Here is a 72089-nt window from a genome sequence, read left to right as displayed (position 1 = left end):
TTCAGTGGTATTCGTTGAGTATCACCCCCTTCAAGACACAACCAAATAATTCTCCCAATCACAGTCCCAAGTTCTTTGTCAAAAGACAATGTAACACAATTAAAACAACCAGAATAATCCCACATTCGAGATTTTCTGTTGTCTAAAAATGACCCTTCTATCACATAGTAAAATAATACACATCAGATAAATTGCCTGCTCCCGTATTGTAGTGGTACTGCAACATCACACCACATATATTACTCAGTCATACCAACTCCCTCTTATTGTCACTCTCACACCTTCAACCTCAATCAACCAATTCAAAAATCTTATACCACTGATATCAAACAAGTTAATGAATCTAAGATAATGCCACTCAGCGGGAGCCTCTTCAATATTCTCCCAACACTAGGAGTGTGTTAGCGTGTCAGACCTTAATAAGTAAACTTACAGGAGAGGAAAATAGGCCGATGGACCTTTTGACTGAGCTTTGAGTAGTTCCACACCAAGGAACCCTGTACCAATACAAATCAATAGCAATAACAATCAATTGCATCAATAATCAATAGGAGTCAGTAATTTCCTCTCAAAATGACCTCGCGGCCATGAATAACCACACCTTTATGCAAAAGTTAAAATATTTATTTCCCTACGTTAACAATGCTAATGTCACGTAACTTAGGCCCTCATTATGAACTCAGCGGGAAATCCCGCAGAGTTCTGAGCTGGTGGTCTAAACACAGACCGTCAAGAACCCCGCCGGCCCAATAAACAACATTACGCTGGGCCAGTGGGCAGAAACAGTGTTTCCGCCAGCCGGCCCAGCGGAATTCTGGGCCTGGACATTGCCGATGGCTCCACATGTATCCATCGACAATGTAGCAGTGCGGCGGGTGCAGCACCACCCATCGCGCATATCACTGCCCGTAAATCGGGCTGCGACATGCGTGACGGGGCTGTGCACGGGGGCCCCAGCACTGCCCATGCCAAGTGCAGGGGCCCCCAGGGGGGCACCGGGGCACCCATTCCATCAGTCTCTCCCTGAAGGCTGGGAAAAAACTGGTTCATTATCCAGCGGGCAGCGCTGCTTGCAGTGCTGCCCTGTAGGATAAGGAACTCTGCCATCGTCAGGCTGCCTGGCGGCGGTAGCCTGGCAGTGGCAGAGTTCCGCCTGTGGCGGTCTCCCAATGAACATTATATGGCGGTCTGGACTGCCGTGTTCATAATGACTGCCTTAGTCTCAAAATCAAATGATAAGCACACAGAAAAAATACTGGCTGACCAAAGCGATGAAAGAATCGCAGTCTAATCAAAGCTTGAGCCACTACACTTTCTAAGGTTACAGTACAAATTAATAGCAAGAATAACTGCGCAAATGAAATAACATACATTTAGAATTCAGCAAAGAAAAGACATCCACTATTATTACATGTAGCGAGCATAATCAGTGAGAACCCTAATAATTCAGTGAGAACCCTAACTAACATCATATTAGAATAGCACATTTGACCTTCATGCAAAACAAGTTAGTCAACATAAATTTGAAAAACCTCTAGCTATGGCTCTATCAAAAACAGTGATTGATACATAGAAACAAAAGCAAATAGACATAGCAATCAGTAACATTGTCTTTATAACTGTCCTCAGTATAGTTCAGCAAGCTGACAGCCTTCATCAATAGGACATCAGTATGATCAGCCAGGCACCAGGATTCAGCATTAAAGGTCAGAAAAAGCAAAGTCTCTTTAAACAATAAAGTTAAGCACGTCTCTTCTTGGGACGGTCAAAGAAAACAACTTCCCACGTCCTTATTGGTCAAAGAATCGCATGTTTGCATTTTGTCCAGTGAAAATAAAACTCCAAGGGTCATACTTATACTTGTTTTGCGCCAAATTTGTGTCATTTTGTGTACGCAAATTTGGTGCAAAACCAACTCCATATTTATACTTTGGCGCTAGACCCGTCTAGCGCCAAATTTAACGAGTTAAAGTCATTTTTTGGACGTGGAAACCAACTCTGCATCAATGAGATGCAAAGTGGGCATTCCCATGCAAAAGAAATGACTCTATTGCCTTAGCCCATATTTATCCCCTTTGATAAAATCATGCACGGGAGGGAGGAGGGATCAAAAAATGGTGCAAAGATTGCTTTGCACAATTTTTTAACGCCTGAGTCAGGGCAGGTGTTAGGGGACCTGTGGGCCTATTTCCATGGTGGAACACCATGGAATAAGCCCACAGGTGCCCTCCCCAGGCCCCAGGGACATGCCCACTCACACCAAAGGGACAGCGGAAGATGGGGGACCCCATTCTAGCTAAGTATAGGTAAGTACAAGTAAGTATTTTATTTTATTTTTTTAAAGTGCCACTGGGGTGGTGGGCATGACTCCTGTCTTTTCTAAGACAGGAGTCATGTGGTGTGGATGGTTTTGCATCAGAAAATGACTCTAGGCAAGTTAGAGGTATTTTATTTTACTCTAACCTGCCTAACGTCATTTTTTTGCGCAAAAAACCCTTCTTCCATACCACCAGGCCGACTCGACTACCGTCATTTTTTTTTAACGTTAGCCTACCCTTGGCACCAGCTTGCACCATTCCATAAATATGATGTCCAGCTGGTGCACAGAAATGGTGCAAGCCAGTGCTAACCTTTTGGTGCAAAACTGCGTTAGTGCAGTTTTGCACCAAAAAGTATAAATCAGGGCCTTTATGATCATTCTTTCCCAAATAGTTCAGAAGGCAATTGTGTCATACTTGCAGTCTTCCTTCATTTTGGATGCAATGAACAAATCATCAAAATACTGTACCAATGTCGATTGGAAAGGTAATTGCAACAACTCCAGGTTCTTTTTCAAGATCTGATTGAATATGGAAGGTGACTCTGAAAACCCTTGAGGAATTCTACACCAATAGTAAACTTGGTCCAAAAATTTGAAACAAAATGGAAATTGCCTATCCTCATGAAGAGGCACAAAAAGAAAACTTGTGACAAGTCTATAACAGTGAACCATTCAGCATCACACGAAACCTAAAACATTATCACAGCTGGAATTGGCACCACGGGGAAACATTGGTCACAATGTCATTTATTTTTCTCAAGTCCTGAACAATTCAAACTTTCTCACAGGGCTTTTTCAATACCATTATCGGTGAATTACATGGGCTCCTCAACACTTCTTTCAAGACCCCTTGGTTTAAAAATTCTGCCATTATGTGAGCAACCTTCATAAGGATGTCCTGTTGCATGTGAAACTGGGGAATCTGGGGAAAAATGGTGTTCGGCTTTACAGGAAATTTAACTGGCTCAACTCCCTTCATCAGACCAATCTCTTTACCTCTCAGATCTCATACCTTTTCTTTAACTGTCCCCTGTAAATCAGGAGGAAGCTCCTTTACTGTGAACACTTGAAAGAAATCAATCAAGGGGGTATTCCTCGTTTATTGTCTCACACTCCGTCTCTAGAGCTGGGTCATCCTCATCATCACTGTTCGTCTGTACCTTAATTCTGTAATTTGAACAAGTAATCGAGCACCTAGTTTTAAAAAGCATGGGGCATACTTATACTTTGTTTGCACCGGATTTGCATCTTTTTTTATGAAAATCCGGTGCAAACATAATTCCATATTTATATTTTGAAGCTAGACATGTCTAGCGTCAAAATATTGGATTTAAAGTCATTGCCTGCGGAAAACTACCTTGCGTCAATGAGATACAAGGTAGGTGTTCCCAGGCAAAAAAAGACTCAAGGGCCATAGCGCCTTATTTATCCTCCGTGCACAAATCCTGCATGAGAGGAGGAAGGTCTTAGTTAATGGCTCTAAGCCTTCTTAGCACTATTATTTAACGCCTGGGTCAGGGTACGCGTTAGGAGACCTGTGGGCCCTTTTGCATGGTCAGAGACCATGAAAACAGCCCACAGGTGCCCTTCCCTGCCCCCATGGACACCCTAACCCAACTGCACCCACACCTGCAGGACACCTAAGGATCAGGGGACCCATCCGAGGTAAGTCGGGGTAAGTACTTTTAGTTTTTTTTCCAAAGTGCCATTGGGGGCCTAACTTGGGCCCCTGTACATGGCACTGTCTACTGGCCTTGCCCAGGGTACTTAAGTCCTCTGGGCATGGCCATTGGGCAGGGGGGCATGACTCCTGTCTTTACTAAGACAGGAGTCATGTCCATGGGGGTTGTGTGTCAAAAATGATGCTAGTTTTTTACTCTAACCTGACTAGCGCCATTCTTTCCCGCACAACCTCCAGTCTTCCCTACGCCTCCCCAATCCAGTTAATGTCATGTATTTTGACTCTAACCAGGCCTTAGTGCCAGCTTGCCCCATTCCTTAAAAATCCTTAAAAATGGCACCATGCTGGCATCCTGGAATGGCGCTACACGTTGCTATACTATTTGACACAAACCGGCGCTATCGCAGGTTTGCGTCAAAAAGTATAAATATGGGCCCAAGTCTCTTCCCAGTAGGGATACCAGAGTTGAGTCACAGACTACGAACTTGTGCAATCCTTGAAAGCTGCCAATTTGAACCTAGACTGGTTCTGTAATTGGGATGATCAAATACTGATCCGCTACTGCTACAATCTGGACTGTTTTTCCTGAAAGGGGCAAATTTGGAACTTCTACAGTTCTTACTGTAGAGCGTGTAGCTCCTGTGTCGACCAAGAATCAAACTCTGTGACCCATGACTTTTTCTATTTACATAAGGGCCTTTCTTATCTACTTCTAAAGCTTCTGTAAGCACACATTCCTCCTTATCTGAACTTTCGTTCACCCAATCATCATTTATTCCATTCTTACTGTGTAACGGGAATTGGTGTACAGTGTTATTAATTTGGTTAAGCATCTGACCTGTGACCTGTTGAGGAAGCACCACCTGCTGCTGTTCCATTGGGGCTTAAGGTATTTGGATTCGCTGTCTAGGTACCATTTGAAACCTGCTGTTGCATTGGCTGCAACTGTGTCATTTGTACACGTGGCATTTGCACCTGCTGCATGGTTTGAAAATGTTGCACCTGATTCACATTGTTATGAACATTTGGATTATGACCTCTCATTTCCGGTCCTCTCAAGTTTTGGAACAAATTGATGACACCTTCCTGTACCATCATCGGACAATCCCGCTTCCAGTGTCCAACTGCTCTGCAAGCCTGACAAGGCACCAATCTCTTCATTCCCTGCACATCATTCTGAATTGCTACAGTACCCAAGTTGGGACTACGGTTTACATTACCTCCGTGACCTCTACCTCTCATCTGATTTTGAAACATCACATTTCCCTGCTGCAGCTGTTGCTGCTGCTGTGGAAAATTTCCCTGCATCCCAGTTTGTGCCGCTGTAATCTGCATCAACATCTTTTCTTTTAACTTTCTCTGCTTCAATTCAATCTCGTCACGACAGTACTTTGCATAATGCAACACCTCATCAATTGGCCTTGCTTGCCAGCAAATCAAATGACCCTCAATCATCTGGCTAATTTCAGGTCTCAACCCTTCAACAAATCTGAACACAAAATGAATCATGTCTTTCGGCTCAATTGTCTCTGTACCACTGTAATGTTTAAACGCCTGCAACAATCTTTCCTAATGTGCATGTGTTTACTCCTTTGCTTCCTGAGCCGTCCTGTCTATTCTCTGTCAGTCAATGTTTTGGGGAGAAATTGTCATCTTCAGGAATTCAGTCACTTTGTACAAATATTTCATTACCTCAGGAGATGGTGCACCTGTAGCCTGATCCCTCTCTGGTTCTTTCGTCGGCCAATCTATACTCCTCTTGCACTCCATCCACAAATCAGTTGGAACTACTATCTCTAATAGTGTTCAAGTCTTCCCATAGGCATTTTGCAAGTTTCACAAACCTATCTGTTTGCTGATACCATTCTACTGGCTTCTCTCTCAACCTACGATAGTCATTGGTAAAGGACAGAACGTCAACTCTGCTCCACAGGTCATGAACAAAATTCCCTCATGGAATCTCTCTCATTGGTAAAATGTTCACCGGATCCTTACCCTGCTGCACACTTGCAGTAAGGTCAACAAAATCCCTTTTCCTTATATCTCTCTTCTTTACCCATCTGCCTTTCCAATTGTCTAATGCTCCCCATGTCTGGAAACTTTGGAGTAACTCCCTAAGGTCTGTCTTCATTCCTGCAGATCTCATGTGCTCAAAGTCTTATGTGTCAAAATCTAACCTGTAACTCCTTTTCAAATGTTTTGTTTTCTCTATTGCTATGCTGGACTTCTCTGCCAGGTCTGCTAGCCTTTGATGTACATTTCTCACTTCCCTTGTGATTGTCTGACACAGGTATCTTAATTCTGCTTCTGTGTAGGACTGTAATCTGTTCACACCCATAGTTCCTTCAATGAACTCACCTGCTTCCATTCCTAGTCTTGCATAGTTCAAGTACTCCTCTCCCCTAGGAGCACTCTGTGGGATATTCAGCTTGTCTAAGCATTCAGTCAATTTCTGGGCAGTCAAACCTTGCAACTAAATGTTGCTGGCCTGGACATGTGGCGTCGGTTGCAAAACTATATCTGTAGACTGCTGTGTCAGTAATTTCAGACTCTGACTAACGTTCAACCACATGACAGTATCCGCCGGAACTCCGAATGGGCTAAGGTCTTGCAATGATCTCGATCCGTCAAAGGTTTGTCCCGCAGGAGAGACTACTCGAATATTCTCATTAGGTCCTTCCCTCATTGCATTCTGGCTGAGGACTCCCTGTCCATTTGCACTGCCATTCTCTTGTGCAAACAAAGGTACAATTGGACCAATGGTGACAGGTACAGATACAGCATCTGGGCTTGGTCTGGCACTCAAGTTCTGTGGATGCATAATTCCCATATTCTGGCTCACCAGTGCAAGCATATCTGACTGTGTCCCTATTATCGGAGTGTACTTTGGCATTGCTTGTGACTGCACTTGAGGCAGTAAGAGTGGAGTTGGCACTGTCTGAACCAATATTAGTTTTGGGAAAACCTGTCCTGTTGGCACTATTAGGTCTGTGTCAGTTTCCACTATAGGTACATCAGGGTAAATTCTCGGGACATTCAACTGGGGTACCTTAGTTTGTGCTACTGGAGTACTAGGGGCCATATTTATACCGCCGGAGCAGCTTTGCGCCAAAAATTTTAACGCCGGCTAACGCCATTTCGATGCGCCGTGCGGGCGTCAAATTTATACTTTGACGCACGGCGGCGCAACCAACAGGTGGGAGTCATTATTTCGTGACGCACACAGCGGCGTCAAGTCGTAAAGGAAACCAACGTTAACGCGACGCAAATCGCTGTGGGTCGATTTACAACAGCGCAACCCGGAAAGCGTGTTTTTTTTGCCGCAATAGCGTCAAAATCACCCGCGAACACTGCCCTTTCAGCAGAGGAGAGCCAAAATGGATCCCAGATGCCACAACAGACCCCAGGAAGATGACAGCAGACCAGGAACCAGCCAGGATGATCCATACAGGAACCAGGACATTTTTAGAAAAAAAAAGAAAGTGTCGCTTCAGTGCAGAGGAGCAGGAAATCCTGGTTAAAGAGGTGACGGAACACCAGCACCAATTGTTCATCACCTCTAAATTGCCAATCAGTAGGAGAGAGGCCATATGGCAAAAAATTGTGGACAAGATCAACAGTGTGGCTGAAGAACGCAGAACAGTCACCGATTGTAAGAAACGCTGGTATGACTGCAAACGTAGGACAAAAGAAAAAATGGGCAGGAACAGGAAGGCAGCACTGCAGACTGGAGGGGGGAGTCCAGCACACCAGGAGGCCCTGGACCACATGGAGGAGATGGTCGCAGCCGTCATCCCTGAGGAGATCGTCACAGGGATTCAAGGACAGGACAGCGCAGACTACCACGACACAACGCACATGCAGGGTAAGTCGCATGGGGAATTATAATGCAATAATGATAACTGTAACCGGGGGGGGGAATACCTACTACACAATGCATGTAAGTCAGCATATATATGAAGTGGCATGGGTAAAGGGGCACGGCAGGGGGGCATGGCCAGCACAGACTGAAGCTGGGGCACGACAAAATACAGCACCAACAACAGTCCCATGGGGCCATCCTGTAATTACAACAATGGAGCCAAGGGAAAGCAGCGACAGGTGGGAAGGCCACTACGTCAAACTTACATCCAGGCACTCGTCAGTCAAAATGTATCCTACATCAACTAGGTCCCTATCAGTAATCCAGTAGCCAAAACAACAACTGCAATGTAACTGCGACAACGGTTGACAATAACACCTCTGATCTCTGTGCAGCTATAGTAGCAAATGGCAGGAACCTCCCCATGGAACATACATACCTAAATTAGGGGGGGAGGATGACATCTGCAACTATTTATAGAAATAAGACAAAGGCACCAGTACACTCAAATGCCAATGCCCATACTTGACACATACATCAGCCAAAGTAAACAGCAATATGTGCCACACAGCACTAAGGACACACACATGCTGCATATGTCAGGATCCCTCACGTGCCTGGCTAACAAGGCAACATCACTAATGTCATACTGCTCAGACAACAACATTGAGGAGGGGACACATGCAACTAGTCACTGAAACACACCTGCACAGTCTGAGAACCAAATAGGACTTTGATACGATAAACAGGGCAATCCAATTAAACACACATTACCCAACATCATCTGGAAACATCAACAATGTTTACATCCATACCACATCCTAACATTGCCATGCATAGGATATGCCACATAACATGTACATTTAGGTCAATGTGAATAAAAAGTGTTTGGGGCAGGTCCTGAGAGGCAAGTGTGCTGCCAGGGCATTCACAACACCCACAGCCAGTCAAAGTGTAGTGTGGTAAGTTTTACGTATACTTTGCGCATTAGCTTCAGGCTTTATGCCTTTGTGCACTTTGCCCTGAATGTACTTTTATTCATTTGCTAACAGCTTAGAGCCTCTGTGCACTTTGCACTAAATCATTTTTATTAGGCTTCGTATCAGTTATTTTGCAAATAGCCAGTTTTTTCTTCATATCACACTGTTTTGAATACTTCAGCACTGGAGTTCTCCATAACATATTCACTCTGTGCTCTAGTCAAGGATACAGTCTGGTACATTGCCGATAGACGTGGTAGGAGTTCAGATTTGGCATTCCTGCGTAGGGACACTTTGTCATCACGATGACATGTTAGTTATAAAATCACTTCCTTGTCCCAATACACGCAAGAGGGAGTTTCCTAACAGAGAACCACAACTAGACGCTGCCTGCCTTGCTGCATATGCTGAACCAGATCACAGGCCATTGCTCAGATATGAGGGCTGATGTCTCCCCAGTGATTCAGACAGGCAAGCTCGAAGCTTAACATGCTGTGCTCTAAATAGAACAAGCAGAGGGAGAGTAGAAACTGTTAGGCACCATGATAGCTTTGTTCAAATGTTTTACACTCCTGGTGACTATTTCAATTCTACCATGTTGTATTGTTTGGGTTATTGTGGCTCACACCTAATTATCTAAAAGTCAGTTGTTTTATGAAATCATCATATAAAACAAATACTGTCTTTGTCATTTGTATATGAGATCATACTGGAAAAGAGAGAATTGGTTTGGATCTGAGTGACCACGACTTCCCTGAGAAGTTCCAAAGATGTCATGCGCTCGGCTGTCTAATCATTTCTTTGCCGTGGGAGACATGAGGCACTGCTAGGTAGCCAGAGCAAAAAGAAAGAATTAGGGTGACAGAGTTATTTACAAGTGGGTCAGACTCAGTCCCCCACACCATTAGCTATCCTGCTGCCTAGAAATCCAGTAATCTCATGTAGGATAATGAGAGCCCACGCGACAAAATGTCTCTCCATAAGAATAGATATACACGGAGGGACGAGTAGGACAAAAAGATGGCTATTCACAAATTGGTACAAAGCAACACCTAGAGGCAATTAGGCAGACAAGTTTGATAACTCTATATCATACATGTGACACACAGGTGGGCCATAGGCCTATAACAATGCCCATATGAAGGACAGCAGATACCAATACCAAACCAGAGCACAAAGTTAAGTCATCCAAAGGCTTGCATGTTATGGCAAAATTGTCACAACACAGACACACTAATTGTACCCTGTTTCATTGCAGAGGAACATGGATCTCCTGCCGATATGCCTGTCCCTGATTTCCCTGATGACATGGATGACGAGCCCATAAATATTTCCCAGGAGACCATCCAAAAGGTCCTTGAAACCCTCCAGACCCCACCTTCAGTCACAAGGAGGAGCACAGAAGAAGCAGCCATCACAGAAGAACCACCCACCACCCCAATTCTAAGACCTGCCAGCTCCAACACAGCTGAGGACTCTGACGACACTGGCACCAGCTTTGAAAGAACTGTAGTTGGGGTACAGCGGGAGCTGGCCAAGGAGGTGCGGGTGGGGATGCAAAACATGGCAGCCAGCCTTGAGGGGGTGCGTTCGTGCATGACGTCATTTGCAGATCAGGCAGCTGCTATGCAAGCCCGAACATCTCTCTTGCAGGAACTTGCCAAAACACTGAAGGAAATCAGCACAGCTGTCATCCAGTTGACACAACACCTACAACTGCAATCCAGTCAACGTGTGCACAAATGCAACATTGAACCCCTCAGGGCCGACCTGGGCCGACCTGGCTGCCTACCATCGTGATGTGGCTGCTATTCTCAAAAACCAGCAGGCCCTCCTTGCTGCAGTACTGCCCTTAATAACTCCACAGGGAGCAGCCCCCGGGATGTCTGCCTCCACGTCTTCTAACACTGAGGTGTGTGTTGCCCCTTCACAACCAACAACAACAAGGACAAACCAGGCAACACACACATCAGAAGAAGAAGACATGGAACAGATCACATTCTCACGGAAGAGTACCCGGAAGCACTAGTCCCTGCACCATGGCCTACTTTGACCAAGGTCCTACGTTTTGTCAAATGCCAGTCTCACTACAACTACACTCAATGACTGTTCTGCAATCCACTGTATGACTTGTCAGCATTGCCAGTGAATGTCTCTCTCCTACTATTTGCCAATTCCTGTCCCTCTGCACTGTCTGTGACATCACCCCAGCATGTCAGGAGCATCATCCACACCCCTTCTGTAGGATCACCATGTAAGAATGCACCAGAACGGACCCAGCAAACATGGACAATGGACATTTTGCACTACAGCACCTATAAATAAATAGCACTTGCACACCGATTATGTCTCTGTGTTATTTCACACTTCAACTGTGCAGTACATAACTCCAAAGTGCCTGTGTGGCAACCATGTAGCTTGTCAATACAACTGTCCTGACATCATGTAGTCTGATACATCTGTGCAGTGGCCAGGATTGCATCATAGCCTTACCATACTGAGGAGAATAACTGATGAAGGGACTAACCACACACAATCATGCTGTGTTGGACAGAATGATGCACCATCTATAGCAATTCTAGTTAACTAATGGTGGCTGAGATATGTAGGCACCATGCAATACTAAAACATGAAATTATGCTGCGAAATGTAAGCAAACATAAAAAAATAAGACTGCATCAATTACCCTTTCTGAGTATACTTCCATGAAGGAAAGTCATGCAGAATTAGTACACACATGATGTAGGTCAGCAATGAAGGCAACAAGACAAGAGTGTTAACAACACCTCATCTACAAAGATCTCCCTGAACATCACACTGCAGTCCGACCTATGAAATTACCCACAATAACAAGTCTGGAAGCACACTTTGTGAAGTAGAATACATACTCACCAACACAAAACCTTGGTGATCGATGCAAACTACCAATGGTGGGTCTCCCAAATGGTGGATACTTACCAAGTTATCACACGGGTAGCCGGTATGTTAAACCTCCATTTTCTGGGGATGGCTAGCATAGGACACTAATGTCATACAAAAACATTCACCTACACTGATGTCAAGGCCATGATAAAGCAGCACCTAACGCATCATGTAAAGGGTTAACTATATATTTATTACTATTTCTTCACACAAGAGGCAACTAAGGGAAAAGTAATACCTACACTAATCTAACCTGACTACTACTAACCCACAACTGTCCCTAACTAACCTAAGCTAAACTTACTCTACACATATAACTAAACGATCTAAACATCAACCCCCCACCCACCATTATGAGACAGGACACATGCAGGACAACACTTACTAACCTACACACATACTATACTATCCTAAACAATCATATATATATATATATATACAGTATATATATATATATATATATATATATATATATATTTTTTTTTTTTTTAAACAAACAGGAATCCCAACATTGACCCCCACCCACACAAAAAATAAAGATAGAAAGAATAAGTACCCCCCACCCTCTTCCCTAACACTAACTATGCTAACTACCTATACTAACCTAATTCTAATCCCCAAAACCCAACTATCAGTACAAAATAGGAAAGAGGAGAGAGGGGAGGGGTAAAAGTTAAACATGGCAAATGTCCTAGAGGTTGGCCCTCCGTAGGGTCCGCCTGATGGACCGAACCCTTTTTTTGATATATGCCACATCCTGGCTTAGCTTGTCCACCTTTGTAAACACCTTGTTCAATTTACGGCCCAATGCCAGGAATGCAACTGGGTCCACAGGAGGGGCTGATGCAGTCTGTGTGCCGGCCGAGGTGGACCTTGTGCCAGCAGTTGAATGCCCACTGGACTGTCCTGGTTGTTGAACATGGCTGGGTCCAGGTCTTGATGAGGAGCCAGGGTCAACTGTGCCCGACGTTGCTGGGGCCACTTGGGGAGACCTGGTGGATCTGGTGGTGGTGGGTGTTGTGGGCAATGTAGGGCCACCCTGTGGTGAGGCCCACCATGCCCCGGAGGCCCGATCAGATTGGTATTTTCGGGCCATCCTCCTGTACCCCGACTGCACCTGCAGGATGTGCCGGTATCGCATGGCACGCCTCTCAAATTGGTGTCTATCTACGGCACTCATGTTTGCAGCTGTGAAGAGATATGGCAAATATTTACCATGGGAATTGCATTGGGTGGAATAGCACAATGGGTTATTTGTACATTACTTGTACTGTATTTGTTACAGCAATTGTCACAACATAGTTTATTTAAAGTCTCAGAGGAAGTACATGTGAAGCCTGCATACATAAGGCCATCTCACACCTAGCATATCCATGTCTCTACATGATGGATGACATCAGCATAAACTTCTCATCCAAATAATGCCTAATGCAGCTGACATTATGGCTGAACCTCTTCCGCATACTGACTTCACTACATATGTCACTCTATGTGATAAATATCACAACCCTCACTCAATGCCATTTGTAATTTGTTGTTTGCAAATGTTGAACCCATGGGCCATAACCGAATGTATACACTAGGGGCCAGATGTAGGAAGACGGCAAATTGCGACTTGCAATTTGCGAGTCCGAGCGACTCGCAAATTGCAACTCGCAATTTGCTATGCAGAACGGTGTCTCAGACACCGTCTGCGAGTTGCTATGGGGTCGCAAAGACCCACCTCATTAATATTAATGAGGTGGGTCGCAATTTGCCCCCCCATAGCGACTATGGGCACTCACGGGGATGGAGGCCTGCTGGGAAAAGCAGACCTCCAAGTCCGTGACTGCTTTTAAATAAAGCAGGTTTTTATTTTCCAAGTGTAGCCTGTTTTGCCTTAAAGGAAAAGGAGCTGCACTTAGAAAAAAAAACCGAAACCTTTAGTTTTTGATTTTTTCAGGGCAGGTAGTGGTCCCTTGGACCACTGCCTGCTCTGAAAAAATATTTTTGGGTCCACTCACAACGGGGAAGGGGTCCTATGGGGACCCCTTCCTGTTTGCGAGTGGGTTACCATCCACTTCAAGTTGATGGTAACTGCGACTCCATTTGCGACCGCGTACTCGGTCGCAAATGGAATTGCATACCACTGCGAGTCGCAAATAGGAAGGGAACACCCCTTCCTATTTGCGAGTCGGAAATGCATTTTGCGAGTCGGTTCCGACTCGCAAAATGCATTTCTGCATAGCAAACACACGTTTGCGACTCGCAAACGGCGATTTTCGCCGTTTGCGACTTGAAAACTGTTTGCTACATCTGGCCCTAGGTTCTAAACAAAGTTGCAAAAGGTCACAAGTACCTGTAACATACTGGTTGCTACAGTCCTAGGTACCCTATTCCCAATCACATGGCAGTCTTTGAGGGTGGGGTGGGAAGAGCAACCAACAATCCCAGGTTCAATGCACACCCAGGAGTGTATAGAAAGGTCAACAAGTATTTGCCTCCACACACAACACCAATGAAGGGCTAGCAACACGTTGGAGTCAGCCAAACATTGTCATATCCAAGGTCCACACATGTCAAAATGCTCTGACTCAGGCCAACATCACATACTATCAGTGAGGCATGTTTTACAACACACACAGAGGAGCAAGAACACCCATGATCATGAGTCGACTGAACACCTAGGCCATTGCACTCTAGCCACACACACTTCTAGTTCAACTTGTGGAAGTACATGCCCCCGGAAGATCCAACCTACAGTGTACACAGTGCATCCTTAACTAGGAAGCTGCATATTTCATACAAGCCATTTGCCAAAGCTTTCTGGGAGAATGTCAGTCTGATATGCAGACTCAGTTCAAGCCAAGTCCCAGAGCAACTCTTACATTAACCAGTGTATTCCACATGACTCATCCCATTCCCCATAGCGGGCCGACTGGAATGACCCACAGCCCCTAAATCTGAGAGATGGCTAAGTATTGGTCTACAGAAACAGAAGTGATATTTGAAATCCCACTAAAGCAACAATGCCAATGAACGGGCAGCGCTTCAAATCATGAATTCTGTTGAACACACAGTACTCCATCATGCATCACTAGCAAACAATAAAAATAGCACTCAGGCCACACTCACTGTAGGTATTGGGGTCCTCAAAATGTGCCACCTCTCCCACGGTGTACGGTGCTGGTCCACCTGTAAAGCATGAAAGGAAGAATATACTCAGACTCCGTGCACTGACAAATAATTGCAGTTACTATGACACTGTGTGAATATGACATGGTAATGATACACTTTCCCACATGCTCATACTGCATGGATGAATTTTTAATCAACATTAACATTGGATGAGTCTCCTGCTACAGTTACACACCCTACTACACACATGCAGTGGCCAGGACAGTCATGTGTTGTCAAAGATACACCTCCATTAGTATGCCCCAACAATAATGGCTTGCATTCATCTCATCATGTGCATCCCAGAGAGACATCCAAAAGCTGGTTACTTGAGGACTGCATGACCCCTCAAACTCAAACAAGCTATGTGGACATTTTCAACACACAGCAACCAGACACACATGTGACATATGTGTGGACAACATAGCTAACTTCATGTGACGTGAAGGCACCACACATTTATAGCATCATCATGGGTTTACAATTTTCTGTCTAGCTATGGCGTCTACATATGTAGGTATGTTGTTTCAACATAACTTTCTCACTGGCCAATATGACCTGTAGAGTTCAAATAGAGGCATTAACGTGTCGCTTGTCTGACACAAAGGCAACACTACATTACATACAGCTACAGGCATCCGGTATGTGTTGAAAACATGAGCCATCTGACTGCTAGCATTGGTCTTCCTACACATTGTGCAACAAATACATATTAGGTTTCCCCAGCATTACACACAGTCAGCTACTTATCTAGCAGATTGGGTAACAATCATCACATGTCCCCACACAGCTTTCAATTATTCGCATGTAATTGATTTGTACTCACCAACATGGCCACCAATCCTGATTCCCAGGTGGTCCAGCAGGTCCTGCTCCCTGGATATGAGATCAGCCCAGCGGTGCTTTAGTTGATGCTCATTCCTAATGCTACCGTACACCCGGACCAGGTGATGGCGCACCTTCCCCCACCGGACTTTACGTGCCTCCGTGTGATACCCCTGTATCACACGGCCCCCAGCCTCCAGCATGAGTGGGAGGAAATGGCAAACAAGCCAAATGAATCCCCCCAATTCCTCCTCACCCATCCTGCCAAGCCGAGGCCTACCTGACATATTAACAAATGGAAAGGTGAAAAATTAGACAAACAAGAAAAAGTGGGAAATGGGGAAAGGTAGAGTAGTGAAGGAAAAAGAAAACTTAAGAAAAATAGCCCAACTAACCCCAAAGTTACACTACCCAGAACAGACTCCCACAGACAATACAAACAAAAACAGGATTGGACAAAAGTATACTAAACAGACTAAGACAATATTAGACAACAAGACTATGATCACAAAAACACAAAATACCAGGTACACAGGACACAAAAGCAGTTAAACACAGGACTACACTTTTCACACAACCACACAGTCTAGATAAATCTGAGACTGCAAAGTGAAAGTGAAAGTTAACTCACAGTACAGATTTTGTAAACAGGATATCCTATTACATCACTTCCTGCATAAAATGGCCGCCGTTTTAATTTTTCCGCTATGCGTCATATTTTCACGCATACAGATTGTGCGTCATATTTTTTAACGCATAACATTGCACATAATGCAGAGTCAAAAGTAATTTCTTCATTGTTCCCTTACATTATTGTGAGGCTGAGTTTACAGTTCTAGTGTAGAATTATAATTTCCTGGCAAATATGAGAAACATATATGAAAATTTATTTTTGACTCTGCATTCTGTGCACTCCTGTACGTGAAAAAATTATGACGCCCATGCTGTATGCGTGGAAATTTGACGCTACATGGACATTATGGTGGACATGTCATGTACCTTATTAATTTATTATTTTTCATATCATATTTTTTGACTCTGCATTCTGTGCACTCCTGTACGTGAAAAAATGATGACGCCCATGCTGTATGCGTGGAAATTTGACGCTACATGGACATTATGGTGGACATGTCATGTACCTTATTAATTTATTATTTTTCATATCATATTTTTTGACTCTGCATTCTGTGCACTCCTGTACGTGAAAAAATTATGACGCCCATGCTGTATGCGTGGAAATTTGACAATACATGGACATTATGGTGGACATGTCATACGTGAAAAAATTATGACGCCCATGCTGTAACGGTGCTATGTGATACACATTTGTGGTTAGCTATGACACATGTCCCTTATTGGATGTATAGAAGGCATTCACACTGTAATATTTATGATACCTCAAAAAATGTATTAACCATATTTGTACACATATTTTGGGTAATTGCTGATGGCTATTTTGAAATGATGAATGGGATACCATGATGTATTCCTTCTAAAAAATGTGTCCACATTTATCATGGTAATGCATTTATCTATAGTCCAAACAGGGAGTGCAATAGTCACTTACACTTTTTATGGGGCTAACCATGTCCTATTATGATTTTGTGTATCTGATTTGTGTTTGACTTTTGACATGTAGGCCACACATGCGCCTTATGCATGTGTTTAGTTCACAAGTACATGATTCTTGTATATTTGGGGGGCGGTAGAGGTGGACTTAGGCCCCCAGCACCCTAGGGTTTGCCCTTCCAGATTTGCTAATTTATCTATGGCTTTCATTTATTCTGTTATGCAAAACCTGCAGCAGCAGGCTAATGGAAGGCCATAGGGTATGAATCACTGTTAGCCATTCATTCATCTCATTAGCCCATTTGACGTTTGCCCTATTGATTATTTGGAGCTATCTGACATACCATTTTGCACTGACTATGTTTGCTAAATCTCAGCGTTCCTCATGTGCTGATGACAAATAGGTTGTTGATGTATGTGGCCCTTTATGCATTACCTGGTTTAGTGGCATGTTACATTCTTCCTGCTAGGTTCGAACTGGGAGACTACTGTGATGGGCTGCTTGCAAATATTTGGTTGATTGGATGACATATGTTTATATGTGTGTGCGAATGTGGATCCACTATCACCTGTCTGGGTGTATGTTGTCACTGTAACTTCAAGGTCTCCTCATGAGTTAGTGACAGCTAATGTTGTTCCAATTGGGTATTGTTTATATCAAAAATTGAGAGAAGCCATTGAGGACATGGTCACGTACACATGGATGGTCCCACCCTGTCACTGAACACTTGTAATGAGACTTTCAAATGATCTACATTTTTGGGCTGAGTGAGAGACTGTCTCAGGTGTCTGGATCAGGCATGTGTCATTGCCACATTTGTACTCCTGTTGGCCTCTGTGGATGGTAATGTATCATGTAACATCCTACCCTCTGTGCAGACATTTGTGGTGTATATTTTTTGTGTGATGAGTGTTATGTCATTATTGCTCAATGAGACAACATTCTTCTTCAGCAATTTCGAACTAAAGGTGGGCAGAAATGAATAGGCCAAAGCATGATGTGGTGTTTGTTATCTGTGTTTATTTACAATTGTGCAAAAAGTGTTGATATAAGAAATTATGAAAAAATGTTATTTACAAGCTGTTGGCGCCTACGCACTCCTGCTGCCGTGTTTGGTTGTTCCCCCTCCTGTTGCAGGCCAGCATCCTCCTCTTCGTCATCTTCAGGCATGTCTGGGTCTGGTTCAAGGAGGGGAATGTTCCTTTTTACACAAATGTTGTGCAATATGGCACAAGTGAGTATGATCCTACAGACCATCTCTGGGGAATAGAGTAGGCTACCGCCTGTGATGTCAAGGCAGCGGAACCTTGACTTTAGGATCCCAAAGGTCCGCTCAACAATGCTGCGTGTCCTCTTATGGGCGTCGTTGTATGCCCGCTCTGCAGCAGTAGTGGGGTTCCCAAATGGTGTCATTAGCCAAGGCTGGATGCCATACCCCTGATCAGCTGAAATAGAAACACAGAATGGGATCAATTAGATGTAGAAAGCACTCTTGTACAGACCTTTGATGGCAGTAGTTGTCTTGTGTTGTCTGTGACTCTTTTGTGTACTAATGTGACCTATACTTGTAGGGTAAAAGTTTTGCATTGAGTTTTTTCCTTGGCAGAGCAAGTGTTTGTTAGCTAACCGTTTGTCAGCAGTCTGTATTTTGATTTTCATAACAGTGTGCCCTCCCTTGCATTGTGACTTGTGATACACGTATCCGTGTATCTTCACTGGGGGTGAGATGATAGTTCCATGCAGAGTTAAAACATGAAAGTGTAGTTAAGACGTTCATATGAAAGTACCCTTGACATCCCATACCTTAAGACTTATGCAATGTGTTAATGTACAGGTTATTGTGACACTTCCAATTTGCAAGGTGACATTTAGGCAACCACACTCATTAATGTCTTCACATTAAGCTGTGGAGTACATTCCAATGTGCGACAGGTTCAATGGTGACTTATGACACATGGCTAGTGATGTGAGGACCTCAGTGTGTTCCTGGCTAGCTGTTGCTAATGTGGTGTATGTGTTGTTTGTCCTAGAGGGTTGCTGTGCAGTGTGTATATGAGTTTGATTTTTGTCCTTACCAACAAGTAGTCCATTGCCATACCGTTCATCCTGGAAGTGTTGGTTGATGGTGCTGTGACGGAAGATGAATGCGTCATGTACACTCCCAGGATATTTAGCCACGATGTTGCTGATCAGTCCTTGGTGATCGACTATGGCCTGCACGTTGATTGAATGTGTGTGCTTCCTGTTGCGGTAGAGGTGTTCTGTTGCAGCAGGTGGTACAAGGCGTACATGTGTGCAGTCGATTGCACCAAGGACGTGTGGGAAGCCACTGATGGCGTAGAACCCCTGTTTAGTTTCCTGCTGCTTCTGCAGTGTGTTAGGGAAGCAGATGTGGCGGGGTGTCAGGCGAATGATGGCATCCAGTACTTTTGGCAGGAATGCGGAGAATGATGGTTGTGATATTCCACCAACCAGGGCACCAGTTGTCTGAAACGAGCCACTTGCCAGCAGGTGAAGTACGGCAAGCAGCTTTGTTTCTGTTGGGATGGTGCGGGGTGTCACCAAAGTGGGGGCCAACTGCTGTTCAATATTTCTCAGCAGCTGCTGAATGGCCTGCCAGTTCAACCGGTACCTCTGGATGATGTTGTGTTCCCTGAGGCCATGCAGGGTTGTTCTTGGGCGGAATATCCTCTCTTGCCTTCTGCGCTGTCTTTGGGGTCCCTGCTGTTGTTGTTGTGGCTGCTGTTGTTGCTGCAGGGCTCTGCGTCTACGTGCACGCTGAAGAAAAATCACCTCCATGTCTCCCTGTTGCTGCTCTTCTGCTCTGCTGTTTGTTCTGTGTGTTCTGATTAAATACAGGTGTGTTTGCCCATTTTAACGCCTGCCCTGACCCAGGTGTTAAATTTTGATGCACATCGGGCTTTGCGTCATTTTTTTGCTCCGCCTACCGGCCGGGAGTCCTTTCTGCCCGGAAGCATAAATACGACGCGCGGCCGTGTGCGTCGTTTTTTGGACGGGAACGCCTACCCTGCATATCATTAACGCAGGGCGGGTTGCTGCTTCCAGGAAATGGCGCACACTGCGGATTTTTCTCGTGCGCGGCCTCGGGCGTCAGGGTTTAAATATGGGGCAACGTTTGCGCTGATTGTGCGTCAAAATTTTTGACGCACATTCGTCGCAAACGGAGTATAAATATGCCCCTAGGTGTATTAAGACTGCTCTGCATTGGGCTCTTTGTCATACTAGGTTTAATCTGCACTGGATTAGTTGGCACGTTAACTTCTGTCGGAGCTGAAGGATTTACACTAGTGCTCAGACCACTGTCTTGTACTGCATATGGTGGGGGACTCATTTCTCAACAACTGTAAAATAAACTCATTATCATCTGACTCTTTCTCAAGTGTCAGGGATCCTCTAGACTCTTTTGATCTCTGTTCCCTACTCTCAGAAGGGCTTCTGTTTGTTTTTCTAGTGGCTTTCCTTCCTCCTCTCTCACTGTCCTGTGTAATCGCAGGAAACAATTTAATCCCCTGCAAAGTCTTGTGGCCAGATTTAACGAAAAGTGGCGCAGTGCAGTGCTGTGCCAAAATAAACACTTAGGAAAGGCAGGGATGTGCCGTATTTAAGGGAATACGGTGCACCCCTGCATTTCTACCTGCGCCGGCACTAAATGTAGCTGCCAACGCAGGCATCCTTGCACTATTGTGCAATGATGTCTGTGTTGAGGGGTGTGATTGTTTATGTGAGGGAAGGTGTCCCTTCCCCCATAAACAATCTCTAATGGTGCTTTGGCACCTTTGTGTGTGCTGCACAATGCAACACACACAGAAGTGCCAAAGCATCATTTTCAAATGATTGTTTATGTGCAGGAAGGGACACCTTCCCGCACATAAACAATAATTTCTGGCATTTTGCTTTTTCTGTGCGTGCGGCAGAATGCAGCACGCATAGAAAAAGCAAAACACAAGGAGGAATAAAAGTATTCCTCCTTTTTTGCGCCCTGCTAACGCCACCCCTGGAGGTGGCATTTGATTTTGGCGCTGCCTCAGGTTTCCAAAATTTTATAAATCTGAGGCAGCATCAAAATGCAATGGGTGTTGCTGTGGCATGCCCACAGCAACACCCACTGCATGCCCCTTCCACACACAATGCTGCATGGGAAGGGGCCGTATTTACATCCCGCTTTGCAAACACATAGGTGCAAGGTCCTGCTTTCATGTTGAGAGAATTTTAAAATCTGATCCATCCGTCCAGATAGTTTTACCAGTGGCAAAATTTCTTGAATCAATCTGGCGTTTTAGATTAGCAATTTTAAGGAACAAGTCTGGGTAGCTAATTCTTAGATTTATTTATTTATGTATATTTATTGCACTCGGATGCATGATTCTAGCTTTTAACTTGTAGTATATAGATACTGTTTTACTATGTTATTGATTATTTATGGATTTATGGAACTGGTCTCTCGTTGAGCAGAATTTTTCAGTAGTAGGAGACACACACCTGGTTGTTCATTTTGTTTGGTCCTTAAATTTTCTTTATCTTTTTTTAAAATTTTCACTGTGTTTATATCTTCAGTGTCCTTTTGTTTCTTTAAAAATGTGTTGTGCACTGTACTTTTCTGGTATGTTCTTACTTACCGAAATAAAGACAAATGGTGATGATGATGACTCACAATCTGACTTGACGACCACGCCTGATTGACCTATTAAACCAGACAAATTACCACAAAAACCAAGGGGCATATTTATACTCTGTTTGCACTGAATTAGCGTAATTTTTTTAAACTCTAATTCTGTGCAAAATCAACTCCATATTAATACTTTGGCGCTAGACCCATCTAGCACCTAAATTATTGAGTTAAAGTCATTTTTTGGAAGTGGAAACCTACCTTGCCTTAATGAGATGCAAGGTAGCCGTTTCCATGCAAAACATTACTCCATGGCCTTAACGCCATATTTATACACCTGTGCAAAAATGGTGCATGGGAGGGAGGAGTGGTCAGAAAATGGTGCAAAGCTTGCTTTGCCCCATTTTTTAACATCTGGGTCAGGGCAGGCGTTAGGAGACCTGTGGGCCTATTTCCATTGTGGAACACTGCAAACAACCATTGGCAAGCTCCAAGATTCTTGGAAAGTTATTTTAAGTACTTAGGGGCACATTTTCTTTCCACTTTGTGTCATCGAATCTGAAAAATCCAAACGTCCAATGATCACCAAGATGCACTCCCTGGCCCACATAAACAAGAATGACTTTGTACCTAATAGAAGCACTAGTCATTGCCTTCGCCGTTTACACTTTGCCCTGGCCTGTTCGGTTGAACTCGCGACAATAGTTCCCTCATCCTGGTAGACAGAGAATGTGTCTTTGACACAGTTCACAGGCCTGTTTTGATGGCAGTCTTCTGTAAAATGCGCTTTGGACCACAATTCATCAGTTAGGTCAAAACCCTCCTCACTGAATGTGGGCCCAGGTCCGTGCCAACGGGCTACTGTCCCCAACCTCACCCATATAGAGACGTCCCTCCCAGGGCTGTTCTTTATCCAAATTGCTTTTTGTCTTGTTATGTTAGGTTATGTTAGGAGCATTTATAGAGTGCATTAGACACAAGGGTATCAAAGCACTAACAGAGACCCAGCAGATGACAGGAGCATTCACTCAATGCCGTGCATGATGATGGAGAGCAGAAATGATTTTGCGTGGATGCCCAGGTGCATGGTTTTCCATGGGAAGGGGGCCATCACGATATGCTCCTATATGTCCTGCAAACCCACGCAACCTCCCCTTGCCTCATGAAACTCCAGCGTATCTACAGGGAGGCAATGGGACTTAGGGTGAACTGAGGCAATTCTACACTGGTCCCAAGTAGAGGGGATGGGTGGACAGCACCTGTGGAGACAAAGCTTCGGTGAGAGGTGACAGCTTTCATTACCTAGGAATGACAATCACCCTTTTCAAACAACTGTACTGGGTAATAAACATACTGCCAGTGCTTTCAAGAATGAACAAGCATTTGCAATGCAATAGGCCTCTCATTAGCAAGAGTTAGAGCTGTTGGTGTTGCAAATGATAATGACACCCTCGCTTTTGGGACCTTATAAATATTTATCCATGCAGCACATTCAGGGCTATATTTATACTTTTTGACGCAAAACTGCGCCACCGCAGTTTTCCGTAAAAATTTTACCGCCGGCTAACGCCATTTCGTAGCGCCGTGCGGGCGTCAAATTTATACTTTGACGCACGGCGGCGCAATCAACAGGTGGGAGTCATTTTTTTTTTATGCACATCGCGGCGTCAAGTCATAAAGGAAAACGACGTTAACGTGGCGTAAATGACTGTGGGTCGATTTACGACACTGCAACCCGGATATGCGCCGTTTTTTTTTTACGCAATAGTCAAAAATACCCGCGAACCCTGCCATTTCAGCAGAGGAGAGCCAAAATGGATCCCAGATGCCACTACAGACCCCAGGAAGATGACAACAGACCAGGAACCAGCCAGGACGATCCATACAAGAACCAGGACATATATAGAAAAAAAAGAAAGTGTCGCTTCAGTGCAGAGGAGCAGGAAATACTGGTTAAAGAGGTGACGGAACACAAGCACCAACTGTTTATCACCTCTAAGTTGCCAATCAGTAGGAGAGAGGCCATATGGCAACAAATTGTTGACAAGATCAACAGTGTGGCTGAAGTACGCAGGACAGTCACCGAGTGTAAGAAACGCTGGCATGACTGCAAACGTAGGACAAAGGAAAAAATGGCCAGGAACAGGAAGGCAGCACTGCAGACTGGAGGTGGGAGTCCAGCACACCAGGAGGCCCTGGACCACATGGAGGAGATGGTCGCAGCCGTCATCCCTGAGGAGATCGTCACAGGGATTCAAGGACAGGACAGCGCAGACTACCACGAGACAACGCACATGCAGGGTAAGTCGCATGGGGAATTAAAATGCAATAATGGTGACTGTAAGTAGGGGGGGAAATACCTACTACACATTGCATGTAAGTCATCATATACATGGAGTGGCATGGGTAAATGGGTACTGCAGGGGGTCATGGCCTGCACAAACAGAAGCTGGGGCACAACATTACACTACACCAACAACAGTCCCATGGGGGCATGCTGTCATGCCAACAATGGAGCAAAGGGAAAGCCTCGACAGGAGGGAAGGCCACTACGTCAAACTTACATCTTGGCACTCGTCAGCCAACATATCTCCTACATTAACTTGGGCCCTATCAGCAATCCTCTAGCCAAAACAACAACTGCAATGTAACTGCCACAACAGTTGACACTACCACCTCTGATCTGTGTGCAGCTCAAGTAGCCAATGGCAGTAACTTCCCCATGGAACATACATACCTAAATTAGGGGGTGAGGGTGACATCTGCAACAATCTCCTGAAACAAGACAAAGCCCCCAGTACACTCAAATGTCAATGCCCATAGTTGCCGCAAACATCAGCCAATGAAAACAGCAATAGGAGCGACACAGCACTAAGGACACACCCATGCTGCATATGTCAGGGTCCATCCTGTGCCTGGCAAACAAGGCAACATCACAAAAGTCATACTGCTCAGACAACAGCATTGAGGAGGGGACACATGGAACTGGTCACTGAAATACACCTGCACAGTCAGAGGGGGAAATAGGACACCGATACGATAATCAGGGCAATCCAATGTAACCCACATTACCCAACATCAGCAGGACACATTAACAATATCAACATACATATCACATCATAACATTGCCATGCATAGGATATGCTACATGTCAATTAAATTTAAGTCAATGTGAACAATCAGGGATTGGGGCAGGTCCTGAGAGGCAATTGTGCTGCCAGGACCATCAGAACACCCACAGCCAGTGAAAGGTCTCACCATGAGAATGGATGTACACGGAGGGTCGAGTAGGACAAAAAGGTGGCTATTCTCAATTTGGTATAAAGCAACACCTAAAGGCAATTAGGCAGACAAGTCTGATAACTCAATATCATACATGTGACACACAGGTGGGCCATAGGCCTATAACAATGCCCATATGAAGGACAGCAGACACCAATACCAAACAAGATCACAAAGTGAATTTATCAAAAGGCAGGCATGTTACGTCAAAATTGTCACAACACAGACACACTAATCGTACCCTGTTTCATTGCAGAGGAAGATGGATCTCCTGCCGATATGCCTGTCCCAGATTTCCCTGACGACATGGATGACGAGCCCATAAACATTCCCCAGGAGACCATCCAAAAGGTCCTAGAAACCCTCCAGACCCCACCTTCAGTCACAAGGAGGAGCACAGAACAAGCAGCCATCACAGAAGAACCACCCACCACCCCAATTGCAAGACCTGCCAGCTCCTATACAGCTGAGGACTCTGACGACACTGGCACCAGCTTTGAAAGAACTGTAGTTGGAGTACAGTGGGAGCTGGCCAAGGAGGTGCGGGTGGGGATGCAAACTATGGCAGCCAGCCTTGAGGGGGTGCGCTAGTGCATGATGTCATCTGCAGATCAGGCAGCAGCTATGCAAGCCCTAACATCCATACTGCAAGGATTACAAGAAACTGTCAAGGAATTCACCACTGCAGTAATGGAGTTGCCACAACACCTCGCACCCCAAACTTTCCACTGCATGCACGAATGCAATCATGACTCCCTCAGGGCCGACCTGGCTGCCTACCATCGTGATGTGGCTGCTATTCTCAAAAACCAGCAGGCCCTCCTTGCTGCAGTACTGCCCTTAAGAACTTCACACGGAGCAGCCACTGGGATGTCTGACTCCACGTCTTCTAACACTGAGGTGTGTGTTGCCCCTTCACAACCAACAACAACAAGGACGAAGCAGGCAACACACACATCAGAAGATAAAGACATGGAACAGATCACATTCACAAGGAAGAGTACCCGGAAGCACTAGTCCCTGCACCATGGCCTACTTCGACCAAGGTCCCACGCATTGTCAAATGCCAGTCTCACTACAACTATACTCAATGACTGTTCTGCTAACCACTGTATAACTTATCAGCATTGCCAGTGAATGTCTCTCTCCTACTAATTGGCAAATCCTGTCCCTCTGCACTGTCGGTAACATCACCCCAGCATGTCAGGAGCATTATCCACACCCCTTCTGTAGGATCACCATGTAAGATTTCACTAGAACGGACTCAGCAAACATGGACAATGTACATATTGCACTACAGCACCTATCAATAAATAGCACTTGCACACCAAATATGTCTCTGTGTAATTTGACACATCAACTGTGCAGTAGATAACACAAAAGTGCCTGTGTGACAACCATGTAGCTTGTCAATACAACTGTCCTGACATCATGTAGTCAGATACATCTGTGCAGTGGCCAGGATTGCATCATAGCCTGCCCATCCTGAGGAGAATAACAGATGAAGGGAGAAACCACACACAATAATGCTGTGTTGGACAGAATAATGCTTCATCAAGAGAAATCAAAGTCAACTAATGGTGGCTGATAAATGTTGTCACCATGCAATACTAATACATTGAATTATGCAGTCTAATCTAAGCAAACACAACTAAACACAGCATCAATCAACCTTTCTGAGTAAACTTCCAAATAGGTAATCATGCTCATTTTTTGCACAAATGATCTATGTCAGTTATGAAGACAAGAGTGTTAACAAGACCTCATCTTCAAAGATGTCCCTGAACATCACACTGCAGTCCGACCTAAAAAATTTCCCACAATACCAAGTCTGGAAGCACACTTTGTGATGTAGAAAACATACTCATCGACACAAATCCTTTGTGATCCATGTAAACTCCAAATGATGGTTCTATCAAATGGTGGATACTTACCAAGTTAGCACAGGGGTAGCTGCCATTTTAAACCTCTGTTTTCTTTGGTTTGTAGCATAGGACACAAATGTCATAGAACAACAATCACCTACACTGATGGCAAGGCCATGATCAAGTAGCAGTTAACACATAATGCAAAGGGTTAACTATATATTTATTCATAAGTAATCACACCAGAGGCAACTAAGGGAAAAGTCATACCTACACTAATCTAACCTGACTACTCCTTACCCACAACTGTCCCTAACTAACCTAAGCTAAACTTACTCTACACATATAACGAATCGATCTAAACATCAACCCCCCACCCACCATTATGAGACAGGACACATGCAGGACAACACATACTAACCTACACACATACTATCCTAAACAATCATATATTTGTTTGTATTTTTTAAAAAAAAAATATTTTTTTTTTGTAAACACACAGGAACCCCAACATTGACCCCCACCCACCCACACACTTAATAATGAAAAGTAGAAAGAATCAGGCCCCCCCACCCTCCTCCCTAACACTAACTAAGCTAACAACCTATACTAACCTAACACTAATCCCCCAAGCCCACTAATCATGATAACAAGGAAAGAGGAGGGAGGGGAGGGAATTATGTAAATTGACCATATCAGTCCTAGAGGTTGGCCCTCCGGAGGGTCCGCCTGATAGACCTGACCCGCTTCTTGATGTAGGCCACATCCTGGCTCAGCTTGTCCACCTTCCTCATAAATTTGTCCATTTTGCGTTCCAAAGCCTGGAATGCTGCATGGTCAATTGGAGGTGCTGCTGCTGTCTGGGTCCTGGCAGAGGTGCTCTGTGTGGGTGTTGAGCCTAGCCCACTGGACTGTCCTGCAGCTGTCATTATGCTGGGTCCTGGTTGTGCTGCAGAGGCAGGGACAACTGTCCCCGCCGTGGCTGTGGCAACTTGGGGAGAACCGGTGGTTGTGGTGGTGGTGGCTGTGGTGGGCAACGTTGGGCCACCCTGTGGTGAAGCCCACCATGCTCCGGAGGCCCGATCCGACTGGTATTTTTGGGCCATCCGTCGGAACCCCGAATGCACCTGCAGGATGTGTCGGTACCTCATGGCCCACCTCTCAAATTCATGCCTCTGTGCGGCACTCATGTTTGCAGCTGTGAAGACAAAGGGCAACTATTTACCATAGGAACTGCATTGTGTGGAATAGCACAAGTGGCCAATCTGACAATACATTTACTGTAGTTGTAACAGCTCATATCACCATATAGATCATTGAAAGTCTCAGAGGAAGTACATGGGAAGCCTGCATACAAAGGTCATCTCACACATAGCATATACAATAATCTACATGATGGGTAACATCAGCCAATAACTTGTCATCATAAAAATTACAAATGCAGACAACAATCATGCTGCACCTCCTCCGCCTATTGCCTGGACTACATATGTCAGTGTATGTGATAACAATCACAAACCTCAAGATGTGCAATTTGTATTGGGATTCGCTAGTATAGAACTCATGTGCCATAACCGAGTGTGTACACTAGGTTCAAAACAAAGTTTCAAATGGTCACAAGTATGTGTAACATACTGGTTGCTTCCGTCCTAGGTACCCTGTTTCCAAACACATGCCTGTCTTTAAGGGGGGGTGGGAAGAACAACCAACAATCCCAAAATAGATGCACACCCAGGAGTGGATAGAAACCTCAACATGTTTTTGCCTCCACACACACACCACTAGTGAAGGGCTACCAACAAATTGGAGTCACCTAAACCTTGTCCTATCCAAGGTCCACACATGTCAAAATGTACTGACCTAGGCCAACATCACATACTTACAGTGAGGCATATTTTTCTACAGACACAGAGGAGCAAGAACACCCATGATCATGAATATCATGCACACCTAGGCCGTTGCACTCTAGTCCCACATACTTCTAGTACAACTTGTGGAAGTACATGCCCCCGGAAGATCCAACCTACAGTGTACTCAGTACATCGGTTACTAGGGAAGCAGCAGATTTCAGACAAGCCATTTGCAGAAGCTATCTGGGAGAATGTCAGTCTGACATGCAGACTCAGTCCGAGACGAGTCCAATCGCAACTCTTACATTAACTAGTGTATTCCACATGACTCACCCCATTTCACATAGAGGGCCCTACAGGAATGGCCTACAGACCCAAAATCAGACAAATGGACAAGCATAGGTCAACTCAAAATGAAGTGATAACTGAAATCCCACTAATGGAACAAGACTAATGATTGGGCAGCGCATCAAACCTTGCAATGTGTTCAACACACAGTAGTCCATCACACATCACCAGCAAACACAAAACATACCACACATGCAACACTCACTGTAGGTGTCAGGGTCCTCAAAACGAGCCACCTCTCCCACTGTGTAGGGTGCAGGTCCACCTGTAAAGCATGGAAGGAAGAATATACTCAGAATCCGTGCACTGACAAACAATTGCAAATACAAACACAATGTGATAATAAGACATGAGTAATGAAACACTTTCACACATGCTCATACTGCATGGAATTATTCATGCGCAACATTTACATCGGATGAGTCTCTTGCTATAGTTACACACACTTCTACACACATGCAGTGGCACGGACTGTCATGCGGTGGCAAAGATGCACCTCCATTAGTATGCAGCAACAATATAGGTGTGTATTCATCTCATCATGTGCATCCAAGAGAGACATCCAAAAGCTGGTTACTTGAGGACTGCCTGACCTGTCATACAGCCTATGTGGTCATGACACATATGTGACAGATAGGTACATGGTACAGAGGGCCAGGTACTTTGGCAATACCTCATGTTGTTACAGTTTCATACATTGATGTGTCCAAACAATGTTGATTGGCACCAAACATAGATGTTTGTACCCTAGTCCATACCTTTGGACTGCCATCCCTATTCTGATTTGGGCACAAGTGACAAAAAATACCTGTCTAATATGTTAGCTGAGGGCACCTGAGTCCTTTACAAATATGGTTCATGCTCAGATCTGGCATGTAACAATTAAATTTGAAGGAGCACATTTATCACGACAAGGCATGGCACTTCCGTGAACATTTTCCCTACACACCAACCAGACATACATGTGACATATGTGTGGGCCACATTGCTAACTTCAATTGACGTGAAGGCAGCACTCATTTTCAGCATCATGTAGGGTTTAAAAATGTCAGTCTAGCTATAGCGTCAACATATGTAGGTATGATGTTTCTACATCCATACTTCACTGGCTATTGTGACCTGTAGAGTCCTGATTGCGTCATTAATGTGTCGCTTGTCTGACACAAAGGCGGCACTACATTACATTCTGCTACAAGCAACCTGTATGTGTGGAAAACATGAGCTGCCTGACTGCTAGCATTTGTCATCCTTCACATACTGCATCAATTACCCTGTATGTTTCCCTAGCATTACACACAGTCAGCTACTTATCTGGCAGATTGGGTAACAATCATCACATGTCACAACACAGCTTTAAATTGTGCACATTTACATGATCTGTACTCACCAACATGGCCACCAATCCTGATTCCCAGGTGGTCCAGCAGATCTTGCTCCCTGGAGATCAGATCAGCCCAGCGGTGCTTCAATTGATGGTCATTCCGTTGGCTAACATATAGACGCACCAAGTGATGGCGCACCTTCCCCCACCGGACTTTTCGGGCCTCTGTGTGATACCCCTGTATCACCCTACCCCCAGCCTCCAGCATAAGTGGGAGGAAATGTCAAACAAGCCATATAACCCCCCCCAATTCCTCCTCACCCATCCTGGAAAGCCATGTCCTACCAGACATTTAAGCACTGAAAAAGGGGAAAAAGAAGAGCCCAACCATCCCCTATATCACAGTACCCACAACAGACTCCCACAGACAATATATACAAAACTGGACTTGACAAATTTATACAACACAGACTCAGACAGTATTCTACAACAAGATAATGATGACAAAACAACAAGTGAGATGGTAGACCGGACACAAAAGCACTAATACACAGGACAACACTTTGCACACAGCCACACAGTCTAGAATAATCAGAGACTGCAAAGTGAAAGTGAAAGAACACCCAATGTACAGATTCTGTAAACAGGATATCCTATTACATCACATCCTGCATAAAATGGCCGCCGTTTTTTTCCATTATGCAACATATTTTCACGCATACAGCTTGTGCGTCATATTTTTTGACGCACCAGAGTGCAGATAATGCAGAGTCAACATATTTTTCACAATTGGGATATAATATTTGTTTGCAGCATATTTTACAGTTCTAGAGGTGAAAATTGAGCCGCAGCAAATTATGATATCTATTTATGAAAAATATTTTTGACTCTGCATTATCTGCACTCCTGTGCGTCAAAAAATATGACGCACAAGCTGTATGCGTGGAAATATGACGCATAATGGAAAAAAACTGCGGCCATGTTATGCAGGATATTATGATATCTATTTATGAAAAATATTTTTTACTCTGCATTATCTGCACTCCTGTGCGTCAAAAAATATGACGCACAAGCTGTATGCGTGGAAATATGACGCATAATGGAAAAAAACGGCGGCCATGTTATGCAGGATATTATGATATCTATTTATAAAAAATATTTTTGACTCTGCATTATCTGCACGCCTGTGCGTCAAAAATGATGACGCACAAGCTGTATGCGTGAAAATATGACGCATTATGACAAATATGTATTTCATTTGTCCAAATGAGAAATGGAATTTTGCATGACCAAACGGTGCTAAGTGATAAACTTTGGGGTTAGCTATAGCAAATGTCCCTTATAGGATGTATAGAAGGTATTCACAGTGCAATAGTAATGATTGGCCAGAATGGACATTACTCATAATTGCGCAAATATGTAGGTAATTGCTGATTGCTAATTTCAAAATATGAAAGAGATACCAGGATGTATTCCTTAGCAAAATTGTGTCCACATGTATCAAGCTATTCCAAATTGCATAAAGGCCAATTAGGTAGTGCATTTGTCGCCTAAACCTTTTTTGGGGGTAACCATGTCCTAATTACGAGTTAATGTATCTAAAATGTGTTTCACTATTGACATGTAGGGCACACATGCACCTTATGCATGTGTGTGCTTCACATGTGCATAAAAAAATGTATATTTGGGGTGCAGCAGAGGGGGGCTTAGGCCACCAGCACCCTGGGGTTTGCTGTTCCTGACTTGCAACTTTATCCAAGGTTTTACCAAATTCAGTAATGCGAAACCATTGGCAGCAGGCCCATGGAAGCAAATTGGGTATGATTCCCTGTTTGCTAATCTGTAATCCCATTTGCCCATTTGAGGTTTGCCCTATTGATTATTTTGAGAATTCTGACATACCATTTAGCATTGATTTAATAGCAAATTCTCAACGTTCCTTATGTCATGATAGCAAATAGGTTGTTGATGTATGTGGCCCTTTATGCATTACCTGGTTTAGTGGCATGTTTCATTTTCCTGCTAGGTTACATCTGGGACACTACTGTGATAGGCTGCTTGCAACCATTTTGTTGATTGGATGGTACATGTACATGTGTGTGGTCCAATATTGATCCAGTATCAACTGTTAAGGTGTATGTTGTCACTGTAACGTCCACGTCTCATCATGAGTTAGTGGCAGCTGATCGTGTATCTAATGAGTATCGTTTGTAGGTAAATGTGAGTAAAGTCATTGAGGACATGGTAACCTACACGTGGATGGTCCTACCCTGTCACTGAAGACGTGTAATGAGACTTTCAACTGGGCAACCTTGGTGTGCTGAGTGAGAGAATGTCTCAGGTGTCTGGATCCGGCATTTGTCATTGCAACATTCGTACTCAAGTTGGCCTCTGCGGATGGTTATGTATCAGGAAACATCATAGCCTATGTGCAGAAGTAAATGGCAGGTATTCAGCAAACGACTCATCTCTATTATTTGAACAATGTAACTCAGCGTGTGAACTGTCAGGGTCCTCATATGTGTTGACTTTTCATGGACATTATCTGAGGTTGCTGGTTCTGCTGGAGGCCACGTACACCATCAAACGCTATGGGCCAGGTACACTGTCACACTTTGTAGTTTAGGCATTAATGAGGCCCAGACAACGGAAGGGTCATGATTTAGCTATTCAAGGGCACTGTCACAAATATGATACAAATAACAGTCAGATGATGCAATACTATGTATTTGAGTATACATTGATGAGGCAAATGACAAATTAGCCTCTGAGGTACGAGAGGTTTTGGACAGCAAGTGTGGTCCACAGGTGGACACCAGGGCCCATATTTATACTTTTTGACGCAAAACTGCGCTAACGCAGTTTTGCGTCAAAAAAATTACCGCCGGCTAACGCCATTCTGAAGCGCCATGCGGGTGCCGTATTTATTGAATGACGTTAGCCGGCGTTAGCCGCCGGCGCCGTCTGGTGTGCGTTAAAAAAAACGACGTACACCAGGCAACGCCAGCGTAGGGGGATATGGGGCTTGGGCGTCAAGAAATGGGGCAAGTCAGGTTGAGGCAATTTTTTCGCCTCAACCCGATTTGCGCCATTTTTTTTTCACTCCCAACCCCCATAGAAATGACTCCTGTCTTAGCAAAGACAGGAGTCATGCCCCCTTGCCCAATGGCCATGCCCAGGGGACTTCGGTCCCCTGGGCATGGTCATTGGGCATAGTGGCATGTAGGGGGGCACAAATCAGGCCCCCCTATGCCACAAAAAAAAAAAAAAAAAAACACTTACCTGAACTTACCTTAATGTCCCTGGGATGGGTCCCTCCAGCCTTGGGTGTCCTCCTGGGGTGGCCAAGGGTGACAGGGGGTGTCCCTGGGGGCATGGGAGGGCACCTCTGGGCTCCTTCAGAGCCCACAGGTCCCTTAACGCCTGCCTTTTGCAGGCGCTAAAAAACGGCGCAAAAGCGGCCGTACGTCATCTTTTTGACCCGCCCACTCCCGGGCATGATTTTTGCCCAGGAGTGTAAATCCGACGCACATGCCTCGGAGTTGATTTTTTAGACGGGAACGCCTACCTTGCATATAATTAACGCAAAGTAGGTGTCCACGCTAAAAAATGACGCTAACTCCATGGACTTTGGCGCCAGACGCGTCTAACGCCAAAGTATAAATATGGAGTTAGTTTTGCGTCGAAATTGCATTAAAAAAAACGACGCAATTCCGGCGCAAACGGAGTATAAATATGCCCCCAGGTATCTTTAGGGTGACCCACGGACAGGTGCCAGTCAGGATGAAAGGATGCTGGGTCAATCAGGAGCCAGCTCTTTCACAAATTACATGATCAGTGGTCTGACTAGGACTGGTCAGAGGGAGGAGTAGACAGTTGACATGTCACACTGTGTATGTCCTGTGTTGTCTTGAAGGTGACACATGAACCCTGATAAAGTGTTACACGGCAACATTAGTAGCAATGCTTAATGATGTAATTGCCCAAATGTCAACATCTATGCTGTAGGAGGCATCAGCAGGGACGGGGCATGTACATTTGGGTGGTGTGCATGGAGGGGATCACTGGTGTGGCCTCCATCAGTGTCTCACTTGTCCTGTCGGATGTGATTTGCTGAAAAATAGCCGACAGTACCTTTCACACGAGAGTCAATCTACAGGTGATACCAGGCCTTAAAAACTCCAAGCCAGTGTATTATATGAGCTGAGTTCCATGCAGTGAGATGGTACTATGACAATGGTAGGCATAGGAAAGGGTGTGGCACACTGGATGACTCTTGTGAGTGTGTGTATGTAGATGAGGGAATCTCAGGGTACACATATCAGCATTCCAGGGACCTCTTCAGACAGGTGGGGTGTGACCAGCCGCATGTGTGTGTAAGGTTTTTAGAAAAGGGCTGACATGTAGATGGGATGTGATGTGCTGGATGCTTGTCATATGTGTGGCACTTGTGCTGTGTATGTTCTGCTTATGTGTAACTCTAGTGACAGATAGTCATTGCAAAGATTGTAAGTAGTTGGAATCACTGCTGCCAGGAGTCTGGTAATACATTCCTGTTCCTGAAGCATAAGCATGTCAGCTGCCTGATGTATGAGGCCTGTTTTCCCCTAGTTGAGTGATGGTGTTTTAGTTATGTGCCATCTGCTGCGATGAACCATGTTTCCTACATGTATGTGTGTCATATGTGTGGTCCTCAGCTATTGCCCTTCAAAGGTGAACTTTACAGGATGTCAGTCATTTACATTGTGTGTGTATGTAACCATTGTATGATAGGCATTACATTTGTTGTGTGTTTTTCTGTGTCCGGATTGTTATATCATTATTGCTCCATGACACGACATTCTTCTTCTGATATTTAAAGCTAAAGGTGGGCAGAAATGAATAGGCCAGACCATGATGTGGTGTTTGTTATCAGTGTTTATTTACAATAGTGCATTAAGTGGTGATGGTGATAATTAGGAAAATAAATTATTTACAATCTGTTGCCGCCTACGCACTCCAGCAGCCGTGTTTGGTTGTTCCCCCTCCTGTTGCAGGCCAGCATCCTCCTTTTCCTCGTCTTCAGGCATGTATGGGTCTGGTTTGAGGAGGGGAATGTTCCTTTTGACACAAATGTTGTGCAATATTGCACATTTTAGTATGATCCTACAGACCATCTCGGGGGAATATGGTAGGCTACCACCAGTGATGTCGAGGCAGCGGAACCTTGACTTGAGGATTCTGAAGGTCCGCTCGACAATGCTGCGTGTCCTCTTATGGGCGTCGTTGTATGCCCGCTCTGCAGCAGTACTCGGGTTGCCAAATGGTGTCATTAGCCATGGCTGGATGCCATACCCCTGATCAGCTGAAAGAAAAAAACAATGGGATCATGTTGATGTAGCTTGCATTATTGAAAAGACCGTTCATGGCAGTAGTTGTCTTGTGTTGTCTGTGACTCTTTTGTGTACTGATGTGACATCCTATACTTGTAGGCTATACCATCAGCATTGTGTTTTTACCTTGGCTGAGCACGTGTTTGTCTGCTAACAGTTTGTCATCAGTATGTTTTGTGATGTTCAGTGCAGTGTGCCCTCCCTAACATTGTGACTTGTGATACAGGTGTCCTTGTGTCTTCACTTGGGGTGAGTAGATAGTTCAATGTAGAGTTTAATTTATAAGTGTTGTTAGCACGTTCATATGAAAGTACCCTGGACATCCCATACCTTTAGACTTAGGCAGTGTATTAATGTAAAGGTCATTGTGACACTTACAATTTGCAAGGTGACATTTCGGCTACCACACTCATTAATGTCTTCACATTAGGCTGTACAGTAAATTCCAATGTGTGACAAGTTCAATGGTGACTTACGAAACATGGCTAGTGATGTCAGGACCTCAGTGTGTTCCTGTCTAGATGTTGCTGTTGTGGTGTATGTGTTGTGTGTCCTAGAGGTTTGCTGTGCAGTGTGTGAATAAGTAGGTTTTTGTACTTACCAACAAGTAGTCCATTGCCATACCGTCCATCCTGGAAGTGTTGGTTGATGGTGCAGTGAAGGAAGATGAATGAGACATGGACACTCCCAGGATATTTAGCCACGATGTTTGTGAACATTCCTTGGTGATCGACTATGGCCTGCACGTTGATTGAATGTGTGTGCTTCCTGTTGCGGTAGAGGTGTTCAGTAGCAGCAGGTGGCACAAGGCGTACATGTGTGCAGTCGATTGCACCAAGGACGTGTGGGAAGCCACTGATGGCGTAGAACCCCTGTTTAGTTTCCTGCTGCTTCTGCAGTGTGTTAGGGAAGCAGATGTGGCAGGGTGTCAGGCGAATGATGACATCCAGTACTTTGGGCAGAAATGCAGAGAATGATGGTTGTGATATTCCGCCAACCAGGGCACCAGTTGTTTGAAATGAGCCACTTACCAGCATATGAAGTACGGCAAGCAGTTTTGTTTCTGTTGGTATGGTGTGGGGTGTCACCAAAGTGGGGGCCAACTGATGTTCAATGTTTCGCAGCAGCTGCTGAATGGCCTGCCAGTTCAACCGGTACCTCTGTATGATGTCGTGTTCCCTGAGGCCCTGAAGGGTTGTTCTTGGGCGGAATATCCTCTCCTGCCTTCTGCGCTGCCTTTGGGGTCCCTGCTGGTGTTGTGGTAGCTGCTGTTGTTGCTACTGGGCTCTGCGTCTGCGTGCACGCTGGATAAGAATCACCTCCATGGCTCCCTGTTGCTGCTCTGCTGCTCTGCTGTTTGTTCTGTGTGTTCTGATTAAATACAGGTGTGTTTGCCCCATTTTAACGCCTGCCCTGACCCAGGCGTTAAATTTTGACGCAAATCGGGCTGTGCGTCATTTTCTGGCTCCGCCTCCCAGCCGTGCGTCATTTTTGCCCGTAAGCATAAATACGACGCACGGCCGCTTGCGTCATTTTTGGGACAGGAACGCCTACCCTGCATATCATTAACGCAGGGTGGGTTGCCGCATCCAAGAAATGATGCACACGGCAGAATTTTGTCGTCCGCGGGCTCGGGCGTCAGAGTTTAAATACGGGGCAACGTTTGCACTGATTGTGCGTCAAATTTTTTGACTCACAATCGGCGCAAACGGAGTATAAATATGTCCCTAAACCTTTAGCAGAAATAAACTGTTTTTGTGAATTCTTTCATACACTTGGCATTAGACTGTAATGGTCTGATCAACCCCCACACCACAGTGAAAATAGCATTTTGAAGAAACATGGTCATGTAACCATATAGTCAACCCCTAGAGGGCATAATGACATAAAAACGAATGATAAAGAACATTGCAGTGTAAACATATAATCAGCCCCTTGAGTGCATAGTGTATTACACATGTTCAGGCCTAGCAGGCCTTTTGAATATCATTTATCTGTGAAGTCAGTGGCACAAGGTTGCAGTGACGCAGGTTGTTACTAGAGGTCCCTGTAGAGTCAACAGCAGAAGGTGCAGTACCACTGGTTGTGGCTAGATGTCCCTGTAGAGTGAACAGCCCAAGGTGCAGTACTACTGGCTGTGGCTAGATGTCCCTGTAGATCAACAGCAGAAGGTGCAGTACCACTGGTTGTCACTAGATGTTCCTGTGGAGCCAAAAGTACTTAGGCCCTTATTTATACTTTTTTAGCGCCGCATTTGCTCTGCTTTTTGACTCAAATAAACTGTGTTTATGCATACATTAAACCTTTATCAGAAATAAACTGGCCTTGTGCTTTAGCAGAAGGTGCAACACCACTGGCCGTGACTAGATATCCCTGTAGAGCCAGCAGTGTAAATTGTGTCTTGGAGTAATTGTCAACCTTCAGCCTACTGAGCACATAATACATTACACATTTAGAGACAAAGTAAAGCAACCACAACATTACTGCAAACAAAATCCTCAGTATACATACGCCTCACAACTACCTGAATAATAATTTTTAAAAATCCAGCTTTAAAAAAACATAACTATTCATTGATTGGTGGAAGATGTTATGATTGTGGACCCCCTGTAACCTAGTGTGACCCACACAAAGTCCTTGCCAGAAACAGCACATCTTTCTGAATGTTTTGGTGGTGGCCCTATTGCCCTAGGACCAACGCAGGCTGAGTTATAGCTAAAAATGCTTTCTAAAAGCAATGCCTGCAAAGCATTATGGGGTGAGTTTCCTTGCATCTATTAAACATTTACCAGAAATAAACTGTGTTTGTGCAGTAGCAGAAGATGCAATACCACTGGTTGTGGCTAGATGTCCTTGTGGAGCCAACTGAGTTAGTAGCACCTTGGGGTAATTATAATCCTTCAACCCTTGGCCAGCATAGTGCATTACACATTTGCAGGCCGAGCAAAGCTGTCAGAATATTATTACAAACAAGAACCTTATAACACAAACTCCTCTCAGCCCAAAAAATAAACATCCCATCTATAAAAGAGTTTAAATAGGTATTGAATGGTGGAAGAGGTTATAATTTCTGAGATCCTCTAACCTAGTGTGACCCACAAGACAGACAGAAAGAGTACACCATTCTGAATGTTTTGGTGGTGGTCCGATTGCTCTAGGAATGCCACAGGCTGAGTTATGGACTAAAATGTGTTGTTAAAGGAATGCCTGCAAAGGTGAGTTTCCGTGAGTGCAGTGAATATTGTATCAGCTCTTCCGCTGTGCCGGGGGAGCCGCTGTTGAGGATTAATAGGTCAATTTCATGCTATAGAAGGCCACAAAAAAATACACAAAACACATTCCCAATACAACTACTTGTAATTACTGATTATGTCAAGTAAGGAACAAGTGAAGGACAAACGTGGAAAATGAACCGCCTGTGAACACGAGTGCTTACTTACAAACAAGAGAGGCAGGAAACATTCCAGGCGTAATTAAAATGTACTTGCCCAAAACGAGGGCAACACTGCCTTTAACCTATGGTAAGTGGTAGGCAGTGGCAGGAGGAAGCAAAGTCCTATACTCCATCCAACAGATCTTGCAGACTGTGCATGTGCACTGGCTAGGCTCAACCTAAAAACAAGTTGAAAATCTGGGCATCTCTTTTGCTTTCCATGGCAGGCCAGTGGTATTATTTAAAATACACGCTCTCCCTTGTTGTCTGTATTCCTGTAGCACTATCCTACGTGCTTACAGCCACTTTCTTTACAGAGCTACAGGCCCAAGTAAGTATATTCCACTGGGCTTGGAAAACTCCTGAGGTCTCCTTCATAAAATTATGCTAAACACCACATAGAACAGGATTCAGCTGGTGCGATGTCTAACTATACCATTGGGCGTCTCATATGATCCCTTTTCCTCCAAGATCTCCAATTGCTGACAACATGACGTCCAGATGCTGACACTGCATCACGCTGTTGCACCACATCACCCAAGCTCGAGCTTAAGCTGCTGATACACCGCTCTGCTCTGCCAGTGACTTGAGGTGCTGCTGTGGTACCACAGCTGTCATCACAGCTCGCTGGACGCTGGTTGCTGGTTGCTGGTTGCACCACTTCTGCGGTCTGCCTGCTTGCGGTGCACTGCTGTGGTGCCATATGCCATGGTCGCCATTGGGCAGTTTTTAGGCAGTTTTGGGAGCTTTACGATACCTACGGTAACTACGGTGCCTACAGTGCCTACTGTGTCACCTTATTTACCTAACTACCTTCCTCAGATACCTCAGATACCTTGTGTTGTGCCTCACAGTAATTAGCCCCCTAATTCCCAGCCTAACGTCCTTAGCCTTAAGATCTTCAGTTCTATCACCATACTGGCCATGGTGTAGTCCATGGATGTAGGATGTAGATACAGGATATTACCATCTTTTCAACCAGCCTTTCAGTCATATAGCGCGCCTCATAGCCTCACAACCTCACAGTCTGCTGATACTGTCCGCTGGTACAACGTGCTGACTCAGTTGAACCTGCTGTGTGTCGGACACCAGAGGTCATTGGATATTGGGTATTGGCAGTCCCAAGGACTAGGACGATAAGTTTTCCGATGGTAACGCTACATAACACAACATACTGCAAGGTGAGAGGCAAGTTCTGTTGTGGGGTGGCATTCGAGTGGCGTTGGAGTTGGCTTTTGGTTCTGGAGTGACTCAGAGTGGCAACTGTGTACTTTTCTGGACGTCTCAGACATCTCCAGTCCAGCTTTAAGTATTAACAATGGAGACCGCTAGAGACTGCAATGATTACAGAAGGATGTGCAGCAATTGTGTCTGAGGTATTGGATGCATTGGATGTAACTAACTGGTAGTGCCCTGTCGCTTCTTGAATTGGATTACATTGGATGTAGTGTCACAGTGGAGCGGGCAAGGGCATCCAGGATTTCCAGGACCTCCAGGGTGTAGTGTCCGAGGCTGCACAAGTGGCTTATCTTAAAAGGGTGCAGCTTGTGGTCCTGGTGCACTCCCCTTGATTATGAACTGATCACAAAGTTGAACTAAAGCCTGGATCCTGCAATAAAGGGACAGAGAATACATATGTAATTTTTTGATCTTCTAATAAGTGGAGACAAGTTACTTACTTTTCTCTATCGCGTGTTGTTGAGGTGTGGCGGTGTGTTCTCTAGTTCTAGACACTGGACGATACACTGAAGTAAGTCTGCGTATAAAAGAACAATAGAACTAAAAATTCCTTGACAAAAAAGATGTGCTCAGGAAAGGAAAAGGCAAACCAGCCGTTAATCAAGAGAAACAAGAGAAAACAAAACTCTCTAAAGGATCAGCGGTACTTCCACATCAAATTTCCCCAATAAAAAGTGAATGTAGTCATGTATATGAGAAGGGGGAAAAATCAGGCTTGAAGTGGAGGGGGTGATGGAGCGTAATGCTCCTGGTAATGTTATAGAATTATTAGAGGAAAAAGAGAATGCCTGGGGTTCAATCAGTGATTTAGAGTTACTTACTTTAAGATCATCCTCTCCATCTCCTGTTGCCCCCACATTTCCGTTTGGAAATATTTTAACCTCTTGGGTGCCTTGGACGAGATGATCTCGTCCAAGGATACAGTTCCCCTGTGCCTTGGACGAGATCATCTCGTCCATGGCACAGGGGAACTTGGGGGTGCGCTAGCGCGCCCCCGTGCACCCCCCCTCCCCCCCCAAGGCGGGGATGGAAGGGGAAGACCTTCCCCTTCCACCCCCGCCCCCCCGCCCCCCCCTGTGACGTCAGCGCGCGCGCGCTGATGTGTCACAGGGGCCTCCCTCGTCGTGCTGGAAGCTCTGCTTCCAGCGCGATTGAAAAAGAAATGCAAAAGCATTTCTCTTTCAATCACCGGGGAGGCCCGGAGGGGCTTCAAAGGGAAGGAAAAGTATTTCCTTCCCTTTGAAGTCTCTCCAAGGGTTTCAAAAGCCGGATTGCTTGCAATCCGGCTTTTGAAACCCCACTAGACACCAGGGATTTTTTTTTTTTTTATGATATTGACAAAAGGGAGCGACCCCTTGGGCAAGGGTCGCTCCCATGGGGGGCATTTTTTCTGGAAGGCCTTTTCTGCCCCCCCTGGGGGCAGATCGGCCTACTATTAGGCCGATCTGCCCCCAGGGGGGGCAGAAACCTCTAGGGCACCAGGGACCATTTTTTTTTTTTTTTTTTTTTATGTGTTATTTTATTTTTTTGGGTGAGGAGCGACCCCTTAGGCAAGGGTCGCTCCCCTTGGGGTAAAATTATATTTTGGCCATTTCTGCCCCCCTTGGGGGCAGATTGGCCTATTTTAATGAGGCCAATCTGCCCCCAAGGGGGGTAGAAACCACTAGACACCAGGGAGTTTTTTCTTTGCGTGAATTTCACGCAAAGGGAGCGACCCCTTAGGCAAGGGTCGCTCCCTGGGGGGGGAGGGCAATTTATTTTAGGCCATTTCTGCCCCCCCTGGGGGCAGAAACCTATAGGCGCCAGGGCAAGTTTTTTTTTTGTGTTTTTTTTTTGTTTGTTTGTTTTTTTAGAGATGGGGAGCGACCCATCAGGCAAGGGTCGCTCCCCTGGGGGGGGGGCAAATTGTATTTACACCATTTCTGCCCCCCTGGGGGCAGATTGGCCGATTTTAGGTCAATCTGCCCCCAAGGGGGCAGAAACCACTAGGCACCGGGGATTTGTTTTTTGGCGCCAATGTCACGCAGGGGGAGCGACCCCGTAGGCAAGGGTCGCTCCCGGGGGGGGTGGCGGTTGGGGGGGTCAAATTTATTTTAGGCCATTTCTGCCCCCCCCCCCCTGGGGCCGGCTGAGCTACAGGCCAAACTCCACAGGTAGGCACCTTGCAAAAAACACCTCTGTTTTCTGTGAAAAAATATGTTGTGTCCATGTTGTGTTTTGGGCCATTTCCTTTCGTGGGCGCTAGGCCTACCCACAGAAGTGAGGCACCATTTTTATCGAGAGACTTAGGGGAACGCTGGGTGGAAGGAAATTTGTGGCTCCTCTCAGATTCCAGAACTTTCTGTCACCGAAATGAGAGGAAAAAGTGTTTTTTGGGCCACATTTTGATGTTTGCAAAGGATTCTGGGTAACATAACCTGGTCAGAGCCCCGCAAGTCACCCCATCTTGGATTCCCCTGGGTTTCTAGTTTTCAAAAATGCGCTGGTTTGCTAGGTTTCCCCAGGTGCGGGCTGAGCTACAGGCCAAAATCCACAGGTAGGCACTGCTTTTTATAAAAAAATGTGATGTGTCCACGTTGTGTTTTGGGCCCTTTCCTTTCGTGGGCGCTAGTCCTACCCACGCAAGTGAGGTATCATTTTTATCGGGAGACTTGGGGGAACGCTGGGTGGAAGGAAATTTGTGGCTCCTCTCAGATTCCAGAACTTTCTGCCACAGAAATGTGAGGAACATGTGTTTTTTTAGCCACATTTTGAGGTTGGCAAAGGATTCTGGGTAACAGAACCTGGTCCGAGCCCCGCAAGTCACCCCTCCTTGGATTCCCCTAGGTCTCTAGTTTTCAGAAATGTACAGGTTTGGTAGGTTTCCCTAGGTGGCGGCTGAGCTAGAGGCCAAAATCTACAGGTAGTCACTTTGCTAAAAACAGCTCTGTTGTCTGTGATGTGTCCACGTTGTGTTTTGGGGCATATCCTGTCGCGGGCGCTAGGCCTACCCACACAAGTGAGTTATCATTTTTATCGGGAGACGTGGGGGAATGCTGGGTGGAAGGAAATTTGTGGCTCCTCTCAGATTCCAGAACTTTCTGCCACAGAAATGTGAGGAACATGTGTTTTTTTAGCCAAATTTTGAGGTTTGCAAAGGATTCTGGGTAACAGAACCTGGTCCGAGCCACACAAGTCACCCCTCCTTGGATTCCCCTAGGTCTCTAGTTTTCAGAAATGCACAGGTTTGGTAGGTTTCCTTAGGTGTCGGCTGAGCTAGAGGCCAAAATCTACAGGTAGTCACTTTGCTAAAAACAGCTCTGTTTTCTGTGATATGTCCACGTTGTGTTTTGGGGCATATCCTGTCGCGGGCGCTAGGCCTACCCACACAAGTGAGGTATCATTTTTATCGGGAGACGTGGGGGAATGCTGGGTGGAAGGAAATTTGTGGCTCCTCTCAGATTCCAGAACTTTCTGCCACAGAAATGTGAGGAACATGTGTTTTTTTAGCCAAATTTTGAGGTTTGCAAAGGATTCTGGGTAACAGAACCTGGTCCGAGCCACACAAGTCACCCCTCCTTGGATTCCCCTAGGTCTCTAGTTTTCAGAAATGCACAGGTTTGGTAGGTTTCCCTAGGTGGCGGCTGAGCTAGAGGCCAAAATCTACAGGTAGTCACTTTGCTAAAAACAGCTCTGTTTTCTGTGATATGTCCACGTTGTGTTTTGGGGCATATCCTGTCGCGGGCGCTAGGCCTACCCACACAAGTGAGGTATCATTTTTATCGGGAGACGTGGGGGAACGCTGGGTGGAAGGAAATTTGTGGCTCCTCTCAGATTCCAGAACTTTCTGCCACAGAAATGTGAGGAACATGTGTTTTTTTAGCCAAATTTTGAGGTTTGCAAAGGATTCTGGGTAACAGAACCTGGTCCGAGCCACACAAGTCACCCCTCCTTGGATTCCCCTAGGTCTCTAGTTTTCAGAAATGCACAGGTTTGGTAGGTTTCCCTAGGTGGCGGCTGAGCTAGAGGCCAAAATCTACAGGTAGTCACTTTGCTAAAAACAGCTCTGTTTTCTGTGATATGTCCACGTTGTGTTTTGGGGCATATCCTGTCGCGGGCGCTAGGCCTACCCACACAAGTGAGGTATCATTTTTATCGGGAGACGTGGGGGAACGCTGGGTGGAAGGAAATTTGTGGCTCCTCTCAGATTCCAGAACTTTCTGCCACAGAAATGTGAGGAACATGTGTTTTTTTAGCCAAATTTTGAGGTTTGCAAAGGATTCTGGGTAACAGAACCTGGTCCGAGCCACACAAGTCACCCCTCCTTGGATTCCCCTAGGTCTCTAGTTTTCAGAAATGCACAGGTTTGGTAGGTTTCCCTAGGTGCCGGCTGAGCTAGAGGCCAAAATCTACAGGTAGTCACTTTGCTAAAAACAGCTCTGTTTTCTGTGATATGTCCACGTTGTGTTTTGGGGCATATCCTGTCGCGGGCGCTAGGCCTACCCACACAAGTGAGGTATCATTTTTATCGGGAGACATGGGGGAACGCTGGGTGGAAGGAAATTTGTGGCTCCTCTCAGATTCCAGAACTTTCTGCCACAGAAATGTGAGGAACATGTGTTTTTTTAGCCAAATTTTGAGGTTTGCAAAGGATTCTGGGTAACAGAACCTGGTCCGAGCCCCGCAAGTCACCCCTCCGTGGATTCCCCTAGGTCTCTAGTTTTCAGAAATGCACAGGTTTGGTAGGTTTCCCTAGGTGGCGGCTGAGCTAGAGGCCAAAATCTACAGGTAGTCACTTTGCTAAAAACAGCTCTGTTTTCTGTGATATGTCCACGTTGTGTTTTGGGGCATATCCTGTCGCGGGCGCTAGGCCTACCCACACAAGTGAGGTATCATTTTTATCGGGAGACTTGGGGGAACATAGATTAGCAAAACAAGTACTATTGCCCCTTGTCTTTCTCTACATTTTTTCCTTCCAAATATAGGAGTGTGTGTAAAAAAGACATCTATTTGAGAAATTCCCTGTAATTCACGTGCTACTATGGTCACCCCGGAATTCAGAGATGTGCAAATAACCACTGCTCCTCAACACCTTATCTTGTGCCCTTTTTGGAAATGCAAAGGTTTTCTTGATAGCAATTTTTTACTCCTTATATTTCAGCAAATGAATTGCTGTATACCCGGTATAGAATGAAAACGCACTGCAGTGTGCAGCTCATTTATTGGCTCTGGGTTCCTCGGGTTCTTGATGAACCTACAAACCCTATATATCCCCGCAACCAGAGGAGTCCAGCAGACGTTACGGTATATTGGTTTCGATAATCTGACATTGCAGGGAAAAGTTACAGAGTAAAACGTAGAGAAAAATTGATGGTTTTTTCACCTCAATTTCAATATTTTTCTTTTTCAGCTGTTATTTTCTGTAGGAAACCCTTGTAGGATCTACACAAATGACCCCTTGCTGAATTCAGAATTTTGTCTACTTTTCAGAAATGTTTAGGTTTCTGGGATCCAGCATTGGTTTCATGACCATTCCTGTCACTGACTGGAAGGAGGCTGAAAGCACAAAAAATTGCACAAATGGGGTATGCCCCAGTAAAATGCCAAAATTGTGTTGAAAAATTGGGTTTTCTGATTCAAGTCTGCCTGTTCCTGAAAGCTGGGAAGCTGCTGAGTTTAGCACCGCAAACCCTTTGTTGATGCCATTTTCAGGGGAAAAACCACAAGCCTTCTTCTGCAGCCACTTTTTCCAATTTTTTTGAAAAAAACGAAATTTTCACTGTATTTTGGCCAATTTCTTGGCCTCCTTCAGGGGAACCCACAAAGTCTGGGTACCTCTAGAATCCCTAGGATGTTGGAAAAAAAGGACGCAAATTTGGCTTGGTTAGCTTATGTGGACAAAAAGTTATGAGGGCCTAAGCGCGAACTGCCCCAAATAGGCAAAAAAAAGGCCTGGCACAGGAGGGGGAAAAGGCCTGGCAGCGAAGGGGTTAAGAGGGTCTTTGGAAAAAGGTGATCAGGTGCCCTTAGAGGTAAATGTTATTGTGAAGAAGGGTATGAAATTGACAACAATGTTATCCAACAAGGGTCTCAGGAGGGCGGACAGATGAGCCTGGATAAAAAGTACCTTTTATGCTTTTGACAGCGAAGATTCTTTTAATCGAAGTCCACAATTTCAGAATACCTCTGACTTGTGCACTGATAAATTGTATTGTATTGTATTGTAATAGTATTTATATAGCGCTTACTACCCCTGACTTGCATAAAGATATTGATTCAATGGATACTGAGGTTAACATGCAATTAGTGCAGGCTACTGCTTCAGTTATTCTGGAGGAGGTAATATCTCATGGACAGAGGATTCCGAGCGACCGTGGACCACTAAAAGTTCAAATACCCAACAGTTCTGGCCAGGAGAGGAGTAATGAGGATCACCAGCTTTCACAAAGTCCACTTGGCAAATTAGATCAAGGTGCTGTGTGGTATTTTTTCTTTAAGACTTCACAATTAACTCTTGATGCCCTGTCCTACCAGTCTAGAAAAATGGATGTGCAGGTAAATTTATTGAATGTTATGACTCATTCTGTATCAGGGATCGATCAAAAGTTGGCTGACCTAAATGCTTTGATTAAGCGAGCACAGAATTATGTTGAAACAATGAAGCTGGATTGTACCTGTGCACCAATAATTAATAAGGTTGTTACACTTCCAGGTGTTCTAAATACATTAATGGATGATATTAAGGTTAACATCAACATTGTTAAAAGTGGTAGAAATGTAGCCTACTTGAATCAACAGCAAGAGGCTAGTGTCTGTTCAAATGAGTGAAGTGTTATCCACAATATCTATTGTACTGGGGAGAGTTGATATTAAAGAGGGAAGTGTTAAGGAGGATGTCTGCTGTACTGGGGAAGATTTAGTGATAATGCCTGTCGTACTGAGCCACTATAAGAAGGGGAAATCAACAATAATGGAAACCTAATTAAAAGATCCCAGCCCAACCATCACAACCAATTAAACAATTGGATGACCAAACTAAGCAACTATATGAACATATTACTAAAAGGGAAAGGGAAAGGGAAAAAAACAACTGAAAGCTAGGAAAAAGACAATGGATGTCCCAGCTGTTGCTTTTAATGCTGGTGTGATTACTATAAATACCTCTGCCATAGGAAATGGAAATAGAAAGAGCTCTGAGCAAAATCTAAATAAAAAGGGTAGCCCTTTTATTACTAAGTTGTTCCCACTATTTAACACTCATAAGCGTGGTCAGGATCTTCTGGGAACAAATGGGCCTACCTTATGTCAGGGGGAATCAGTAGTTAAGGAGCATCAAGGTCCCCTTAATACTAAGGAACGGGTAAATGTGAATCTGAATATCCAATTTCTAAAATACACAAAGGTATGGGGACGGCAAGATAGCTACCAACTCAGTTAATGAAAGTGAGATTATAAATGCTGAGAGGCAAGGAATGATAACTAGTAATATAGAAATTGAAGGTGTTTCTGTACAAGGTGCACACAAAGTAGAGGATCTTGAGAGTAAGGGAAGCTGTCCTGTTATTGAACAATTGGACACCATTGTGCCAATGGTGCAGGGAAGGGATGTCCATGCAAGGCCTACTTCTGAGGCCAAATTGGTAAACAGGTCAGATGAATGGATGAATTTAAGCCACCGGGAGGGTCTGACTGTAAGTTCACCTCCCGGATCCCGATAAAGGATCTAAGTGGTCAAGCTTTTGATGTAGAACAGGTTGTTTCTAAAGGGGGTTCCTATTATTGATCTCGCTTGGGTGGTAATCAATTAATCTTTGCACCACAATATCAGAACAGGGGCCCGCATGACATACTTAATCATGGAAACAGCTGATAATCCGGACCTCGTATTCCGTCAGACGAGATATACATCAGATAATAGAGACCACTGTGAGCAGTTAAGTTTAGGGTGATTGTCAGCTGCCTCCACAATAGGAGCCGTCATTGACAGTTATACAGTCCACAGTTATGAACTGGTATGGTAAGATCTTATAAAAAATAATTTAAAATCTTCTCTTGGAACATACATGGGATTAGTTGAAATAATCAACAAAAGGGCTTAACAAGTCTATTAAATGATTTTTAAATTATATTATTACAGGAGACCTGGGCTTCAAAACCCTTTACGATAGATGGGTACATGGGCTTTTTCCCCCTGCATTAAAGGTGAAAAGGTTCGAACACCCGAGGGGGATCCTGCAACCTTTATAGCAGTAGGGTTAAAGACATATTGTATTCAAATGTAAGTGGCTAATGCAGAATTTTTGGTAGTAAAAATGCTAAATTGGCACAAATAGATTGTGAGACCACTCTTGGTTATTAACATTTATATTCATCCTGACGCTTATTCTACGAAGCTTATGATCTCCAAATTGGTAGGAATAATATTAGCAAGCTTAAAAGTACCTGTTGCTCCAGAGCTTCTAGTACCTGGTGACTTTAACATGAAATCGTTGCTGCGTTTTGAAAGAGAGGAACAGATTGTGCAACAGGATCTCATGTGGGCAGTCCCACAGCAATCAATGGGGCCTATAGGTTTAGGTACAACTGATGCCAAGTGTAGGAGGCCGGACTGGTTTGTAGTGGGTACCAAAGGTACTTACACCTTATACCAGGTCCAGTTATCCTTTATTAGTAAAATGTAGGCAATGTCTAGAAGCCAGACAGTCTAGAGGTAGCTGTAGGCAAGGCAGCCAAGGCTGAACTAGGAGACATGCAAAACTCTTGCAATACCACTGTAGTCACACTGTTCTTGCAGACAAGAAAGACAATACTCAGTGTTACCACAAATAAAGGTATTTTATTTTAGTGACACAAGGCCAAAAATATCTTAGAGGCTATAATCACTTAGGAGGTAAGTATTATACGTAAAATATGCACTAGTAGCCAAAATCAGGTACGTAAACAGTCATAAAATAGTTCAAATTGTGAAAATCACCATAGGTTACAATGGGCCTAGGGGGAACACAAACCATATACTAAAATAGTTGAATGCAAATGTTGGTTTCCCACCTAGGCAAGAGTAGTGGGTAGAGGGGTAACTTACAAATTGGACCTTTCATATCAGGGTGTGATTGAAAAGTTTATAAATGTATTTGCTCATTGCAATCTCATACTAATGGCAGATGTAAATTTTTTTGCAACTTTATTTTTAGAGGTTAATAGAGGTTTGCACTATGTACAAATGAAATAAAGTGGGTTCCACATCTGTAGGTCACATCCTTGCCAAATCACAGTTACAACAATGACATCTAGAAATGAAACATATAGTCATTCACTTGTAAAACACTTCATTGTTTATTATGAAAAAAACTAAACACACTGAATCAACTATTGTGGTAAGCTAAGGAGCTAATATGACTGTTCATTGAGACTAATGTTCCTTGGGCCTCATTTACAAGCCCTTTGCACCACCTCTCATAAAACAATGTTGATGCAGCTGTGGCGCTAGCAGTGCACTACATTGCTCCATATTTACAAACTGACTCATTGGGCCCAGTGCATCAGTTTGTAAAGTCCTCTGTAACATTATACCTGTGCCAGGGATAATGTATGCAGGGTAGGTGTTCCCACAGGAAAAACCTTGCAGAACTGATACAGTGAAATTTACATTCCTCTCTGTTATTCTGCAACTTCACTGTGGCAAAATTTTACCGCCTGCTCAGAGCAGGCGTAAAATTGATGTAAGGCTTTTTCCAATGGGAGACTTCTTGCATTGATGGAGTTGCGCAGTTTTACAACGCTACTTCAGCAATGCCTGAGTTTAGGACCAACAGAGGCATCAGAATTCCTGATTGCATCTGTGAAAACATATGCCATGGAGCTCAGTATTCTTAATACAGCTCATCCATAGAGTTGTTAGGGGATGTGCGGAAAGCGCAAGAAATCTGACAGATCGATAGTGATGCGTCATATTCTTGTGAATAAGGCCCTTTGTTTTTAGGATGAGCATAGCAGCGTGCAAGCTCTGCTTTTCTAATGTGTTAGTATGTATCTGGGCTTTTAACCATGCCCACTGCAAACCTATCAATTTCAGTCATTTATGGACTTGCCCTTCAAAAATCCTTTATTTTTGTTGGTAAATGCTTTACGTTTGTCCCTCCTGGGGGTGGTTTAGTTACCACCTTGGACATTGCCCCTGTTACATGGCTAATTGCACTTTTGCTTGATATGTTTGACTGCGAGAGAACGTATTTTTCCTTTTGTGTGCTGTTTCACGCATGGCGTGTTGAATCAGCTTGCTTATATGAAACTATCACTTTTCATTTTCAATTTATGTGGCAAGAAAAGTCCGGTTAGCTCTAACTCAAGCAAATGCGAGACCCATTGCATTGCAAATGCTCGTTTATTTTCTCATTGGTCGTCTGCTCTGCAGTATTGCCACCCTGCATATGGAATCTCTTAGCATACCAGCGTAACTTTTCCAGGCTCTTGAGTCTCCTTTGACCGAATGTTGTTGCTGACTTTCAAAAGCTCTATGCTAGGCAGTACAGTTTGAGAGAGAAAAACAAAGTTTGTTAAGAGCATTGGCAATATAAAACTGCGGAAGATATGGCCTTTTTTTTAGTTTGGTAGACCCTGAGATCCCTCATAAATCAGCATTGCTCCCACTCATTTAGACTACAGCATAGCCGCCTGAGGAAAACATGTGACCAGTGACTCATCCACCGCATGTCCTTGAATAAGGGAGCCTGCGCGTCAAGTTTCAAGTTCAATGTTATAAAAAACACAGTCAGTGAAGACCATCACGTGGATAACAAGCATTGATCAAAGAAATAAATATTCATAAAAGACGATACACCTTTGCTTCGAAAGAGTACTTTGATCGCCTATGATAAACTCAAAAAGTTGAAAGGCCTACGTATGCTGAAATCTAGGGCTGGCTTTTGGCCGGTGCGAGCAAAGCGACCGCACCAGATGCTGAGTTCAGGGGAGCGCTGTGTTTAGCAATAACTTCAGAAACTTGCGATTTAAAAGCACCTGCTGAAAATGTCCTTGTGCGCTTAGCCTTCAAGAAACAATTAAAATGTCAAGGTACTTCTTGTAATTAATGTTCCTGCTAGGGAGAGAGATGGGAGTTTTGACTTTAAAGTAGCATTGAGGGTTAATGTGCCTGCTGCAAAAAACAGAACTATGCAGCATATTTAGGAAAAGTGGCGCTGCACATAGTGCAGCGCCACTTTTCTTGCACCCCTTAGCGCCCCCTAACGCCAGCACGTGTGCGTCATATTTAAAATATGGTGCACTGTGGCAGTAGTTAGGGGACTAGCGTCAGAATTGTTTACGCTAGTCCGGCGCTTTGCTGGTTTTGCGTCAAAAATGTTGACGCTAATCTTGCAAAACACCCAGAGTCCCATTGGAACCAATGGAAACCTCCTTTTAATCCCATCTCTGAGCAGGAGTTAAAAGTGCCGGAAATAAAAGACGCAAAGAAATCTAACAGATTTATTTGCGTAATTGTTTTGGTCCCCCCTAACGGGGTATGCCCCCTTTGCATACACTATGCCTGGCGCAGGCTTAATGTAGCGCAAAAGGTTACAAAGTGGCGCAATGCATGCATTGCGCCTCTTTGTAAATATGGCACAGCATTTTTGGCCTTCTAACGCCACATTAATGTAAAAAAAGACACTAAGATGGCATAAGAATGGCACCTGGGGCTATTAAATATGCCCCTATGGCAGTGCTTAATTTGTGTTTGTTGTATCCAGTGCGCAGCACCAGCACTTATTTTTGAGGCCCGGAGCTTATTTTTCTGACTCAAGGATTTACTGCAAGAAAAAGACACATATGGGAAAGACACAGGAAGAGAAAAACGAAAAAGTGTCAGAGTGGCAAAAAGCAGAAATCCGCAAGAGTGAGCTGAAAGGGCAGGGAGTACCTGTAAATAGATTGAAGAGGCCCAAGATGGCTTCAGGATTACGCTGCCTCTGTATTCCGTGTTCACACATTTAGGGCCATATTTATACTTTTTAACGCAAAATTGCGCCGCCGCAGTTATGCGTCAAAAAATTTACTGCCGGCTAACGCCATTTTGTAGCGCCGTGCGGGCGTCATATTTATACTTTGAGGCACGGCGGCGCAATCAACAGGTGGGAGTCATTATTTTTTACGCACACCGCGGCGTCAAGTCGTAAAGGAAAACGACGTTAAAGCGGCGGAAATGACTGTGGGTTGATTTACGACACCGCAACCTGGATATGCGCCGTTTTTTGACGCAATAGCGTAAAAAAAAAACACGTACACTGCAAGTGCACCAGAGGAGAGCCAAAATGGATCCCAGATGCCACTACAAGATGACAGCAGACCAGGAACCAGCCAGGACGATCCATACAAGAACCAGACACTTATAGAAAGAAAAGACAGTGTCGCTTCAGTGCAGAGGAGCAGGAAATCCTGGTTAAAGAGGTGACGGAACACCAGCACCAACTGTTTATCACCTCAAAGTTGCCAATCAGTAGGAGAGAGGCCATATGGCAACAAATTGTTGACAAGATTAACAGTGTGGCTGAAGTACGCAGAACAGTCACCGAGTGTAAGAAACGCTGGCATGACTGCCAACGCAGGACCAAGCTAAAGATGGCCAGGAACAGGAAGGCAGCACTGCAGACTGGAGGTGGGAGTCCAGCACACCAGGAGGCCCTGGACCACATGGAGGAGATGGTCACAGCCGTCATCCCTGAGGAGATCGTCACAGGGATTCAAGGACAGGACAGCGCAGACTACCACAAGACAATGCACATGCAGGGTAAGTCGCATGGGGAATTAAAATACAATATTGTTGACTGTAAGCAGGGGGGTAAATACCTACTACACATTGCATGTAGGTCATCATATACATGGAGTGGCATGGGTAAAGGGGCACCGCAGGGGGGCATGGCCTGCACAAACATAAGCTGGGGCACAACATTACACTACACCAACAACAGTCCCATGGGGGCATGCTGTCATGCCAACAATGGAGCAAAGGGAAAGCCTCAACAGGAGGGAAGGCCACTACGTCAAACTTACATCCTGGCACTCCTCAGCCAACATATCTCCTAAAGTAACTAGGGCCCTATTAGCAATCCTCTAGCCAAACCGACAACTGCAATGTAACTGCAACAACAGTTGCCACTACCACCTCTGATCTGTGTGCAGCTTAAGTAGCCAATGGCAGTAACCTCCCCATGGAACATACATACCTAAATTAGGGGGTGAGGATGACATCTGCAACAATCTCCTGAAACAAGACAAAGTCCCCAGTACACGCAAATGTCAATGCCCATAGGTGTCACAAACATCAGCCAATGTAAACAACAATAGGAGTGACACAGCACTAAGGACACACCAATGCTGCATATGTCAGGGTCCATTCCGTGCCTGGCAAACAAGGCAACATCACAAATGTCATACTGCTCAGACAACAGCATTGAGGAGGGGACACATGGAACTGGTCACTGAAATACACCTGCACAGTCAGAGGACGAAATAGGACACTGATACGACTATCAGGGCAATCCAATGTAACACACATTACCCAACATCATCAGGACACATTAACAATATCAACATCCATATCACATCATAACATTGCCATGCATAGGATATGCTACATGTCAATTACAATTAAGTCGATGTGAACGCTCAGGGATTGGGGCAGGTCCTGAGAGTCAAGTGTGCTGCCAGGACCATCAGAACACCCACAGCCAGTGAAAGGTCTCACGATGAGAATGGATATACACGGAGGGTCGAGTAGGACAAAAATGTGGCTATTCTCTATTTGGCATAAAGCAACACCTAGAGGCGATGAGGCTGACAAGTCTGATAACTCAAAAACATACATGTGACACACAGGTGTGCCATAGGCCTGAAACAATGCCCATCTGAAGGACTGCAGATATTAACACAAAACAAGATCACAAAGTGAATTCATCAAAAGGCAGGCACGTCACGTCAAAATTGTCACAACACAGACACACTAATTGTACCCTGTTTCATTGCAGAGGAAGATGGATCTCCTGCCGATATGCCTGTCCCAGATTTCCCTGATGACATGGATGACGAGCCCATAAACATTCCCCAGGAGACCATTCAAAAGGTCCTTGAATCCCTCCAGACCCCACCTTCAGTCACAAGGAGGAGCACAGAACAAGCAGCCAGCGCAGAGGAACCACCCACCACCCCAATTGGAAGACCTGACAGCTCCAATACAGCTGAGGACTCAGACGACACTGGCACCAGTTTTGAGAGAACTGTAGTTGGAGTACAGCGGGAGCTGGCCAAGGAGGTGCGGGTGGGGATGCAAACTATGGCAGCCAGCCTTGAGGGGGTGCGTTCGTGCATGATGTCATCTGCAGATCAGGCAGCAGCTATGCAAGCCCTAACATCCATACTGCAAGGATTACAAGAAACTGTCAAGGAATTCACCACTGCAGTAAGGGAGTTGCCACAACACCTCGCACCCCAAACATTCCACTGCATGCACGAATGCAATCATGACTCCCTCAGGGCCGACCTGGCTGCCTACCATCGTGATGTGGCTGCTATTCTCAAAAACCAGCAGACCCTCCTTGCTGCAGTACTGCCCTTAAGACCTTCACAGGGAGCAGCGACCGGGATGTATGACTCCACGTCTTCTAACACTGAGGTGTGTGTTGCCCCTTCACAACCAACAACAACAAGGACAAAGCAGGCAACACACACATCAGAAGAAAAAGACATGGAACAGATCACATTCACACGGAAGAGTACCCGGAAGCACTAGTTCCTGCACCATGGCCTACTTTGACCAAGGTCCTACGTTTTGTCAAATGCCAGTCTTACAACAACTATACTCAATGACTGTTCTGCTAACCACTGTATAACTTGTCAGCATGCCCAGTTAATGTCTCTCTCCTACTAATCGGCAAATCCTGTCCCTCTGCACTGTCTGTAACATCAGCCCAGCATGTCAGTAGCATTATCTACACCCCTTCTGTAGGATCACTGTGTAAGATTTCACTAGAACGGACTCAGCAAACATGGACAATATACATATTGCACTACAGCACCTATCAATAAATAGCACTTGCACACCAAATATGTCTCTGTGTAATTTGACACATCAACTGTGCAGTAGATAACACAAATGTGCCTGTGTGACAATCATGTAGCTTGTCAATACAACTGTCCTGACATCATGTAGTCAGATCCATCTGTGCAGTGGCCAGGATTGCATCATAGCCTGCCCATCCTGAGGAGAATAACTGATGAAGTGAGAAACCACACACCATCATGCTGTGTTGGACAGAATAATGCATCCTCAAGAGATATCAAAGTCAACTAATAGTGGCTGATAAATGTTGTCACCATGCAATACTAACACATTGAACTGTGCAGTCTAATCTAAGCAAACACTACAAAACACAGCATCAATCAACCTTTCTGAGTAAACATCCAAATAGGTAATCATGCAGAATTTTTACACAAATGATCTATGTCAGTTATGAAGACAAGGAGACAAGAGTGTTAACAAGACCTCATCTTCGAAGATGTCCCTGAACATCACACTGCAGTCCGACCTAAAAATGTCCCCACAATACCAAGTCTGGAAGCACACTTTGTGACGTAGAAAACATACTCATCGACAAAAATCCTTTGTGATCCATGTCAACTCCGATTGGTGGTTATAACAAATGGTGGATTCTTACCAAGGTAGCACTGGGGTAGCTGCCATTTTACACCTCAGTTTGTATTTGTTTGTAGCATAGGACACAAATTTCATAGAACAACAATCATCTACACTGATGGCAAGGCCATAATCAAGTAGCAGTTAACACATAATGTAAAGGGTTATCAATATATTTATTCAAAACTAATCACACCAGAGGCAACTAAGGGAAAATTAATACCTACCCTAATCTAATCTGACTACTCATTACCCACAACTGTCCCTAACTAACCTAAGCTAAACTTACTCTTCACATATAACGAATCGATCTAAACATCAACCCCCCACCCACCATTATGAGACAGGACACATGCAGGACAACACATACTAAACTACACACATACTATACTATCCTAAACAATCATATATTTTTTTGTAATTTTTTTGATATATATTTTTTTTTTAAAACACACGGGAACCCCAACATTGATCCCCACACACTTAATAAGGAAAAGTAGAAAGAATCAGGACCCCACACTCACCTCCCTAACACTAACTAAACTAACAACCTATACTAACCTAACACTAATCCCCCAAGCCCACTAATCATGATAACAAGGAAAGAGGAGGGAGGGGAGGGAATTATGTCCATTGAAAAAATTATTTCTAGAGGTTGGCCCTCCGGAGGGTCCGCCTGATAGACTTGACCCGCTTCTTGATGTAGCCGACATCCTGTCTAAGATTGTTCACCTTCCTTAGAACTTTGTCCATCTTACGTTCCAAAGCCAGGAATGCCGAAGGGTCGATTGGTGGTGCTGGTGCTGTTTGTGTCCCAGCAGAGGTGCTCTGTGGGCGTGTTGAGCCTAGCCCACTGGACTGTCCTGCAGCTGTCACACTGCTGGGGCCTGGGTGTGCTGCAGATGTAGGGACAACTATCCCCGCTGTGGCTGGGGCCATCTGGGGAGAACCGGTGGTTGTGGTGGTGATGGCTGTAGTGGGCAACCTTGGGCCACCCTGTGGTGAAGCCCACCATGCTCCGGAGGCCCGATCCGACTGGTATTTACGGGCAATCCTTCGGAACCCCGACTGCACCTGCAGGATGTGTCGGTACCTCATGGCCCGCCTCTCAAATTCATGCTTCTGGGCGGGTGTCATGTTTGCAGCTGTGAAGACAAAGGGCACCTATTTACCCTAGGAACTGCATTGTGTGGAATAGCACAAGTGGTCAATCTGACAATACATCTACTGTACTTGTAACAGCTCATATCACCATACAGATCCTTGAAAGTCTCTGAGGAAGTACATGGAAAGCCTGCCTACAAAGGTCATCTCACACATAGCACATACAAAATCTACATGATGGGTAACAACTGGCAATAACTTGTCATCAAAGTACTGACAGTTGCAGCTAACAATCATGCTGCACCTCCTCCGCCTATTGCCTGGACTACATATGTCAGTGTATGTGATAACAATCACAAACTTCAAGGTCTGCAATTTGTAATTGGAATTGCTAGTATAATACTCATGTGCCATACCTGAGTGTGTACACTAGGTTCAAAACAATTTTTCAAATAATCACAAGTATGTGTAACATACTGGTTGCTTCAGTCCTAGGTACCCTATTCACAAACCCATGCCTGTGTTTGAGGGGGGGGGGAGAACAACAAACAATCCCAAAATACATGAACACCCAGGAGTGTATAGAAAGCTCAACATGTTTTTGGCTCCACACACACACCACCAGTAAGGGCTATCAACAAATTGGGGTCAGCTAAACCTTGTCCTATCCAAGGCCCACACATGTCAAAATGTACTGACCTAGGTCAACATCACATACTTCCAGTGAGGCATAATTTTCAACAGACACAGAGGAGCAAGAACAACCATGATCATGAATAGCATGCACACCTAGGCCGTTGCACTCTAGTTCCACACACTTCTAGTTCAACTTGTGGAAGTACATGCTCCCAGAAGGTCCAACCTACAGTGTACTCAGTACATCGGTTAATAGGGAAGCAGCAGTCTTCAGAAAAGCCATTTGCAGAAGCTATCTGGGAGAAGGTCAGTCTGACATGCAGACTCAGTCCGAGACGAGTCCCAGTGCAACTCTTATTGTAACTAGTGTATTCCACATGACTCACCCCAGTTCCCATAGCGGGCCCTACAGGAATGGCCTACAAACCCAAGATCAGACAAATGGATAAGCATTGGTCAACTCAAAATATTCTAATAACTGAAATCCCACTAATGGAACAAGACTAATGATTGGGCAGCGCATCACACCTTGCAATGTGTTCAACACACAGGAGTCCATCACACATCACCAGCAAACACAAAACATAACACACATGTCAACACTCTCTGTAGGTGTCGGGTCCTCAAAATGAGCCACCTCTCCCACTGTGTACGCTGCAGGTCTACCTGCAAAGCATGGAAGGAAGAATATGCTCAGAATCAGTGCTGTGACAAACAATTTAAAATACAAATACAATGTGTAAGCTGACATGGATAATGAAACACTTTCAGACATGCTCATACTGCATGGAATAATTCCTGGGCAACATTTACATAGGATGGGTCTCCTGCTACAGTTACACACACTTCTACACACATGCAGTGGCCCTGACTGTCATGTGGTGGCAAACATGCACCTCCATTAGTGTGCAGCAACAATATAGGTGTGTATTCATCTCATCATGTGGATCCAAGAGAGACATCCAAAGATTGGTTACTTGAGGACTGCATGACCTGTCAAACAGCCTATGTGGTCATGACACATTTGTGACAGATAGGTACATGGTACAGAGTGCCAGGGACTTTGGCAATACCTCATGTTGTAAAAGTTTCATAAATTGATGTGTCCAAACAATGGTGATTGGCACCAAACATAGATGTTTGTACCCTAGTCCATACCTTTGGACTACCATCCCTAATCGGATTTTGGCACAAGAAACAAAAAATACGTCTAAGATGTTAGCTGAGGGCACCTGACTCCTTTCCAAATATGGTTCATGTTCAGATCTGGCATGTATCAATAAAATATGAAGGAGCACATTAATCCCGAACAAGCATAGCACTTCCGTGAACACTTTCCTTACACACTCACCAGGCACACATGAGACATATGTCTGGGCCACATTGGTATCATCAATTGACGTGAAGGCAGCACTAATTTTCTGCATCATGTAGGGTTTCCAATGTCAGTCTAGCTATAGCGTCAACATATGTAGGTATGATGTTAGTACATCCATACTTCACTGGCGATTGTGACCTGTAGAGTCCTGATTGCGTCATTAATGTTTCGCTTGTCTGACACAAAGGCGGCACTACATTACATTCAGCAACAAGCAACCTGTAAGTGTGCAAAACATGAGCTGCCTGACTGCTAGCATTCACATAGTGCATCTGCTTCCCCAGCATTACACACAGTCAGCTACTTATCTGGCAGATTGTGTACCAATCATCTCATGTCACTACCCAGCTTTTAATTGTGCACATTTACATGATCTGTACTCACCAACATGGCCACCAATCATGATTCCCAGGTGGTCCAGCAGATCTTGCTCCTTGGAGATCAGGTCAGCTCAACGGTGCTTCAGTTGATGTTCATTGCGTTGGCTCCCATACAGACGCACCAAGTGATGGCGCACCTTCCCCCACCGGACATTTCGGGCCTCAGTGTGATACCCCTGTATCACCCTACCCCCAGCCTCCAGCATCAGTGGGAGGAAATGACAAACCAGCCATATGAACCCCCCCAATTCCTCCTCACCCATCCTAGAAAGACGTGGCCTACCAGACATTTAGGCACAGAAAAGGGGAAAAAGTAGTGGTAAAAAATAAATAAAGGGGAAAATGGGGAAAGTTTGAGTGAGGAAATACAAAGTAAACTTAACAAATAGAAGAGCCCAACTATCCCCTATATAACAGTACCCACAACAGACTCCCACAGACAATAAATACAACACTTGGCTGGACAAATATATTAATGACAAAACAACAAGTAAGATGGCACTCTGGACACAAAAGCACAAATTCACAGGACAACACTTTGCACACAGCCACACAGTCTAGAATAATCAGAGACTGCAAAGTGAAAGTGAAAGTACACCCACTGTACAGATTCTGTAAACAGGATATCCTATTACATCACATCCTGCATAACATGGGCGCCTTTTTTTCCATTATGCGTCATATTTTCACGCATACAGGTTGTGCGTCATATTTTTTTACATACAGGAGTGCAAATAATGCTGAGTCAAAATATTTGTAATAATTGGTAAATAATATTTGTTTGCGGCATAATTTACACTTCCAGAGGTGAAAATTAAGCCGCATCCAAATATTATTTACAATTATTAAAAAATAATTTGACTCTGCATTATTTGCACTCCTGTGCGTCAAAAAATATGACGCACAAGCTGTATGCATGAAAATATGACGCATAATGACAAATATGTATTTCATATGTCCAAATGAGTCATGGAATTTTCCATTACCAAACGGTGCTAAATGATAAATACTGGGGTTAGCTAAAGCAAGTGTGCCTTACAGGATGTATGGAAGGTATTCACAGTGCAATAGTAATGATTAGCCATAATGAATATTACTCATAATTTCGCACACATGTAGGTAATTGCTGATTGCGACTTTCAAAATATGAAAGAGCTAACAGGATGTCTTTATTAGCTAATTTGTGAGCACATGTATCAAGCTATTCCAAATAGCAAAATGGCCATTTAGGTAATGCAATTGTCGCCTAAACATTTTTTGGGGGTAACCATGTGCTAATTACGAGTTAATGTAGCTAAAATATGTTTCACTATTGATATGTAGGGCACACATGCCCCTTAAGCATGTGTGTGCTTCACATGTCTGTAAAAAGTGTTTAATTGGGGTGCAGCAGAGGGGGACTTAGGCCCTCAGCACCCTGGGATTTGCTGTTCCTGACTTGCAAATTTATCAATGGTTTTCCCAAATTCAGTAATGCTAAACCAATGGCAGCAGGCCCATAGATGCAAATTGAGTATGATTCTCTTTTTGCAAATCTGTAATACCATTTGCCCATTTGAAGTTTGCCCTATTACTTCTTTAGAGAATTCTGACATACCACTTAGCATTGATTTAATAGCAAATTCTCAACATTCCTTTTGTCATGATAGCAAATAGGTTTTTGATGTATGTGGCCCTTTATGCATTACCTGGTTTAGTGGCATGTTTCAATCTTCATGCTAGGTTACAATTGGGACACTACTGTGATAGGCTGCTTGCAGCCATTTTGTTGATTGGATGGTACATGTACATGTGTGTGGTCCAATGTTGATCCTGTATCAACTGTTAAGGTGTATGTTGTCACTGTAACGTCCAGGTCTCATCATGAGTTAGTGGCAGCTAATCGTGTATCTAATGAGTATTGTTTGGAGCTAAATGTGAGTAAAGTCATTGAGGACATGGTAACCTACACGTGGATGGTCCCACCCTGTCACTGAAGACGTGTAATGAGACTTTCAACTGGGCAACCGTGGTGTGCTGAGTGAGAGAATGTCTCAGGTGTCTGGATCCAGCATGTGTCATTTCAACATTTGTACTCAAGTTGGCCTCTGTGGATGGAAATGCATCTGGGAACATCATAGCCTCTGTGCAGAATAATATGGCTGGTATTCACCACACACGAGCCATCTCTATTATTTGAACAATGTTACTCAGTGTGTGAACTGTCAGGGTCCTCATATGTGTCGACTTTTCATGGACATTATCTGAGGTTGCAGGTTCTGCTGAAGGCCATGTACACCATCAAAGGCTATGGCCCAGGTACACTGTCACACTTTGTAGTTTAGGCATTCATAAGGCCCAGACAACGGATGGGCCATGATTTAGCTATTCAAGGGCACTGTCACAAATATGATACAAATAAAAGTCAGATGATGCAATACAATGTATTTGAGTATACATTGATGAGGCAAATGACAAATTAGCCTCTGAGGAAAGAGAGGTTTTGAACAGCAAGTGTGGTCCATATGTGGCCACTAGGTATCTTTAGGTTGACCCACGGACAGGTGCCAGTCAGGCTGACAGGATGCTGGGTCAATCAGGAGCCAGCTCTTTGACAATTGACATGATCAGTGGTCTGACTAAGACTGGTCAGAGGGAGCAGCAGACAGTTGACATGTCACACTGTGTATGTCCTGTGTTGTTTTGAAGGTGACACATGAACCCTGATACAGTGTTACACGGCAACATTAGTAGCAATGCTTAACGGTGTAATTGCCAAAATGACAACATCTATGCTGTAGGAGGCATCAGCAGGGATGGTGCTTGTACATTTGGGTGGTGTGCATGGAGGTGATCACTGGTGTGGCCTCCATCAGTGTCTCACAAGTCCTGTTGGATGGGATTTGCTTTCAAATGGCCTACAGTACCTTTCACACGGGAAGCAATCTACAGGATATACCAGGCCTTAAAAACTCCAAGCCAGTGTATTATTTGAGCTGACTTCCATGCAGTGAGATAGTACTATGACAATGGTAGACCAAAGGAAAGGGTGTGGCACACTGGATGACTCTTGTGAGTGTGTGTGTGTAGATGACGGAATATCAGGGTACACATATTAGTATTCCAGGGACCTCTTCAGACAGGTGGGGTGTGACCAAGCGCATGGGTATGTCAGGTTTTTAGAAAAGGGCTGACATGTAGATGGGATGTGATGTGCTGGATGCTTGTCATATGTGTTTCACTTGTCCTGTGTATGTTCTGCTTATGTGTAACTCTAGTGACAGATAGTCTTTGCAAAGATTGTATGTAGTTAGAATTACTGCTGCCAAGAGTCTGGTAATACATTCCTGTTCCTGATGCAAAAGCATGTCAACTGCCTGATGTATGAGGCCTGTTTTCCCCTAGTTGAGTGATGGTGTTTTAGTTGTGTGCCATATGCTGCGATGAACCATGTTTCCAACATGTATGTGTGTAATAGGTGTGGTCCTCAGCTATTGCCCTTCAAAGGTGAACTGTACAGGATGTCAGTCATTTACATTGTGTGTGTATGTGACTGTTGTGTGATAGGCATCACATTTGTAGTGGAATTGTCCTGATTGTTATATCATCACTGCTCCATGAGGCGAAACTCTTCTTCTGATATTTAGAGCTAAAGGTGTGCAGAAATGAATAGCCAGACCATGATGTGGTGTTTCTTATCAGTGTTTATTTACAATAGTTCATTAAGTGGTGATGGTGATAATATTTAAATATTGTTCACAATGTGTTGGCGCCTACGCACTCCAGCAGCAGTGTTTGGTTGTTCCCCCTCATGTTGCAGGGCAGCATCCTCTTCTTCCTCGTCTTCAGGCATGTATGGGTCTGGTTCCAGGAGGGGAATGTTCCTTTTGATGCAAATGTTGTGCAGGATGAAACATGTTAGTATGATCTTACAGACCATCTCGGGGGAATGTAGTAGGCTACCATCAGTGATGTCAAGGCAGCGGAACCTTGACTTGAGGATGCCAAAGGTCCGCTCGACAATGCTGTGTGTCCTCTTATGGACCTCGTTGTATGCACGCTCTGCAGCAGTACTCCGGTTGCCAAATGGTGTCATGATCCATGGTTGGATGCCATACCCCTGATCAGCTGAAAGAGAAAAAGAATGGGATCATGTTGATTTAGCTGGCACTATTGAAAAGACCTTTCATGGCAGTAGTTGTCTTGTGTTGTCTTTGACTCTTTTGTGTACTGATGTGACATCCTATACTTGTAGGCTATACCATCTGCATTGTGTTGTTTCCTTGGCTGAGCAAGTGTTTGTCTGCTAACCGTTTGTCATCAGTATGTTTTGGGATTTTCAGTACAGTGTGCCCTCCCTAGCATTGTGACTTGTGATACAGGTGTCCTTGTGTCTTCACTTGGGGTGTGTTGCTAGTTCAATGTAGAGTTTAAATTGTAAGTGTTGTTAGCACGTTCATATCAAAGTACCCTGGACATCCCATACCTTTAGGCTTATGCAATGTATTAATGTAAAGGTCATTGGGACACTTACAATTTGCAAGGTGACATTTTGGCAACCACACTCATTAATGTCTTCACATTAGGCTGTACAGTAAATTCCGATGTGTGACAGGTTCAATGGTGACTTAAGAAACATGGCTAGTGATGTAAGGACCTCAGTGTGTTCCTGTCTAGATGTTGCTGTTGTGGTGTATGTGTTGTGTGTCCAAGAGGGTTGCTGTGCAGTGTGCATATAAGTAGGTTTTTGTACTTACCAACAAGTAGTCCATTGCCATACCGTCCATCCTGGAAGTGTTGGTTGATGGTGCAGTGACGGAAGATAAATGAGTCATGTACACTCCCAGGATATTTAGCCACGATGTTGGTGAACATTCCTTGGTGATCGACTATGGCCTGCACGTTGACTGAATGTGTGTGCTTCCTGTTGCGGTAGAGGTGTTCAGTTGCAGCAGGTGGCACAAGGCGTACATGTGTGCAGTCGATTGCACCAAGGACGTGTGGGAAGCCACTGATTGCGTAGAACCCCTGTTTTGTTTCCTGCTGCTTCTGCAGTGTGTTAGGGAAGCAGATGTGGTGGGTTGTCAGGCGAATGATGGCATCCAGTACTTTGGGCAGAAATGCGGAGAATGATGGTTGTGATATTCCACCTACCAGGGCACCAGTTGTTTGAAATGAGCCACTTGCCAGCATGTGGAGTACGGCAAGCAGCTTTGTTTCTGTTGGGATGGTGTAGGGTGTCACCAAAGTGGGGGCCAACTGCTGTTCAATGTTTCGCAGCAGGTGCTGAATGGCGTGCCAGTTCAACTGGTACCTCTGTATGATGTCGTGTTCCCTGAGGCCCTGAAGGGTGGTTCTTGGGCGGAATATCCTCTCCTGCCTTGGGGTCCCTGCTGGTGTTGTTGTAGCTGCTGTTGCTGCTGCTGGGCTCTGCGTCTGCGTGCACGCTGGATTAGAATCACCTCCATGGCTCCCTGTTGCTGCTCTGCTGCTCTGCTGTTTGTTCTGATTAAATACAGGTGTGTTTCCCCCATTTTAACGCCTGCCCTGACCCAGGCGTTAATTTTTGACGCAAATCGGGGCGTGCGTCATTTTCTGCCTCCGCCTCCCGGCCGTTCGTCATTTTTTCCCGAAAGTATAAATACCACGCACGCCCATTTAAGCCATTTTTTGGACGGGCACGCCTACCTTGCATATCATTAACGCAGGGCGGGTTGCCGCATCCAAAAAATGCCGCACACAGCGGAATTTTGTTGTCCGCGGGCTCAGGCGTCAAAGTTTAAATACGGGACAACGTTTGCGCTGATTGTGCGTCAAATTTTTTGACGCACAATCGGCGCAAACGGAGTATAAATATGCCCCGTAATTGCAGCAGCCGCATGTTTGTTTGCTTTGGGCCCGGCACCTTTTTATTTACAAATTAAGCACTGCCCTTTGGAGTATATTTGAATAAAGTGGCGCTGCACACAATGCTGCACCACTTTTCCTGCGTCCTTTAGCACCCCCTGTAACGCCTCCATGTGTGCATCATATTTAAAATGCGATGCACCATGGCGGTAGTTAGGGGACTAGCGTCAGAATTTTTTATGCTAGTCCGGGGCTTTGCAGGATTAGCATTAAAACTTTTGACTCTAATCCTGCAAAGCACCCAGAGGCCCATTGTAACCAATGGAAGCATCCTTTTAATTCCTGCTGTGAGCAGGCATTAAAAGTGCCGGAAATAAGTGACGCAAAGAAATCTGTCAGATTTCTTTGCACCATTTTGTTTGGTTCCCCTAACGGGGGATACCCCCTTTGCATGCATTATGCCTGCATTGTGCCACTTTGTAAATATGACGCAGCGTTTTTGGCCTTCTAACGCCACATTAGCTTAAAAAAATTACTCTAATGTGGCGTTAGAATGGCACTAGGGGCTCCTAAAATAGGGGCATATTTGAAAAAGGTGGTACCGCACACAGTGCTGCACCACTTTTCTTGCGACCCTTAGCGCTCCCCTAAAACCACCATGTGTGCGCTGTATTTAAAATATGGCGCAACATGGCAGTAGTAAGGGAACTAGTGTCAGCATTTTTGACACAAGCTCGGCGCTTTGCAGGATTAGCTTAAAAAATGTTGGGTTCTCTTGCCAGGTCAACTTGACAATTTAACACTGCACGCATAGGTGCTGCAATGGCAGGCCTCAGACATGTTTGCAAGGCTACCCATGGGGGTGGCACAATTAGTGCTTAAGGCTCACTAGTAGCATTTGATTCACCAGCAATGGTCACACCTGGTGCACTATACTAGGGACCTTCTAGTATTTCAGATGTGCAAAACATGGAGAAACCAATCATCAATACATTTTAGACAGAAAATATAAGCACTTCAGCACTGGTTAGCAATGGTAAAGGGTCTGAAGTCCTAAAACCAACAAAAACAGGTCAGAAAAATAGGAGGAAGAAGACAAAAGGTTTGGGAATAAGCCTGCAAAAAAGTCCAGGTCCATCAGACACAATATGTGGTTTCATCAGAAAATAATGTCTATGGCATGGTTTACATAACCCATTTCAGGTTTACTGTGTCGCCATGATGTTCAGAACTAATTCGATGCTTAGTTGTGTGTATGCACCTAGTTATAATCGATTCACAAATGCTCACAGATTTTCTGAGGAAAATTCTAAAGCCTTTAGTGGTAGAAGGAGGTGCTGATGATAATACTTGCTACTTTTATGTGGATTCTCACATCCTCTTAATTTTCCATGTGAGGAGCTTATAGTTTTACAGATGTATTGTATTGTATTGTATTGTAATAGTATTTATAAAGCGCTTACTATCCCTGACGAGGCGTCAAATCGCTTTTCGGCGAGTAGCACGCTACTCCGGAACCCATAAGGATTAGTGTTGGATTAGTCTTATTATGAGTTAATTTGAGCTGCGGATATGAGAGTTTGTTAGTTAGATTGACTGGAGTAATGGAGGGGTGGAGGAGGGAAGAATCCAGAAGTGTTAATTGGGAGTTTATGGTAATATGATTTAGACTTGGGATGAGTAAAGGGGGGATGGAGGAGGGAAGAGTCTGCGGAAAGGGTTAGAGAGATCACAGTTGCAGGGTGAGAGAAATGAGGGAGAATATAGTAGGGTTGCTTGGGAGATCATGGTAGTAAAGTGAGGTTTGGGTGAGTTAGATGTAGAAGCGGAGGGAAGAGCTTAGGCAGAGTTATTTAGGAGATGAAAGTAGCAGAATGGATTTGGGATGAGTCCGAGTCGGAATGGAGGATAGATTGATAGAGACATGACATATGGTGATGGGTAGATAAGTGTGATATAAGATGAGGGCAGGGATTCATAAGTATTTAGTATAACAACTTATCTAGGAGTTTTGCAATGACCTATGAACATGTTAAGCATAGAATAACATACACACACACAAATATATATATATATATATATATATATATATATATATATATATATATATATATATATATATATATTGAAACTGTCACTTACCCAGTGTACATCTGTTTGTGGCATGTTCTGCTGCAGATTCACATGCTGTGCACACGTCCGCCACCCAGAGCCGGATTTGGGGTGCGACAAGCTTCCCCTCCTCGAAGAAGGGCCCTCGAGCCATGGGACCGAGCGACCCCTCCTCCTCGGCTATACTGCGCATGGGCGCCGAATCCACACCAGATCGTCTTCCCGCAGAGGGTAAGATAGGAGTGAGACTATAAAGAAGAGTGATGGAGCTATGCTCTCAGCCTTTGTATAGTGCCTTCTTCCGTTAGTATACCACTGTAGTGCTTTCTTAAAATGAACCTCCTTTTCAAATGATTCTGAGGTTTCCATCTGTCGGTTGTATATGATTGATTGATGTGTATGGTCAATAGAGAAAAAGACCAAACATATAGGTATATACAATATATATTTGGGGAGACATGAACAGAAATATAATTTCAATTACTGATCAATACATTAGTTGTGCACGTTGCAAAAAAACCCTTTTTTTAAATCTCTAATAACATTCAACACAGTAGATTCTTACATCAACGAGGTTCAGTGGTATTCGATGAGTATCACCCCCTTCAAGACACAACCGAATAATTCTCCCAATCACAGTCCCAAGTTCTTTGTCAAAATATAATGTAGCACAATTAAAACAACCAGGATAATCCCACATTCGAGATTTCTTTTGTCTAAAAATGACCCTTCTATCACATAGTAAAATAATACACATCAGATAAATTGCCTGCTCCCGTATTGTAGTGGTACTGCAACATCACACCACATATATTACTCAGTCATACCAACTCCCTCTTATTGTCACTCTCACACCTTCAACCTCAATCAACCAATTCAAAAATCTTATACCACTGATATCAAACAAGTTAATGATTCTAAGATAATGCCACTCAGCGGGAGCATCTTCAATATTCTCCCAACACTAGGAGTGTGTTAGCACATCAGACCTTAATAAGTAAACTTACAGGGAGAGGAAAATAGGCCGATGGACCTTTTGACTGCGCTTTGAGTAGTTCCACACCATGGAACCCTGTACCAATACAAATCAATAGCAATAACAATCAATTACATCAATAATCAATAGGAGTCCGTAATTTCCTCTCAAAATGACCTCGTGGCCATGAATAACCACACCTTTATGTAAAAGTTAAAATATTTATTTCACTATGTTAACAATGATAATGTCATGTAACATAGGCCCTCATTATGAACTCGGCGGGAAATCTTGCAGAGTTCTGAGCTGGTGGTCTAAACACAGACCGTCAAGAACCCCGCTGGCCCAATAAACAACATTACGCTGGGCCAGCGGGCAGAAACAGTGTTTCCGCCAGCCGGCCCAGAGGAACGCTCGGCCTGGACATTGCCGATGGCTCCACATGGAGCCATTGACAATGTAGCAGTGCGGCGGGTGCAGCACCACCCATCGCGCATATCACTGCCTGTAAATCGGGCAGCGACATGCGTGACGGGGCTCTGCACGGGGGCCCCAGCACTGCCCCTGCCAAGTGCAGGGGCCCACAGGGGGGCACCGGGGCACCCATTCCGCCAGTCTCTCCCTGAAGGCTGGGAAAAAAACTGGTTCATTATCCAGTGGGCAGCGCTGCTTGCAGTGCTGCCCTGTAGGATAAGGAACTCTGCCATCGTCAGGCTGCCTGGCAGCGGTAGCCTGGCGGTGGCAGAGTTCCGCCTGTGGCGGTCTCCCAATGAACATTATAATGCGGTCTGGACCGCCGTGTTCATAATGACTGCCTTAATCTCAAAATCAAATGATAAGCACACAGAAAAAATACTGGCTGACCAAAGCGATGAAAGAATCGCAGTCTAATCAAAGCTTGAGCCACTACACTTTCTAAGGTTACAGTACAAATTAATAGCAAGAATAACTGCGCAAATGAAATAACATACATTTAGAATTCAGCAAAGAAAAAACATCCACTATTATTACATGTAGCGAGCATAATCAATGAGAACCCTAATAATTCAGTGAGAACCCTAACTAACATCATATTAGAATAGCATATTTGACCTTTATGCAAAACAATTTAGTCAACATAAATTTGAAAAACCTCTAGCTACGGATCTATCAAAAATAGTGATTGATACCTAGAAACAAAAGCAAATAGACATAGCAATCAGTAACATTGTCTTTACAACTGTCCTCAGTATGGTTCAGCAAGCAGACAGCCTTCATCAATAGGACATCAGTATGATCAGCCAGGCACCAGGATTCAGCATTAAAGGTCAGAAAATGCAAAGTCTCTTTAAACAATAAAGTTAAGTACGTCTCTTCTTGGGATGGTCAAAGAAAATAATGGAGATATCTTTAGGTGCAGTCTGGCTAAGTTAAATGTCCTAAAACAACTTCCCACGTCCTTATTGGTCAAAGAATCGCATGTTTACATTTTGTCCAGTGAAAATAAAACTCCAAGGGGCATACTTATACTTGTTTTGCGCCACATTTGTGTCATTTTGTTTACGCAAATTTGGTGCAAAATCAACTCCGTATATTTATACTTTGGCGCTAGACCCGTCTAGCGCCAAATTTAACGAGTTAAAATCATTTTTTGGACGTGGAAACCAACTCTGCATCAATGAGATGCAAAGTGGGCCTTCCCATACAAATAAAAATGACTCTATTGCCTTAGTCCAGATTTATCCCCTTTGCTAAAATCACGCACGGGAGGGAGGGGGGATCAAAAGATGGTGCAAAGCTTGCTTTGCACAATTTGTTAACGCCTGAGTCAGGGCAGGTGTTAGGGGACCTGTGGGCCTATTTCCATGGTGGAACACCATGGAATAAGCCCACAGGTGCCCTCCCCAGGCCCCAGGGACATGCCCACTCACACCAAAGGGACAGCTGAAGATGGGGGACCCTAGCTAAGTATAGGTAAGTACAGGTAAGTATTTTATTTTAGTTTTTTTAAAGTGCCACTGGGGTGGTGGGCATGACTCCTGTCTTTTCTAAGACAAGAGTCATGTGGTATGGATGGTTTTGCATCAGAAAATGACCCTAGGCAGGTTAGAGGTATTTTTTTTACTCTAACCTGCCTTACGTCATGTTTTTGTGCAAAAACCCCTTCTTCCATACCACCAGGCCCACCCGACTGCCGTCATTTTTTTTTACGCTAGCCTACCCTTTGCACCAGCTTGCACCATTCCATAAATATGGTGTCCAGTTGGTGCACAGAAATGGTGCAAGCCAGTGCTAACCTTTTGGTGCAAAACTGCACTAAAAGGTGCAAAACTGCATTAGTGCAGTTTTGCAACAAAAAGTATAAATCAGGGCCTTTATGATCATTCTTTCCCAAAGAGTTCAAAAAGGCAATCGTGTCATACTTGCACTCTTCCTTCATTTTGGATGCAATGAACAAATCATCAAAATACTGTACCAATGTCGATTGGAAAGGTAATTCCAACAACTCCAGGTTCTTTTTCAAGATCTGATTGAATATGGAAGGTGACTCCGAAAACCCTTGAGGAATTCTACACCAATAGTAAACTCGGTCCAAAAATGTGAAACAAAATGGAAATTGCCTATCCTCATGAAGAGGCACAAAAATAAAACTTGTGACAAGTCTATAACAGTGAACCATTCAGCATCACATGTAATCTGAAACATTATCACAGCTGGATTTGGCACAACGAGGCAACATTGGTCACAATGTCATTTATTTTTCTCAAGTCTTGAACAATTCAAACTTTCCCACAGGGCTTTTTCAATACCATTATCAGTGAATTACATCGGCTGCTCAACACTTCTTTCAAGACCCCTTGGTTTAAAAATCCTGCCATTATGTGAGCAACCTTCATAAGGATGTCCTGTTGCATGTGAAACAGGGGAATCTGGGGAAAAATGGTGTTCGGCTTTACAGGAACTTTAACTGGCTCAACTCCCTTTATCAGACCAATCTCTTTACGTTTCAGATCCCAGACCTTTTTTTTAACTGTCTCCTGTAAATCAGGAGGAAGCTCCTTTACTGTGAACACTTGAAAGAAATCAATCAAGGGGGTACTCCTCGTTTATTGTCTCACACTCTGGGGCATATTTATACTCCGTTTGCGCCGAATGTGCGTCAAAAAATTTGACGCACAATCAGCGCAAACGTTGCCCCTTATTTAAACTCTGATGCCCGAGCCCGCGGATGATAAAAATCCGCAGTGTGCGTCATTTTCTGGATGCGGCAACCCGCCCTGCGTTAATGATATGCAGGGTAGGCATTCCCGTCCAAAAAACGACGCACACGGCCGTGCGTCGTATTTATGCTTCCGGGCAAAAATGACTCTCGGCCGGGAGGCG

The sequence above is a fragment of the Pleurodeles waltl genome, chromosome 1_1, assembly GCF_031143425.1.
Source record: "Pleurodeles waltl isolate 20211129_DDA chromosome 1_1, aPleWal1.hap1.20221129, whole genome shotgun sequence".
In the NCBI taxonomy this organism is placed as follows: domain Eukaryota; kingdom Metazoa; phylum Chordata; class Amphibia; order Caudata; family Salamandridae; genus Pleurodeles; species Pleurodeles waltl.
Note: the sequence above shows the minus strand (reverse complement) of the source record.